The sequence below is a fragment of the Impatiens glandulifera genome, chromosome 4 (genome assembly GCF_907164915.1).
Source record: "Impatiens glandulifera chromosome 4, dImpGla2.1, whole genome shotgun sequence".
Classification (NCBI taxonomy): domain Eukaryota; kingdom Viridiplantae; phylum Streptophyta; class Magnoliopsida; order Ericales; family Balsaminaceae; genus Impatiens; species Impatiens glandulifera.
This window is the reverse complement of record NC_061865.1, coordinates 57,363,088-57,434,493: the sequence shown is the minus strand read 5'-3', so window position 1 is coordinate 57,434,493 and position 71,406 is coordinate 57,363,088. Positions and strand designations below refer to the sequence as shown.

General features: G+C 32.9%; 8 protein-coding genes and 1 long non-coding RNA gene across 9 annotated transcripts; 5 read left to right on the top strand and 4 right to left on the bottom strand.

Moving 5' to 3' along the window:
* Positions 1-18,967: 18,967 nt before the first annotated feature.
* Positions 18,968-23,088, bottom strand: LOC124933534 (transcription factor bHLH30-like). The gene is made up of 2 exons (XM_047473949.1): positions 22,242-23,088; positions 18,968-19,710 (listed from the first exon to the last, which is right to left on the bottom strand). Exons 1-2 carry the CDS (start codon positions 22,848-22,850, stop codon positions 19,276-19,278), a joined length of 1,044 nt encoding a protein of 347 aa, XP_047329905.1. The 5' UTR covers positions 22,851-23,088; the 3' UTR covers positions 18,968-19,275.
* A 5,813-nt stretch (positions 23,089-28,901) lies between these two features.
* On the bottom strand, positions 28,902-34,029 carry LOC124933533 (protein decapping 5). The gene is made up of 8 exons (XM_047473948.1): positions 33,742-34,029; positions 32,900-33,000; positions 31,665-31,739; positions 30,604-31,557; positions 30,265-30,330; positions 29,575-29,754; positions 29,379-29,489; positions 28,902-29,311 (listed from the first exon to the last, which is right to left on the bottom strand). Exons 1-8 carry the CDS (start codon positions 33,884-33,886, stop codon positions 29,078-29,080), a joined length of 1,866 nt encoding a protein of 621 aa, XP_047329904.1. The 5' UTR covers positions 33,887-34,029; the 3' UTR covers positions 28,902-29,077.
* Positions 34,030-44,991: 10,962 nt separating this feature from the next.
* On the top strand, positions 44,992-45,431 carry LOC124934377. Its single transcript, XR_007099065.1, has 2 exons — positions 44,992-45,196; positions 45,265-45,431. It is a non-coding gene; the product is annotated as an uncharacterized LOC124934377 (long non-coding RNA).
* Positions 45,432-45,457: 26 nt separating this feature from the next.
* LOC124934376 (probable isoprenylcysteine alpha-carbonyl methylesterase ICMEL1) lies at positions 45,458-47,879 on the bottom strand. The gene is made up of 11 exons (XM_047474900.1): positions 47,818-47,879; positions 47,113-47,189; positions 46,961-47,030; positions 46,801-46,881; positions 46,655-46,729; positions 46,458-46,559; positions 46,243-46,386; positions 46,097-46,162; positions 45,885-46,028; positions 45,722-45,812; positions 45,458-45,622 (listed from the first exon to the last, which is right to left on the bottom strand). The coding sequence occupies exons 1-11, from the start codon at positions 47,862-47,864 to the stop codon at positions 45,461-45,463; spliced, it is 1,059 nt and encodes a 352-aa protein (XP_047330856.1). The 5' UTR covers positions 47,865-47,879; the 3' UTR covers positions 45,458-45,460.
* Positions 47,880-48,261: 382 nt separating this feature from the next.
* On the bottom strand, positions 48,262-52,000 carry LOC124936001 (putative pentatricopeptide repeat-containing protein At1g13630). The gene is made up of 4 exons (XM_047476452.1): positions 51,461-52,000; positions 49,130-51,368; positions 48,921-49,058; positions 48,262-48,584 (listed from the first exon to the last, which is right to left on the bottom strand). Exons 1-2 carry the CDS (start codon positions 51,918-51,920, stop codon positions 49,315-49,317), a joined length of 2,514 nt encoding a protein of 837 aa, XP_047332408.1. The 5' UTR covers positions 51,921-52,000; the 3' UTR covers positions 48,262-48,584; positions 48,921-49,058; positions 49,130-49,314.
* Positions 52,001-52,442: 442 nt separating this feature from the next.
* On the top strand, positions 52,443-53,899 carry LOC124935828 (UDP-glucose 6-dehydrogenase 3-like). The gene has a single exon (XM_047476261.1). The coding sequence runs from the start codon at positions 52,454-52,456 to the stop codon at positions 53,897-53,899; it is 1,446 nt and encodes a 481-aa protein (XP_047332217.1). The 5' UTR covers positions 52,443-52,453.
* Positions 53,900-58,396: 4,497 nt separating this feature from the next.
* LOC124936562 (probable protein S-acyltransferase 22) lies at positions 58,397-61,314 on the top strand. Its single transcript, XM_047477070.1, has 9 exons — positions 58,397-58,706; positions 58,778-58,891; positions 58,975-59,283; positions 59,371-59,439; positions 59,530-59,601; positions 59,679-59,807; positions 59,892-59,972; positions 60,046-60,231; positions 60,308-61,314. The coding sequence occupies exons 1-9, from the start codon at positions 58,665-58,667 to the stop codon at positions 61,046-61,048; spliced, it is 1,743 nt and encodes a 580-aa protein (XP_047333026.1). The 5' UTR covers positions 58,397-58,664; the 3' UTR covers positions 61,049-61,314.
* Positions 61,315-62,715: 1,401 nt separating this feature from the next.
* LOC124936748 (ARF guanine-nucleotide exchange factor GNOM) lies at positions 62,716-67,935 on the top strand. The gene is made up of 2 exons (XM_047477268.1): positions 62,716-63,485; positions 64,204-67,935. Exons 1-2 carry the CDS (start codon positions 62,733-62,735, stop codon positions 67,729-67,731), a joined length of 4,281 nt encoding a protein of 1,426 aa, XP_047333224.1. The 5' UTR covers positions 62,716-62,732; the 3' UTR covers positions 67,732-67,935.
* A 2,478-nt stretch (positions 67,936-70,413) lies between these two features.
* LOC124936794 (zinc-finger homeodomain protein 9-like) lies at positions 70,414-71,197 on the top strand. Its single transcript, XM_047477322.1, has one exon. The coding sequence runs from the start codon at positions 70,478-70,480 to the stop codon at positions 71,156-71,158; it is 681 nt and encodes a 226-aa protein (XP_047333278.1). The 5' UTR covers positions 70,414-70,477; the 3' UTR covers positions 71,159-71,197.
* The last annotated feature ends 209 nt before the right edge of the window (positions 71,198-71,406 follow it).

Genomic DNA, 71,406 nt, shown 5'->3' with positions numbered 1-71,406 from the left:
TTCCATATTAAAGACTCAATGCATTATTACCATTTTGGCCAAGCTTTTTGTTTTCCACGAGGGGTTTCTTTTTTATTTTTCTAATAAAAATTTACTAGTTGAAATTTCAAAATAAATATTAATTATGTAAGTGAAATTAATTAGAAATTTCAAACTTAGCCTCCTTAATATATAAGTGAAAGTTGAATATAAAAACTTGAAAAAATAGAAAATGAGCTTATTAAATGTTTTAATATTGAGTAGAAGAAAACACATTACTTTTAGTAATTAATTAAAATTATGTGTTCATATTTTTAACACTAATATATATATATATATATAAAATAATTCATTAATAATATTGTCAATCAAATAAATTAAAATTAATGTGTGTAAAAATCGAATATGTTGTTTTATCAAATTGAACCTCATATAATTCAAAATGATAGTATTTTGAAGGATCTGCACGGTCGTTTGAGATTGTTGAAGGTTACATGATTTCTTTTTAACCAAATTGTTAAAAAATAATATGAATATAACCCCGTCTTGTACCTACAACAAATAGAGCGGATCTATTTTAGCCCAACAAAAAAAAATATTTTATTTTTACAATAAAAATATGAAATTATCTTCTAATTTATTAAAATATTTTAATATAATTTAGTGTTTGTTTATTGAATTATTAAAAAAATAATAAAATTTATTTTCATTCACTACTTTTATAATTATTTTTTAATCGCACCTCAATTTTGATTTTTTAACTTTTGTAATACATCAATCAATATTACTAAAATAATACTTTTTTTTTGAAAAAGAAATCGAGTACATGAGACACGTGTCTTGCAAGGGTAATTAGACCGGGCGGCTAGATGATGGCTTTATGGTAGTTGTTTGGCGGTTGGACCAAAACAAGGGAAGAAATATGACAGTAGTAAACAGGAAGCAATTGGCTGCGAAAAAGCTAAACAAAAAATAACCCTAACCCTAGCTATTGATCATGTGTTTATAACTAGTTAAAAAAATGATAAAAGTTGAGAAGAAAGAAAAAATATTTTTATTTTTATTTTTATTAATCAGCCACATCATCTCCTCCATCAATCATTTTTTCTATTATATATGATATTAAAAAATATCAAACCATTGATCCATACTTGCATTGCCAAACACTAACAACTTCTGTATTTATAACTAGCAACTTCTGTATTTATATCTAGGAAGGTCATTTCGTTCATTTTTTGGGTCCTAAGCGATCTAAGATTTGGGGCCTAAATTTGAAAGAAAGATTTGAGAGCCGATTAGAAAATAATATAAAACTTAACTTTCTTTTTATAGTACTGCATAAATTTTTTTTGGGCCTTCTTAATTTTGGGGTCCTGGGCGGTAACCCATCTTGCCCACCCTAATAGTCGGTCCTGTTTACATCCACCCATGATCATATTATGCATATGTTTTATATTTCAAGATATGCATGTTTTTTTTTTAGCTTATAAAGATCATGATCCAAAAACATTTGTATTCTACTTTCTTTTTGTAAGTAATTAAACATGACTTGTGAAGACTGTAAGTATATATAATGATGGACTAAACTCATAAAATTATTAAAATAACAAGTCATGACATTAGTTTTATTTTATTTTATAAAATGACAAGCAATCTATGTAATTTCTTAGCGCTTATTTTATCATTGCTAAAAGATTAAGAATCAAAATCAATTAATCACTCATAATCTACTAATATACTAACTAGTGTTTGATATGCGGATGTATAAATTATATAACTTTGTAGTGTTTGGTTGAGAACAAAAAATATGTATAAATTATATAGATTTTATTATTTTGTGTTTGGTTGATGGTATAAGAGGTAAAAAAAAAACTATTTTATCCTTATATTTATATAAATTATTATTTTAATATTTATCTCATATGTAATTTGTATTATTAATATATTAAAATCAATAAAAAATCTAATTATTATATAAATATATTTTAAAAATAAAAAATCCTATTATATTATATTAATTACATTATTTTATATATAATTCCTATCATTTAACCTATATAATTATATAAATAAAACTTATTTATATATTAATTAAATTTTATGTATTATTATAAATTTTTGTATATTAAAACAATATTAATTATTTATATAAAATAAAATATTAATAATAATAATTTTAATAAAATCATATTTTAAATTAGAATTATATGATTATAAATTAGTTTCTGAAATAAATTATATATATAAGTGGTAGTAATTAATAATAATATTATTAATTATAAATATAGTTAATTAATAATGAAATACAGTTTTATTTTATAAATTAATTTTATATATGACTACTATTTTTTTATTTAACCTTATTAGTTTTTTAAAATAATTATTATATTTAATTATTTATAAAAATATCACAATAAAATTTTTATACATAAAATGCTATAATGCTTTTTAAAATAATGTTTTATAAATTAATGTTTTTTAATTAACATATATATATATATATATAAATTAAAAAATTTAAATAAAAATAAGTAATTAAATTATTATTATTATTTAAATTAAATAATTAAACACACTTAAATATAAATAAATATTTAGTTATAATTTATTATTATTATTATTATTATTATTATTATATTTTAAGATATACCAAAAAATTAAAATTTTAATAAAATTAAAGATTAAAAATGAAATATTAAATTTTATAAAAGTTATGGAGTCTAGGTATAAATTATACCAAAAGATATTGTAGATCTACCAAACAACATTTATAATTTAATATATATATATACTTTATTTACAGTGTTGTACTATGTACTAAATATAGTCTAAAGGTTTCAACATTAAATGTTATTTTACTTTGTAACATTTCATTTACTATTTTTTTTTTGCATAAATATTAGTCCAATAAATGGGGAAATTTGATCAAATAACCTAAAAGATGAGGTTATTTGATCTGATGGTAAAGTGATAATTTTATTGCGCTCGTGGTGATTTTATTTTTTTTGGACGATTTTGCCCTTGTCGCGAAACGCTAAGTCACTTAGCGTTTCGCGAAGTGACGACATGTGAAATGTCCAAATTGCCCTTACTATTTAATATAACCTGGTGTACTTTTTTTTCATTATTTTTTCTCCTTCTCTCTCTTCCCGCTCTTCTCCTCCTTCTCTCTAAACTCCGGCGGCGGCGGCGATCTCGTCGGAGAAGTTCGTTCGAAATCCACTATGAGCTCGACGACGTGCACGAGCACTGTTCCAATAGGTACGTCTATTTGAAGCATGTTTTATTGATGTTCGTTTTCTGAGATTGATTAGGGTTTACTTCCCGTTTCGCTAAGTGCCTTACGATTCGCGAAGGACTTCTCGTTTCGCTAAGTGCCTTACGATTCGCGAAGGCCTTCCCGTTTCGCTAAGTTCATAGCGATTCGCGAAGGCCTTCCCGTTTCGCTAAGTCTTAATTATCCGTCTCTTAATCAAATCATGTTTTTATATTGCAGCTGAAGTTTTCGTTTTCTATAATGGAGAGTGGAAACTTGATGCTGATGGAATACTGTTTTTTGATGCATCTTCAATCAAAACATTTGATCTACCCCAAAATACTCGTTATGCTGAGACATGTTATCCTCCCGGTGATGAAGAAAATTGGGATGTTCCCGAACATATCAAGCAACGTTCGTGTCTTAAACCAAATGTGAAGGTTAAGAAAGGCAGACCACAAACAAAGCGTAGGTCATCCCAGGGTGAGGTCCGTAAGATCCCGAGACGATGCAGCTCATGTGGTGGGCTTGGACATAATAGGGCAACATGCAAAGCAGTTATGCCTGCACCATCTACTGCACGAGCTTCATCATCTAAGCAGCATGACTCATCATCTAAGCAGCATGACTCATCATCTCAACAATATGAACCTTTAGCTTGATAGATACTATGTTGTAATATATGTTGTTAATTGAACTATGGTACTGGTATGTTGTTAATTCAGGTTTAATGTGTTAATTCAGGTTTAATGTTTAACCTTGCTCTTCTCAACTTCGACATCCTTCTTAGAATCCTTAACCTGCAAAATATGTACTGGTTAGATCAGATATGTACTTGGCGAAGTAAAATGTAAAGTGCAAAATTCAATATCTCCATACCTCAGTAGTCTTTTCCTCTTCAACCTTCACAGCCTTCTTAGAATCCTTCTTCTTACTCTTCTTCTTCTTTATATTATCCTCCATATCATCTAATCTGGTTAATAATATGGACATCCTTTTGTTGGATTTTTCTAACAACTGTGTGGACATATTAAAAACCATCTTCTTGAACGACTCAACGTGAGTTTGTTGAGTTTCTTGGATTGTGATTTTTAGCTCTTTGATGAGCTCTGTTTTCATCTTTTTCATCTCCTCTTTCAACTCTATTTTCAGCTCCTCCTTCATCTCATTAAAATCACATCCAACAGTAGGTGTTGGAGCCCGAGGAGAAGGTGTGTCAGCCCGAGGAGAAGGTGTGTCAGCCTGAGGACTTGAGGTCGCGGATGGGGGAGTAAGAATGCGGGCCGGAATCGATTCATAAGCAAGCTTCTTCTTCAAGTTGGCTGCTTCTTTAAGAGTAGCATCAGCCTTTCTCTTCCTCGTGGCAGGTTTGGGGGGAATCGGAGTAACTTCTTCATCTTCACTTTCATCATCTTCATCAAAATCATCTTTTATTACCTTCCCATCAGTAAATCCCTCAAAAAAATCATCAGCTGTCTCGTCGATTTGCTCAAATACATCACCACTGTATAACCTCTTCTCCATGGAGGACTCTTCCATCTCAGTCACATCCGTGGTCTCTAGGGCAGTCTTTACCTCCATCGATGTGTTTTTCCTGTTGGAATGATAGAGTAACAACCTTGGGCGTAGAGGGTCATAAATCTGATTCCTTCTGGCGAATTTAGGGATAAAGCTTTCGATGACCTCATACGTCCACACTTGAAGTGCCAATGCGAACCCATAGATGTTATATGCAAAAGGAGCATAAGGTTGTTCAGCCTTCTCCTTCTTGTCAAAAAATGAGGTACAGAGATGTTTCATGTTCTTGTTTAAACCCTTGAGGGTGGCTCTAAAGGTGACCTTACCCTATGGATATTTGAGGAAAGTGTCCTTGTCTTCCACCATGTTGAGTATTTTTGGAAATATAACTCTTTTTGGGTCAAATGTGAATAGGTACTGGCAAATCAGTACTACCAGCCCCATCTTGAATGCATCTTCCTTGTCTTTGCATTTGAAAAAAGCCTTCTCGAAGTCGCACATTTTCACACTCATGCTCCCTTTAAAGTATTTAACCGAGAGAGGTGGACAACAGCGCAATTTTTCTTGGTCCAACTCAGGATAAACGCCGAAACATAGGCCGGTAACTAACGCATACTCCTTCATACCAAATACAAGCTTTTGCCCATTCACCATGAAAGTTATCTCCTTGGAGTTTGAGCTTAACCTCCTCATCAACATTTGATGTACAATACTTCCTGAGAACTGCAAGAGGGGGGCTGTGAATAATGATCTGAACTGGGTATTGTACACACTCTCCAGAAGATCCATTTCCTCGAACTTATTCACAATCTTCTTCAGGGTGAGGGCACTTTTCCACGAAATCCGACCGGGAAACTCAGTAACAGTTGTTTCTGCCATCTACAAAAGGAAACAACATCATCAAAAATGTTAGAACAAACACATACAAACGTAAGAACTTAGCGAATCGGGAGGAACCTATCGAATCGCTAAGTGCCTCCCGATTCGCTAAGTACTTCGCGAATCGGGAGGCACTTAGCGAATCGCTAGGCACTTAGCGAATCGGGAGGCAGATAGCGAATCGAGAGGTACCGAGCGAAACCGTTAACTGAACATAAGACAACATTACCGAATCGGAAACAATACGAAACTAATCAGAAACAAACAATAAACTTAACATGCAAAAACCCTAAACAAAAAATCTGAAACAAACACTTAAACTTAACATGCAAAGACCAAAATCCATAAGCAAAAAACCAGAAAATGATCGACCACAACTAGGTATTTAGCGAATCGCTAGGTCCTTACCGAATCGGAAGGTACTTACCGAATCGGAAGGTACCTCGCGAAACCCTGATGAAACCCTAATGGCAACAAAAATATACTGAACAGAAACCCTACTGGCAAAAAAATATATACTGAACATTAACAACATTACACTAACATGCAAAAACCACCAATGAACAAAAAAGCAGAAAATGATAATGAACTAACCTTAATGACGAACGAGAAGAAAGCAGAAATGATCGGGCTTGACAAGATTCAGTGAAGAGAAAATGGGTTAGAGAGAGAGAGTCGGGCGGTTGAAATGAAATGTTCTGAATTTTTTGAATATATAAGGTCTAGCGCGTGTGAGTACGCGCGTCTCTTCAACTTCCGTAGCGAGTCGGGAGGCACTTAGCGAATCGGGAGGCACTTAGCGAATCGGGAGGCACTTAGCGAAACGGGAGGCACTTAGCGAATCGGGAGGGACTTAGCGAATCGGGAGGGACTTAGCGAATCGGGAGGGACTTAGCGAATCGGGAGGGACTTAGCGAATCGGGAGGGACTTAGCGAATCGAGAGGTCAACGAGCTCCAGCTAAGAGAAGATGGTTTGAATACGTTTTCGCTACTATATTTTAACAACGAAATCGAATTCAAACCATTCTCCTAGCTGGAGCTCGTAGTACTTAGCGAATCGTCAAGTACAAATTTTTTTATTGGTTTCATAGGTAATCTATCTCGTTTGACAAGGTATCAACAACAAAGTCATGGTTTTGAAAAGAAAATGTGTTAGCAAAACAAACCCTATAATTTTACATGGAAACATTTAGATTCTTCAGAAAAAATCTTTGAAGAAGCGATCGTTGAACTCCAGATAAGAGAAAATTGTTTGAAATTTATTTCTTTAGCTTAACGACTAACGAAATCAAAGTCAGCCAATCTTTGCTTATCTGGAGGTCAATGATAGATTCTTCAAAGGCATTTTCTGAAGAATCTAAATGTTTCCAATGTAAAATTAGAAAGTTTGTTTTGTTAACACATGTTCTCTTCATAACCATGAAGTGATGTAAATACCTTGTCAAATGAAGTTCATGATTAACTATAAATAACAAAAAATCTTGATACTTAGCGAATCGCGAGGTATACTTTGCGAAACGGTAAGTCCGTAGCGAAACGGAAAGTCCGTAGCGAAACGGTAAGTCCGTAGCGAAACGGTAAGCAGATCTGAAACGGAAACACATACGCTCTTATCAGACAGATTTTCTGCAAATATGAACAGATAACAAATAATAACCTAACGAAATGCTCAATGAACCAATATGAACCATATAAGAAATAAGAATCAACCAAAACGGAGAAAATGATGGACATAAAGGAAATATGAAAAAGTTTTTGAAATGAAGAAAATGTAAACAAGAACATAACTGTTAGAATGAAGATCTACCTCGACGCCGTTCAAATAGTTAGAATCGGAGAACTCACATAAACCCTAGTATAAGAAACCTGCATGCAAAATAGATCTAGGGTTAGAAATCGGCAATAGATAAACATAAATGAATTAGTTAGGTTAGAAGAGCTCTGATCGGGTTTGATTTGTATGGATATTGGAGGAAACGGAGATGTCGTCGCCGCCGGCCGCCGTCGTCGGCCACCGTGAGTGAAGGAGAGTATTGGAGGAAGAGAGAGAAAAAAATTTAGTGAAATGAAATTATTTGGGTATTTATACAAACCTCTAATCCACTTCGCGAAACGCTAAGTGACTTAGCGTTTCGCGACAAGGGCAAAATCGTATAAAAAAAATTAGAACACCACGAGCGCAAAAAAAATTATAAAATTCCACCAGGTCAAATAAACACGTTTGCAAGGTCATCTCGTCAAATTTCCCCAATAAATGTTAATCATCAAAATAATAACAATTAGCTCTCTCTTATTCTCATATCACAACTTCTTAACTATTTTATTTTATAGTTATGCTATCTTCATTTAATTATTGTAACTAGAGATTAGTGTTTCGTCTAGAACATTATTTAAAATTGATGTTGTTGTTTAATTGATTAGAGATTTGTTGAAAAGTTTATGAAGATTGATACGTTAGATTTCTATTTTGTTAAAAGGATGATGCCATTTTAGATCACATATTTTGCTATTGTTGATTTTCTTCCCAGCAATTGTATAGATATGATGATATAAGAATTTTCAAGAAAATGATAAAAAATTAAAGAATAAATCACCTGAATAATTAAAGGCCAAACTTCTCTTCAAATGTTTGTTAGGATTATTAATCGATCTACGAGATTTGGATGGAGCGAATGATAGAGTTTTCAAGAAAATTTCTTAAAATGAACAAAAGTTTGAAAAAATGTGAAGCAAAACTGATTAATGAGTATCACCAAAAGTTAAAGAGATATTCCTACAAAATTACATAATTGACTGTTTGTTCTCCATAGTCCATATCATGATTTCCTTATTAGTTCTTTGGCATGACTAAATCGATATCCAAGATACTCTATAATAAGCTCCAAATATATACCACATAAGAAATGATGTGTAGTTGACAATCACAAATATCATCTATATATATAATGGTGCTTAATTTTTAAAGTGTCCGGATTGCCGGGTCGAGAGCTGTGATTAATTTGGATATATATGTGAGAGTAAATGGATACTTTGGTCGGATTGTAGGTTGACCCACCCATAAACTTAAAACGGTTAAAAATAAAATTAAAAATGATATAGATATGGTCGAACTTGCAACCTAACAAAACAAGTAAAACTCTTTAATCAACTAGGCTAATAACACTTTATATTTTAAATTCAACACCAAATTTGATGAACGCGGAACATTTTAACAATATAAGTTCAACTTTTTAACTAACTAATATATATATATATATATATATATATATATATATATATATATATATATATATATATATATATATAATGATGTTTAATTTTTAAAGTGTCCGGATTGCCGGGTCGAGAGTTGTGGTTAATTTGGATATATATGTGAGAGTAATTGATACTTGAGTCGGATTGTGGGTTGACTCACCCATAAACTTAAAACGGTTAAAAATAAAATTTAAAATGCTATAATATTTTTATCGCAATATTTTTATACGATTTTTTATATTATTATTCGTGCAAATGCACGGGATAAATGCTAGTTGATATAATTTATCTAATTATTTTCAATTCTAATCATCATTTCTCTTGAATGGACATTTTCTTAAAATATAATAGAAAATAGTTTGATGGTATAGTTACCCACCCATGTCACTCATTTTCCATTTTCCATAGACAATTTTTATACCAAAATATAAGAAATCATCATGTTTTAAGAATATATAGAAGCTTATTAACAACATGAATGATCATGTGAAGAAATATGGGAGATGGCACATAAACTTGTTATAGTGATGTTTCCTAAACATGTCTGTGGAATTCCATTTCCATTATAAGTTTTGCATGCGTTTTAGGGTATAAAGAAATGAAGTATTTGTGTTCTCTCCCAGGCCACACTTGTCATAATTATGTGTTCTATCCACTCCATTTCTCTCCTCAATTGTTTTCATCATTCTAAACGCAAATCATCAATTTCAGATAGGAGATAAGTAGTGAACATATGACATCCCAAACTAAATTACCTATATCTCAACCAGTAGTATGACAATTAAAAAGAAGACAAGTCACATGGAACTTATATAATGGTTTGTCTTGCCCCAGGTCCTCGGTCTCTTTCACGACCTCTTTGATTGTTGCGGTTATAATGAGGAGCTCCAATGAACTGAAGGAAGAAAACATTCTTTATCAGCATCAAATAAGTATATTCCTAATTCTTCCACATGTGCTCGGTTGAGATCAATAAATACGAAAAAATTATCTCCTGCATGGTACCATGCTCAAACCACAGAAGAAAAAAACAGTTGAAAAAGAAGTGACTCTTCAAAAGTTGAAATGCAACTATAGAAAAAACATTAAGCAACACTACATTGTCATTGTCTGTACCGGAACAAATACAACCCACTCCCTATTGAATGAATGCATGGTTAATTTTTACCAAAGAAGATACCTTTGAGCCTGCAGGTGAAGGCTGTTCAGGTAATGGCAATATTGAAGTTTGAGATTCCGCTGAAATTAGAACAGGTTGTTCAATTGATGATGAAGAAACTTGAACTACCTCCACATCTTTGTCAGCTGTTTGTACAAACTGAGCTGAAGAGACTGCAACAGGCCCAAATAGCAACTGGCCAGGTGTTATAAGAGAAGGTGTTTCTATCTGACTTGAGGAGATCAACTGGTTTCTTTGTTGGAGTTTTTGTTAGTTGTTAAGGCAATAATAATGGAGAAATCTAGACCTGATATGGTGAGTCTGAATGGTACATACTATAGAAAATGAAAACTAATAATTAGTGATTTATTTGTTTCAGATGATTTGAATGAATCAATTGAAAATGAGGGTGTTAAACCTGAGAGTACAAAAGAAGCTGGTTGGAAAAAGACAAATAGAAAAGCGTGTAGCTTTATTCGTTTATGAGTTGGTGTAAATGTTGCGCACCATGTTGAGAACGAGACTACGATGTATGGTGTGTGGAGCAAACTTGAAGCTCTCTACACTGGGAGGTCAGCAGGGAATAAAGCAGCACTGGTACGAAGGCTAGTGAGTCTGAAGTATATTGATAACAAATCAATTGCTGAGTACTTGAATGAATTTCAAAATATTTTGAATCAGCTGAGTAGTATGAAGATAAATTTTGATGATGAGGTGCAATCACTTTTAGTCTTTGGATCTTTGTCTACAAGTTGGGAGACTTATTATTACTTTCAACAACTCAACACCAAATGGTAAAGTCAACATAGCATTTGTCACAAGTTCCTTACTTTACGAGGAGAATCGAAAGGGGGATAAACCATCTAAGTCTGATATGTTGGTGACTGATAGAGGAAGATCAAAGGATAATAGAAGTGGTTCGAGTAGGGGCAAGTCTAGAGCTCCAAAGAAGGATGATGCTTGTCATTACTGTGAAAAAATGGGTCATTGGGAAAACGAGTGCCTTATTCCATATTAGTCCACATAAAGGTTATTTCCAGTCCTATAAAACTGGTGATTATGGTGAGATTCACATGGGTAATAGTGGTGTGTCCAAGATAGTTGGTCTTGGTGATTTAGAATCGAGACAAACATGAGTTTTTTCCTAACATTGAGAGATGTAAGACATGTTCCTAATTTGAGAATGAATTTGATTTCAGCAGATAAGCTCGATGATGGAGGCTACCATAATATTTTCAGTGGTGGAGCATGGAAGCTAAGCAATGGTTCACTGGTTGTTGCACGAGGTAAGAAATGATGTTCCTTATAGAAGACAAATTTGAAAATTGTTTATGATGCAACAAATTCTGTCGTGATGGAGTCATCCTCTGTGTTGTGGCACAAGAGACTATGTCACATAAGTGAAAAGGACTGAATGTTTTGATTAAGAGAAATGAGTTGTTGAATTCAAGGATGCTCATCTTAAAAATTGTGAGCATTGTTTGAAGGGTAAGTAGAACAGAGTTTCCTTCAGTAAGTTGAAATTGGAACTGAAAAAGAATGTCCTTGAACTGATCCATACAGATGTTTGTGGTCATATGAAGATTAAATACATAAGTGGTGCTTCCTATTTTATAACCTTCATAGACGATGCATCTAGAAGGTTTGAGCCTATGCTATAAAGTCCAAGGAAGAGGTTGCAGCAAGGTTTGAGATTTTTCACAAGCTAGTTGAAAGAGAGACATGAAGAAAACTGATGAGGGTGCGGTCAAATAATGGGGGAGAGTACATAGGCTCATTTGATGATTATTGTAAAGAGTAGTGTATTCGACATGAACATACTATGTCCAAGACTCCACAACAAAATGGAGTGACAGAGAGAATGAACAGAACAATGTTAGAACGGATGAGGAGTATGCTCTCTCATGCCAAGTTGGCTAAGCATTTCTGGGCTGAAGTCATGAGCACTACAATGTATGTTATCAACCGTTCTCCCTCCAATCTATTGAATAATAAGTGTGCAGAAAGCGTTTGGTCAAGTAAATATGTTAATTATGACTATTTACGTTTTTTTGGTTGCAGAGTTTTTGTGAATGTTTCAAAAGATGAAAGGTCTAAGCTAGATGCAAAAACCAGACAATGCATATTTTTAGGTTATGGTGATGAAAAGTGGGGATACAGGTATTATGACCTAGTTGACAAGAAGGTTTTGAGAAGTTGAGATGTGGTATTCCTTGAAGATTAAACTATTAAGAATTTTGAAGATGGTGAAAAGCTTGATGCATACTTACATGATCTTTCTGGTTTTGAGTTGTCTCATGATGTTGAGGAGACAATGCCACATGTAGCTTCAGACTCAGATAGTGATGTTCCTCAGGATCAAGCTGTAGGCCATAGAAATGATACAGAAACTGATTTTGGTGATAATATTGAGGCTGATTTTAAAGTTCAACAAGAAGATGAAAATCAACAAAATTTACAAACAGAGATACTTAGGAGGTCTACTAGGGAGAAAATATCAAGTTTTAAGTACTCTGCTACAGAGTATGTCCTTCTAACTAATTGTGGGAGGCTGTATGCTATAAGGAGGCTCTTGAAGATGCTCATAAGGAAGAATGACTAGCTTCCATGGATGAAGAGATGAAATCATTACTAAAAAATGGCACATATGAACTAATTAAAAGACCAAAGAACATAAAAGTATTGCAAAATAAATGGGTGTACAAAATCAAGCAAGAATGTGATGATAGCAAGCCAAGATACAAGGCTAGGCTGGTTGTCAAAGGTTTTGGTTAGAGGCATGGAATCAATTATGATTAGATTTTCTCACCGATAGTGAAGATGACTTTCATCCAGGTGGTGTTAGGTCTAGTTGTTTGTATGGATTTTGAGGTTGAACAACTTGATGTCAAAACTACATTTCTCCATGGTGATTTGGATGAAGATGTTATATGGAGCAACCTGAAGGTTACAATAAGAAATATGAGGAAAGCAAGGTGTGAAAACTTGTCAAAAGTCTATATGTTTTGAAGAAACACCAAGGCAGTGGTATCTTAAGTTTGAGTCGTTCATGACCATCTATGGGTGTTGAGAAAAGAACTAATCTAAAAACACGATAAAAGAAGATATAGAGATAAAATGGTAAGAATAATAAAGAATACAAGATATAACGAGGTTTGACCAACAATGCCTACATCCTCGGGGAGTCGTCCATTCTATTCATATTCTATAGAATAATGGTCCAAGTAACCCTAGATTACAATGTCTCTATTTATAGGAGTACATCAAAAGCCAAAAGACTAAAATACTATTTATAAGCCCAATAAAGGCTTAAAGCCCAATTACAATATATAAACTCTAATAAAATATGAGCCCAAAACCCAACAATTTCCACCTTGGGCGAATGCTGCGCTTATTGAGATGTGATGAATAAATTACAAATCTCCACCTTGACGAATTTCACGTCCCTTAGGAAATACACGAGCCGTGCCCATCAATCTCCACCTTGACAAAAGTCAAGCCATCAAGAAATAAGTGTGTTCAACACTTCAATCTTCACATTTGCTCGAGCATGAAATAACTTTTCTTACCTCCATTTTCACTCAAAAGACCTTATAAGAATAACAATCTCCACCATCACGTATATCACACCATCAAAAAGTTATGAGTCACACATCAATCTTCACTACTCGAGCCATTCACGAGATACATCATTATACCTCCACTCCGCTCAAAAGCCCTTAGAAGATAAAATCATAGAGTTTATAATACCAAATAAATTTAGTTAACCACATTATTTCAACGACGAGAGATAATTAACAACTCTTCCCAATATTTGTTCATACCCATTGACATATGCGAAAACTAGAATTAACAATTCTTTGTTATGTCAAAATAATCTTTACTTTTGTTTTCCACAAACCGAGTGTTATTTTTCAAGTCTAACAATCGACTGAAACCAAAATACCGATTAGACCCAAGACAAACTTTCATCGTCTACTTTTTCAAATTCAGATATCTATAAAAAAACTGAGAACACCCAAAACGAACTTCCATCGTCTACTTCCTCAAAATAAAATATCGATTGAAAGCGAGAAGACCCAAAACGAACATTTATTGTCTACTTTATAACAAATAAATTATGTTATCACGACATATCTTTTCTCAAGCTCAAGATATGACAAAGTATTTGTCACCCATCTTGCCTTGAACGTTACATATTCAACCAACTTGAACCTCATACTTCTCCTTGACCAAATTAGCTTGCAATCTTCTAGTTTCTTGAATCCAAAAATGTATAGCAATCCAAGAATATTATTTCAAGATTCACTATCTCTCTTCAATTGTCTTTACCAATTTTTTAAATAATAATATATAGTTTCTCCAAAAGAAATTGAGAATATCCTTCCATTATAATTGATCGAACCTCTCATCTAGCCCCTTTTTCATGACTTGGAATCCCATTCAAGGTTTTAATCATCTCATCAATAAGATAAAAATCAATCATCTCATTATTTAAACTATGATCCACAATATATAGACAATTCAGATAGAACAAAAGAAGTAACAAAATCATCACCTTCGAATTAACCGAGTCTCCCATCTAGCCCCTTTTTCATGACTAGAAATCCAACTCAAGGTTTTTATTTATCTTCTCGCATTAGAAAATAATACAATGATTTCTTCCTAGTTCGTTTGAGAGTTGCTCTCAAAATGTCTTCACCTCAACTTATAAGTGTCTTTCATTAATCTTCCTCTCCCTGGTCTTTCATTCATATTGTATGTTAAATGTCAATCCTTAATCACCCACCAACTCAATGAAATCTTGCAATTTGGCATGAAGGATTGCCTTATCAATATGTCGACAATGTTGTCATCGGTAAACACCATTTTGATAACAACTTCCCATACTCGATCATATTTTTGTCAAGTGTAAAGCACATAATCTGACCATTGTCTTCATCTTGATTAGCTCTTCCAATAAGATAAGGTCATAACAAAAAAGATACAAACTTTTTATCACAAACAAGTCAAATAAAACTAAAATTAGGCAGACACTTGTCCCAGAAAAACAAACTTTGAGACGTCCAAACCTTGATCCGACCGTTAAAAATGTAGAGGAATGAGTTACCAACCCTCTTGACAAAATCTCAGTGCAATCGGACTTCGTTTGAATCTTCGATCGTTAGTTTGATGAACCCTACGTGGGTGTAGGCGAAAATCTGCTACTAGATTTTCTCTATACCTCTCTTTTAATTTTGACTTCTTCAATAACCGTTTTCCAAAGAAAAATCTCTCCAAACTTATTTCAACCGAGAATTTCTTCAAGTCAAAGCCCTCGATATAGTGAAATAATGTCACTCATGTATGCCAAGACAACAATCGTTTATAATAAAACCTCCAACTAATTTTCAACAAGCATGAAGATATATCGTTTGTTCTCCACATTCTTTTAGCCAAATCCTACATAGAAAAAAATCTAACAAACAATTTATATGATTAATAGTGCACCTTCAACTCATACCTTAGAAATTATCATTCTTAGTAGAACCCTTGAGGCATCAACACCCACTTGACAACTTCGCACCAGCTAACACTTACTGAGATTGTCAATCAAAATGTACTCACAAGGTTTGATGCAAATCTATAAATTTGGCCCTTATACACATATCAAAACCACACTCTTGCAAACAAACATTAAAGTCACCCGCTTTAATAAAAAAACCATTTATATGTTGCATCAAATGTCTTCCACAATCTGCAACATCAAATAAGTACTTCACATTCTTTTTCAACTCCAATTTTCAATCTCCATATTGACAAATATCAAATCTCTTAGAAGATAAATAACAAATCTCCATATTTGAGAAATTCAAGTCAAACAAGCCTCAATATAAATCCAAGATCAAAGCATACAAAACTTTAATAATTTGATTAAAATCAAACAAGGTCTTACTTGTTAAAATTGGAATCAAATAGTTCTTAAACCTATTTTATAAAAACAAACGAGACTTAAATAAAAAGTCTTAGTTGTTGACCGCTTCAAAGATTCTTGGCTCCTCTCTATATATTATATTATATCATAATATAATATCTATTTATATGGAATATATATAGAGATATATATGAAGATATTTTTGTCCCAAATTAAAATAAGTTAAAAGAATATACCTCATCTTCTTCATTCTGGTGTCGCTGCCTACACGACGACTTTTCGTCACCTGCACCCATTGGCGCCTTCAAGAAGAACAAAAGACCCATTGGTGCCTTAATCGAGAAGAACAAAAGACCCATTATCTTCTTCTCTCTTCTTCTCAAGACATCGTCACCAAAAACTAAGAAATATTTTAACGACCGTTGACATCTCCTTAGCAATTAAAGATTTCGACTCAAATCTTCACAACGGCTAATTCTTTTGCAACCAACGTTGTTTTCTCAAACAACCAACAATCTTAAACAAAAGCACAAATATCCAACAACTTCTTCAATGGCAGTTAGGGTTTATATCATATCTTCACAAATAGATTAGGATAAATATTCTCAAAATATGTTTTGATGCCACTTGTTGAGAAAAGATTTAATTTAAACACACGATAAAAGAAGATATAGAGGTAAAGTGATAAAGAATAATAAAGAACATAAGATATAATGAGGTTTGTCCAACAATGTCTACATCCTCGGGGAGTCGTCCATTCTATTCATATTCCATGGAATAATGGTCTAAGTAACCCTAAGTTACTATGTCTTTATTTATAGGAGTACATCAAAAGTGAAAAGACTAAAATACTACTCCTAAGCCCAATAAAGGCTTACAACCCAATTACAATATATAAACTCTAATAAAATATGAGCCCCAAACCCAACAATAAGTACTTGAAGACGTCTACAGATCAATGTGTCTTTGTGCAAAAGTTTGCTTCTAATGATTTTATTATACTTCTCTTATATGTTGATGACATGTTAATTGTAAAGAGAGACAAGCTCAAGATTTCCAAGTTGAAAAAAGATTTGGCTAAGTCTTTTGAGATGAAAGACTTGGGTCAAGTAAGACAAATTCTTATAGTGCAGGTCATTCGTGATCGGGTGAAGAAAATGTTATCGCTGTCTCAAGAGAGATATATTGAGAAGATTCTAAAACGATTTTGTATGCACAATGCAAAGTCAGTTGCTGTCCATTGGTTACACACTTGAAAATAAACAAGACAATGTCTCCTAAGGATGAAGATGAGTGACAAGAAATATGTAGTGTTCTATATGCTTCAGCAATAAGTAGTCTGATATATGCAATGGTCTGTACAAAACCGGATATAGCCCATGCGGTTGGAGTAGTTAGTCGTTTTCTTTCAAATCCCGGTAAGACACACTGGGAAGCGGTTAAGTGGCTAATGAGATATTTTCGAAGGACTTTTAAATACAATTTGTGTTATGGTACTGGAAAGCCACATGTTGAAGGGTTTTCTGATTCAAATATGAGTGGTGATATTGACACAATGAGATCAACTTCATGATATTTGTTTACCTTTGGAGGAGAAGCTGTATCATGGTAGTCTCATCTACAGAAATGTGTTACTTTGTCTACTATAGAAGTTGAATATATTGTCATTACTAAATGTTGTAAATTAATGAGATGGATGAAATAATTATTTAAAAAAATAGGCATTGCACAAGACAGATTTGTGGTGTTTAGTGACTCACAAAATGCTATACATGTGAGCAAAAATCCAAGTTTCCATTCACGTTCAAAACACATTCACAAAGTGCATACAGATTAGAATGGGTCAAATATGATGACAAAGGGATTGTCAAGAAACAAGCATTAGATATGTTGTGCCAAAGCCGAAATGATTCTGGCAGGAGCGTCGCGATCTCCCATGACTTAGAAGGGGGAGAATTGTTGAGGTGTTCCTTGTCATTGCGGTCGGGTTTTAAATTCCAGGTAAACGAGTTAGAGTATAAATACAATTTTTAGTATTTTTCTCATAACACAGTAATGATGAGAGAGAATGAACAGATCTAGAGTTTTTTAGTTTCATTATTGTTCTTTGGCTGATCTATAGAGAAAGATTAAGAGAGCTTTTGATTGTGGAATAAAATCTTTCATTTGAGAGCAGGGCATTTAATTTTTACTATTAACATTTCTGTGATTTAGTAAAACTTATCATGCCCGTGGACTTAGGTCGATTTTGACCGAATCACGTATATTTTGTTGTCATTTATTTTGTGTTATTTCAGTTTTTGGTAATTTGTTATTCATCATAGACGGTTTGAAAACTGATCTGTTACAAGTTTGATTTCTAAAAAATCTGTAGTTTTACTGTTGCAAAACACAACACATTTGTGGTAACCCATTGAAAGGAGGAGGACCATAATACCCTTGCCAATACATTGGCATTGCTAATCCGTTACCACTTGCATTTGGAGGAGGGGGTGAAGGCTGCACTATGGGGGAGGCTTTAACTTGTAAGTCTTGTAAAATGAAAATGAAAATGAAGATGCTTCTTGAAAGAAAAAAAAAAAGGTAATGCAAAGATCATAAAACGACAACAAAAGCATCTATAGATACCATCTTTCCAATATTTGAATACACAAAAGAATCTAACTAATGAGGAATGGTGAACCCCAAATCTTAGCTACCAAAGTCATATAGTAGAGCATTTTGGGCAGACTAAAAATGGGGGAAAATAGTAAATATAGTCTTCACTCTTCAATTGCATAACTAATTAAAACAAATTTCAAATAGTGTTATAACTAAGTGATTTGATTATATAATATCCTTATCCTCTTACCTTATTATAGACTATACCAAGAAAGGTACCACATAAATTTGATATTTTTATCCAAGTTATAAGTTGAATCAAATTAAAATGATAAATGTTGATATATAGGGAAGGACAGTTGGCATTGATTACAAATGATGCAAGCCTGACGAATCAAACCATAATAATAAAACCAAACATCCATTAATATTGCAACCACATACCATAATTATAATAAACTGTCTCAATCCTGATATGATATCATCATCACCAGAATTTTCCAAACAAAGAAATAAAAACAAAAAAAACGACAACCCTCGTTTCCTATCTTAGGTTCCAATCTTAGGTTTCTCTCCCCACGAAAAAGATCCTTCCCCTCTTCTCTCTCTCAATCTCTATCTCTTTCTCTTTCTCTCCCCAAGAAATATGGAACAATTACCCAAGTACAAAACAACTTAACCAAAATAAAAACAAAACAAAAATATTATTATGATCATGGCATATTCACATGACTAGTGGTCCTTTGCCTCTTTATTGTCCCAGATGAAGACTCATCATTATTTCCTCCTTTCTCCATTACACCCTTGAGTGCTTCCTCGACTGAATTTAATGTATATTCAGCCTCATCTTCTTCTCCCGTGATAAACAAGATATTTCTTACTCGACCTCCTAGGGTTGTGATCTCGGCTTTTAGGGTTTTTAATTTAAGTGATTTTAGGGTTTTGATTAGGTCAGGTAAAAGATCTGCCCTATCTTCACAACATAATGAAGCTTTTATTACTAATTTTCCATCTTCATCTGATGCATCCATCATGCTTAGTTCGTCGGTTTCTGATGGGATTGTGTTGTTTTCGGCGATTACTGATGTTTGGCGTTTCAACTCCTTCACGTGTTGGATTACTTCTGCTAGTAATGATGCTTTATCTGTCTAACAAAATTATTCAACAAATGTTTAATGTTTATTTAGATCATGTTGAATTGTTTAAGACATTGAGATAAGAACATTATAAACCATAAAGATCTTCTATCAACACAAAGAACCCTAGGAGATGTATAAATAACTTAAAAGGGTGAAAGTCACAAATTGTTCAAACTAATTTATTGATTGAACTTTTTTTAAAACTTATAAGCTACAATGTTCTTAATTTCAACTTGTAGAAATTAATATTTAAGAAGTTACAACTAGTAGTAATAAACAAAAGGATTTGAATGTCACAATATTCTGTTATAAAAAGTAGATTTATATAGATGAAAACATAAAAAAAGAAAAAGAAAAAAAGAGAGCTACTACTATTTGAGAACATTTGAATAACACCCTCTTCTAATAAAATAAAAACATATTATATAATATCTAATTACAAATACAATAAAATCAAGTATTAATCAAAATGTTACTATGATAATGTTGTAAGAAAATAAATAAATAAATAACAAGAGCTAGCTACTACTAAAGTGTCTTAATATTTATATATAATAAGCCATGTATATTATAAAATTATTCTGTTTTATTATATTCTTTACAATATTTTGAGAATTTATACAAATAACTATTTCAAGTATATTCTAAGATGAGTACTCAAGAATTATTTTTTAAATACTAAAATCCTAAAACATTTACTATTCTTTCTCAAACTTTTGTAATGAAATAAAAATTTGGAAACTTTCTTCAATACACTAATAGAATAACAAATTATTCCAACCTAAAACTTCCTACAAAAATGTAAGTCATTAAAACTTCAAATAACCTACTTTTAATTGAACAAAATATCTTTTAATCAAAGAACAATTTGGGAAATCGAAACTTAATAATAAAGGTGGAAAAATGGAGCTAAATTAAATTAGGGGCGGGTATATATACATAAAAAGAAGAGATTTAATGTAAAATGAAAAGAAATAGAGAGAGTTCGAAAAGGTAGGTTTATAATGATGATAATTCGGGGCGGGTGGGTGGAAATAGAAAATGGGTTTTAGGGTTAAAATAACATGGACTGACAACAATGCTTGTTTGTCTGCCTAAACCCATCTTTCCTTTTATAAACGAATATCTGTATTCATGTAAGAAGAACTGATCATGAGTTTGACTGATCATAAGCCTTTAAGAATCTTCCATTAGAGACCTTTTCATGAACTGCTCCTATGGTTTGGTTTCTCTTTATCTTATCAACTTACCGCATTTAACGCTTCATTCTACTTAAAACATCTTCTTCTTTTTTCATTCATAACTTTACATTTTCCAACATAGAATCAACCCTAGACATTCTAGTACCTATATTTGACCGAGTAAGTTAACTAATTAGGATTACTTGTTTCATTTAGATTCTAATATATATAGTCAAAAATAAATAAGCATAACTAGATTTAGCATGTATTATTAGTTGACAAGTTTAATTTTCAATTGGTAATTTATTTGAGGTTATGCTTTTTATGCAATAGGAGTTAGAAAGTAGTATACATAAACAGCTTTTGGTTTAGTGACATTAAGTGTATCAAAATTAGACATTTAAACTAAGTTAGATACAAAACTAACTAAGCTAGTTTGAGTGACAAAAATAGTTCTTAAGAGACCAATATAAATGATTAGAGTAGTTTTTAACATTAAAAAGATAAAAAAAATTTATAGATTATGTACAAGATAAGATAGTTGAGAAGGAGAGATATATAGGTTTCTAATTATAATTTTTCATCAAAAGTCAATTGAGATGAAATTACCTACTTAAAATGGTAAATTAGTTTATGCTTGATTTGAACAAGTCCAAAATTGATCATGCACATTATCCTATATATCATGTGGATCAAAAGATTTTTTGAAAAGTAATTTGGATAGAGTAAAACAAAGTTTTTAGACCAAGAAAAATGTTATGTGAATTCTTTGTTTATTGTAATAATTCTTTACAAATTAATGAAATTATTTATTCTTTAAATAAAAATATTATTTTGTTACTATTTTAACCTATTAATGTAATTTAAATGTGAAGTCTTGTATAAGAAATCAAAGAGATAAAAAATCATCACTAAAAAACTTGTGCTACTTCACAAATTAAAAACAAAATGTTAAAACCTACTTGTCTATTCATCCCTTATATTATGCCTTTTTCATGGAATAACTAACTAATTAATGGGTCACATTCAATTTTTTTATGTCTTTTCAGTTTCACATGGTGTATTAGGTAGAGTCAATATAGTTAATCATATGTTATCAACTTTCATATTAATTTGTAACAAGTTAAAAACCTCAAAAAAGTAAGGATCTAGAAGAAGTGAGTGATTAATGAAAAGTAGTAATTAAAAAAAAAAAAAAAGGTTAAAAGACATTGAGTGATCAAAAGAGTGGCACTAAGGATAGTGGCAATATGTACCTTTCGCACCAATTCCCTTGATCATTGATATCATTGAATGCATTAAATTTACTTATTCAAAAATCAAACTTCCACCATTAATATTTTTTTTTAAAAAACTTACTTTGGTTGTGCTTGGAAGCAAGCTTCGGAGCTTTGCAAGATGATTATTGATTCTCTCTCGTCGCCGTCTCTCAGCCTCACTATGACTCTTTGAAGCCGCCAAAGCCTTAGCATCCATTATCTCTTGAGCTGTCATCTTCATACCTAGTTCGGCTCCGAGCCCAAATGGACCCGACCCGTTAGGGCGGCCTAGAGATTCGGATATGAACCGGAGATGGTGATCCGATATTGGAGGGGTAGTGTTAGTATTAGTAGTATCATATGATGCAAAGTGAAGGGAGGAGGAGGAGGAGGAAGGGCGGGTTGAAAGCCGGTTTATGAAATGACCTCCATAAGGGTATTGAGGTGGGAAGAGAACCGGGTTTTGTGGGAAGTTGTGAAGTGGGTGAACCGGAGGGAGAGACCATGGTAGTATTTGTGAGGAAGATGAAGGGGCGGTTTGAATTTGGTGATGTTGATGATGTTGTTGTTGATGATGCTGATGATGATGTTCTATTTCCATGTATTGTTCTTGTTGTAGTTGTTGTAGTTGTTGTGCTTGTAAGGTGTCGTTTTGAAGAAGTATTAGTTGTTGTTGTTCTTGATCTTCTTCTTCTTTGTCACCCATCATGATCTCTTTAGGGTTTTGATTCCTTTTGTATGCAAAGATCTATTTGTTTCCTTTATATATAAAGAGAGGGATTGGGATTTGATGGTGGATATTGAAATAGGGTTTGAAAGGATGGAAGTGAAAAAGAAGAATCTTAACTTTCTTTGAATTTTTTGTTGAGAATAGAGAAGACAATATTTCTCTCTCTACCTGAGTTGGTATGGTTGCTTGAGGGGTGGTGGTGATGGTCTTTTATCCTTTGAATTTACTTCAACTAAAAAGCATTCATCCATTCGGTTTCCTTTTATCCTATACATATCTTTTTAAATAATTATAATACTATTGCTTTTATTTATTTACATTGGAAATGGTGCGATAAAATAATCTATATAGTAAGCTTTGTAAAAATGTAGATTAATGATATAATTATCAAAATTAACATAAATATAATTGAATACAACGAACAAAAAAAACTTTTATTTACAATTTTATTGATGCCTCTGCTCAGTTTTCGAGTACGATAACTCATAATTCTTCACAAATATTAAAATAAAAAACCTCGCTATAACAATATATGATCTTAATCATCAACTAAAAAATTTTTGTGTTAAGTGTCTCATTTTTTTTAAATGTAAACATTTTTCTTGTGTTATTAAAAATATTTGGATATTAGAGGGGGAGATAAATCACTTCACCACAAAATTATTATTTAGTTCCATTCTTCATCTTTTTTTTAAATATGAAGATTTGACATATTTTTGTCTTAAATTTCTTTTTGATTAATAGAAGTTGTTTTATGTTATAACTAATACATAGTTCTACGAACTTATCTTTTGGAAATCTATTGGATAATGCTTAAAAATAATGTGTAATGTCCTAATCTGTCACAACAAGTGGAGATAATTAACTAGATCCCCACATTGGATAAACCACTAGTTGAAATGGGCAATGTAGAATAAGGTGAACTAATTTAATTTTATAAAAAAATGGTTATTAATTAAATACAACCTAGCTTGAAATTATAACTATTAGTGAGTTAGATGTGATCAATATATTTACCTTGAACTTTCAATATTATCAAGATCCAATTTTTCACCAAATTTTTTGAAACAAAAACTTGTTTAAGACTAAGAATTAATGTCGATAAATATGAATCATTGTTTAGTATTGTAGGATTGAATAATCAAGAGGAGTTGACTTCCATTTTAGGGTTTAAAATTGGAACCTTTCAAAAAGAATATTTAGGCTTGTCTCTTGAGTACATAAATAAAGTAATATGTGTTTTGATTTTGATTGAATGAATTATGGGTGTATATATATGTATGCTCATTTGTTTTTATTTGAGATCATAGGATATTGAAATTATTGTCTTTTGTTGTGACTCGAGAATTGAAAGATTTGTTTCGAAGGTACGTTTATAAAATACTAATTTTAGTATTAGTACTCAATAGTTCATTGCACAAATTTAATATTTAACATCATATAACTTTTTTATATTCGGTGACGAGTCTTCGTGATTATTTGACAAATAAAAAATTATAAATTTTTAAATGAAAATTCATAATTTAGTGATAAGGCGTAAAATGTTATGTAACCCTCTAATCATTAAAAAAAAAATATACATTTTACAAAATATATAAAAGTAAAATGATAAAAAAAAAAAAAAAAAACATTTGAAAAAAGTTTATTTCTTTCTAAAGGAAGGTTATCTTTTTAAATAGTTTTTTTACCTCTAATTTTAATCCATTGAAAAAGTAAGTTGCATTACAAAATAGGTCGAACTTAATTATTTTTTATTCATTTTTTTAATGTATATATCTTAGTAGCTTATTTTAACGGAAGAAAACGAAAAATATTTACATTATTAAGTTGTTAAATCTCGTTAGAAATGATTTTATGTTTTGTAAAATAATTATATAAATAAATAATAGTAATTAAATTAATAAAAATATTTTAAATAACAAGAATATTATCTAAGAGATAAATGTCATAAATTTGATTTTATACTGTAATGTAAATTACAGTGACTCGCAATCGTAACTTCGTGCTAGTTTCCCAAATTAAACATAAAAATAAATTAAACTAGTTAATAATGACAACAAATTAAAACAATATGGTTCAATTTGTCATAAAAACCCTAACAATACCTTTATTTTATTGTAAATTATTACCAAAACTCAAATAAGTAATAAATAAATAAATTGTACAACTAAGCTAATTAATTAATTTATAATAAAATAAAAATAAAAAAATAAAACTAGAAATGGGTTATAATATTGAGGTGGGTCCTCTAGATTAGGCATGTTCACGCCATGAACCCTTTTGGGTTCCCCAGCACCAAAATAATCATTTTGTCTTGGAACACACTCCATCTCATGTTGTTCATTCATTCATTTATAAAAAATAAAAAAATAAAATAAAAAAACTTCATCTCTATCTATATATCTCTCATGAATTTTCTTCTTTCCTCGAATTCAGTTGCAAGTGTTGATGAGAGCCTACTGGTCCTTTCCATATTAAAGGCTCAATCCATTATTACCATTTCGGCCAAGCTTTTTTGTTTTCCACGAGGGGTTTCTTTTCAAATAAAAATTTACTAGTTCAAATCTCAAAAAATATTAATTATGTAAGAAGAATTAATTAGAACTTTCAAACTTTTCCTCTTTAATATATTAGTGAGAGTTCAATATAATAACTTTGAAAAAATAGAAAATGAGCTAATGAAATGTTTAATATTGAGTAAAAGAAAAACCCTAATTGTTAATGATATTTTTTTTTAATTAACTAAAATTTGTGCTCCTATTTATAACACTAATATATATATTTATTTATTTTAAAAATACTCCATAAATGATATTATAAAATTGATAGTCATTATTTAAGAAAATCAATCAAATAAATTAAAAATTAATGTGTGTAAATATCGAATATGTTGTCTTCTCAGATCAAACCACGCATAATTTAAAATGATAGTATTGTGAAAGATCTGTCATGGTCGTTTCGAGATTATTGAAGGTTATGTGATTTCTCTTTAACCAAATTATCCACTAAAAAATAATATGAATATAATATGTCTTATACCGACAAACAGAGACAGATCTATGTCAACCCATCCCGAAAAAATAATTTTTTTTTAACGGTAAAAATGTGATATTACCCTTTATTTTCTTAAAAAAATTCAATATAATTAACTGTTTGTTTATTTAATTATTAAAAAAATAGTAAAACTTATCTTTATTCAATTGTCTTATAAAAAAAAATAAAAACTTCATATATTTTTTTCAAACACACCTTAATTATGGATCCGTTATTTTTTAAATTTTTTTTTTCAATACATCAATCAATATTAATAAGATAATACTTTTAATTTGACATTATTAATGTTTGAAAAAGAAATTGAGTACATGAGACACGTGTCATGCAAGGGTAATTAGACCGGGCGGCTAGATGATGGCTTTATGGTAGTTGTTTGGCGGTTGGGCCGAAACAAGAGAAGAAATATGACAGTAGAAAACGGGAAGCAATTGGCTGCAAAAAAGCTAAACAAAAATGATCAATTAAACCCTAACCCTAGTTATTGATCATTGCCTTTCTGCATGTTTCTTCTTTAATGGGATGACTCTCTCTATATATTATATATAATATTATTTTTTTAACTATTATTATATTATCAAACCATTGATCCATACCATGCATGCATTGTCAAACACCGACAACTTCTGTATTTAGATCCACCCATGATCATATTATGCATATGTTTTATATTTCAGGATATGCATGCTTGTTTTTTAGCTTATAAAGATCATGATCCAAGAACATTTGCATTCTACTTTCTTTCTTTTTGTAAGTGAACGTGACTTGTGAAGACTGTAAGTATAATGATGGACTAAACCCATAAAATTATTTTAAAAAATAAGTCATGACATTAGTTTTTAGATTTATGTTGTGTTTCTCATTAAAAACTCTTAAGTATTGACTTTTAGTTTCTTTATAACATTTTGTTTACTATTTCCTTTATATAAATATAAAAAAAAATTGGTCAAAAGACGGTTAAGAACATACATCGGATGGATACTTAAATATTTAACCAGATGCACTCGAACTCGAACTCAGAACCTCTCTCAAAGAGGCTAAGGTTATTCACCTCTTATTGTCGTTAAGCTAGAAGAGAAGATTCATGTAAGGATTAATCATCAAACAAAAACAATGTAACTCTTAAAGATTAGCTATTTTATTTTCTAGATATACCGTCTTCATTTAATTATTTTAACTATAGAATAGTGTTTCACCTAGTACATCATTTAAAATTGATGTTAAATTGATTAGAGATTTGTTGAAATGTTTATGAAGATTGATATTGTTAGATTTCTATTTTGTAAAAAGGATATGCAAGTTTAAATTACATATTTTGCTATTGTTAATTTTCTTAACAGCAATTGTATTAGTATAGATGTGATGATATAAGAATTTTTGAGAAAATGACAAAAAATTAAAGAATAGATCACCTGAATAATTAAAGGCAAAACTTCTTTTTAAACTTATACAAATGTTTGTTCGGATTATTAATCTATGAGATTTGGACGGAGTGGAACGATAGAGTTTTTAAGAAGATTTCTAAAAATGAACACGGAGCAGAATAATAGAGTTTTCAAGAAGATTTTTAAAAATAAACAAAAAGTTTGAATAGATGTGAAGAAAAACGGATTGAGTATCACCAAAAATTGACGAGATATTTCTACAAAATTACATCATTGACTGTTTGTTCTCCATATCACGATTTCCTTATCTAGAATGACCGAATCGACGTCCAAGATAGATCTATAATAAGCTCTAAACATATATAACATAAGAACAATCGAGCATGATGTGTGTAGTTGATCACAATCACAAAGATCATTGTTAACAAAGGAGATATTTTCATCAATAATTGTGATCCAATTTCTCTAATTATTTTCAATTCTAATCATCATTTCTCTTCAATGAGCATTTTCTTAAAAATGTAATAGAAAACAGTTTGATGGTATAGTTACCCACCCATGTCACTCATTTTCCATTTTCCATAGACATGTTTTATACCAAAGTATAAGAAATCATCATGTTTTAAGAATATATAGGGGCTTATTAACAACATGAAATGATCATGTGAAGAAATATGGGAAATGGCACATAAACTTGTTATAGTGATGTTTCCTAAACATGTCTGTGGAATTCCATTTCCATTATAAGTTTTGCATGCCTTTTAGGGTATAAAGAAATGAAGTATTTATGTTAAAAGGGCTATGATAGTAGTAAACCTCCAAACAAAGCAACCCTAAAAAGCCATATGTCTTGTGAAAGTGTATGATGATATCAATCCCACGCTATCATGACGTTTCCGTATTCCCTCCCCACACTTGTCATAATTATATGTTCTCTCCACTCCACTCCTCTCCTCTCCTCTCTTCAACTTTCTATGTATATGTATATATTAACCTAACCTAATGATTTTTCAAGTTTAATACCAAAAAAAAAAGTGGACTCAGTTTAATCTTTTTAATACATTAACTAATAATGTAATGATGGATTCCATGCCATAGACTTGGGTCACCTGGGATAGGATCTTGGAGATATAGGTTGTCAACCGAATGATCATCGATCTAATTATGTAATGATGATTCCATGCGAGAGACTAGGATCTTGGAGATATAGGTTGTCAACCGAATGATCATCATCGATCTAATTATGTAATGATGATTACACGCGAGAGACTTGTGTCACCCGGAGATAGGATCTTAGAGATATAGGTTGTAAACCGAATGATCATCGATCTAATTATGTAACAATGACTCCACGCGAGAGAATAGGATCTTGGAGATATAGGTTGTCAACTAAATGATCATCATCGATCTACTTGTGTCACCCGGGGGTAGGATCTTGGAGAACTAAGTTGTCAACCAATATCAACTTTTAAGAAGTTAAAGCTCCAAATTGTCTTGTGACTATATATATGGTCGATGGAAATGGTACAACAATTGGAAATAACTATAGCAAATGAATGAACATAACACAATTTTGAGTTTCCAATCCACAAGCTTAAACTAAAAACATCAATTATGAGTACATAAAAATACAAGTCAGGTCAGAGAAACCAATTAAAAGGATGAAAAATATGTCTACAAAAGAAAACAACAGAATAAAATCCTAAAACCATTACAAGCTCTAGTTTCTTTATTTTATTTCTGACCAAATCAAACTCACAAAACATTCACTTATTCACCATGGTGAGGCATGCCCCTACCTCGGCCACCCCTGCCAGTGTAGCCTCCGCCACCCATGCCAGTGTAGCCGCCGCCACCACCACCGCCGCCGCCACCATAACCTCCACCACCACCATAACCTCCCCCCCTTCCATGATAACCGCCTCGAAATCGACCACCACCACCACCACGGTTATAACCACGGCCACCATGCCCACCCCGATGTCGTGATAATTCCCCAAATGTCTAAATATAAAAAGTAAATAAAAATAAGTGAAGCATTATATATATTTTAATAACGGAATGAACCTACCTCAGTATCGAGCTTCATTTGCTCGGAGAATCTTGGTCTTCCGACATTTGACTGACGATCAAATGCATTGCAAGAAAGGGAATCAAAGAAGTCATCCTTGTTGTAGACAGGCTAAAAGAGAGATCAAAGGGAAAAAAATGCATGTGTTATGTTAGAAAAGTATTTATATACAAATTATTCATCAGAAAATTCTCACTTTGGTTTCAAGTTTCTTGAGTGCAGCAGAATCTTGTTCATCTTCATAGTCATCCTCATGATTATCTCCTTCATTATTGTGCTTCCCAAGATGACCCCATACTTCATCTTTGTTGAATTTCTCATTCATTGCCATAAAATCAAAATCCTCAGTGAACTTTGCAACAGGACGTGATGAACTCTGCAAACCAAAAACCCATCATTAGGTTGTTTTGTTATACATATTTGCTATTCGGATAAATTATGTTTATCAAATCACAATGATCATCTTGATCATTATCCAAAAATTAATCTGATCTACAAAAATCAAAATACCAAACAAAACAAAAATTACACTGTAATTTGGATCATGACCTACATAATTTGCATGTCAAATGAATCAATAAAAAGCACTATAATCTGGATGAACATCCAGAAAAAAGATTATACAAAAAAAATACAAACTACTTTAAATTTTATCTTTGACGACTTTTCAGGATCGTGATTGTGACAAAATACAAGTTTCAAAATAGGCTCATTGTTTTCATCATTCTAAACGCAAAGCATCTTCAATTTCAGATAGGAGATAAGTAGTGAACATTATCTTGCCAGGCTGATATCCCAGACTAAATTACCTTATATCTCAACCAGTAGTATGAAAGTTAAAAAAAAAAGACAAGACTCATGGAACTTATATAATGGTTTGTCTTACCCCAGGTCCTCTGCCTCTTTCACGACCCCTTTGATTGTTGCGGTTATAATGAGGAGCTCCAATGAACTGAAGGAAGAAGACATTCTTTATCAGCAGTATATTCCAAACTCTTCCACATGTGCTCGGTTGAGATCAATAAATACGAAAAAATTATCTTCTGCATGGTACCATGCTCAAACCACAGAAGAACAAAACAGTTGAAAAAGAAGTGACTCTTCAAAAGTTGAAATGCAACTATAGAAAAAACATTAAGCAGCACTAGATTGTCACTGTCTGTACCAGAACAAATACAACCCACTCCCTATTGAATGAATGGTTAATTTTTACCAAAGAAGATACCTTTGGGCCTGCAGGTGAAGGCTGTTCAGGTAATGGCAATATTGGAGGTTGAGATTCTGCTGAAACTAGAGCAGGTTGTTCAGTTGATGATGATGATGATGAAACTTGAACTACCTCCACATCTTTGTCAGCTGTTTGTACAGACTGAGCTGAAGAGACTGCAACAGGCCCAGACTGTAGCAACTGGCCAGGTGTTATAAGAGAAGGTGTTTCTAGCTGACTTGAGCTACCCGTTCCAATAGAGGATATAGATTGAGAAATAGACTGATAGGGCAACACTGAACTAGAAGTTGCTATGGGCTTACTAGAAATTGGCGGTAAAATGCCATTTGATTCCTGAATCGATGTTGTCAATGGGGGAACAACAGGCAGATTCACACCTAGGGTTACTGGCGGACTAACAGTCTTATTTGGGATAGAACTGGGGAATGTTTCTGGAGATAAAGTAACAGAGGGAACTTGAGGTAAAGCTGATGGCAAAGCTGAAGGTGGTAGAGATGTAGATGCCAAATTAAAGGAGCCAGTAATGGGAGGCACAAGGGATGGAGGGTATTCTAGGGAATTTGGAGCAGTTAGATTAGAAGCTCCAGCTGGTAAGGAGGGATTAAAACTAGGATACTGCAATGGCTGCTGCATCAAAGGAGGCATTGACAACCCCTGTGGTGGACGAAGCAAAGGTTGTTGGTGCATATGTGGTAACCCATTGGGAGGAGGAGGACCATAATACCCTTGCCAATACATTGGCATTGCTAATCCGTTACCACTTGCATTTGGAGGAGGGGGTGAAGGCCCCCATGATCCTAGGTTTCCACCAGGTTGATACAAAGGCAAGCCACTCTGAAAATTTGACCCTGGATGTGGTAATTGTGAAGTATGAGGATTAAGGTCAGCCAAAGATCCAGCATCAGTGGATGGCAAGCTTGAAGTTATAGGTGCAGGCCGAGGATAATGTGACTGCATCACCAAAAATCAAATAAATGATAAGGTTTAGGGCTTGCATTAATTTGATTTACATTTCAATATCAAAGTAATGGAACACTTGCAATCTTCCTTCCATTTACCTGAATAATTGCTGGGTCATTGTTTATGGGTGGTGGGGCAGGCTGCACTGTGGGGGAGGCTTTAACTTGTAAGTCCTGTAAAATGAAAATAAAGATGCTTCTTGAAAAAAAATACAGGTAATGCAAAGATCACAAAACGACAACAAAAGCATCTATAGATACCATCTTTCCAATATTTGAATACAAAAAACACAAAAGAATCTAACTAATGAGGAATGGTAAAGCCCCAAATCTTAGGTACCAAAGTCATATAGTAGAGCATTTTGGGCAGACTAAAAATGGGGGAAAATAGTAAATATAGCTTTCACTCCAGTTGCCCAGTACATTATTCGAGATAAATAATACATACCCAAAGATGATATTCATCAATGATCTTTAAGAAACTCCTATGCAAGCCAACAACTTTAATGTAGTTGAAGGAATATAAGTAATAGAGAAATGCAAAATCATTTGATAAACAAAATACACTGGAGATGTATACAAATCTTAAAGAAGGAATATGAATGATTATTTAACACTATAAAAAGAAATCTAAGAGAAAGAATATGCATCAATATTGAATGTGTTGAAATTAAAAGTCGCACATCCTTCTATTTTTCCAAGAGAAATTCAAGCTAAAAACAGTGAGCTGATTGGCACTACCATTTTGTTTCTTAGGGTATCACTCCTGAGTTTGTCACCATCATTGTGTTTCTTAGGTTTTATTCATCACATAGACACTAATCCTTCAGTCTCCAAATGATACATACCTCTATCCTAACATATCTTATTTAACATAAAAAAGCTTAAGGGTTTCACCCTTGAGTTTAGAAGGAAAGGGTATTGGTTATAAGGGTACCAACTTAATATCTCCTTTAGGGCGTAATGGGTCACTTATCATGTCCCAAATAGGAAATCCAAAGAGCTTTTCCTTATAAATTTATAAGAGAGGCGTGTTAGCTATAAGATAACTACTTAGGACTTTTTGGGATGGAATGTGGTGACCTAGTTGTACCGAAATCTGTATGGCTGACACTGACATCACACATAACAATAACAATGGGGCCCAGGACATGATAATATACATTTTTTGAGAATTGAGGTAGAACTAACATGACACCCCACAACCATGGCGGACATGGTAATATACATACTGTAACAAAAGGAAATGCAAAAGTAAAAACACACAAAAATGAAACAGTTTCAACTTGAAAGCCGGAAACTTTCAAGTAAAGATAAATGTTTCATAACAATACCTTTATATCACTTCCACGAAACAATATGTAATCGTATACTTTGTCACTAGAAGGAACTTGAGGACCATCCTTCTTCCGGCCTTCAGTCCCAAATGATCTTACTGCCATAGTTTAAGTAGACATCACAATTATATCTCTCATCAGATAAAATAAATGACAGTTATCATATGAGACAAGCACGTGATACTTATAATACAATCTGATACCTAGACTGACATATTGGTAAATATACTATTGATCAAGCAAAAATATGTTAAAATACTACAACCAGACATCTTATACACTATCTCTATCAAAATTTCAAAACAAGTTCAATGTGGATGCAGTATGGACTCATAACCAGTTCAATTCTGCTCCAGTTTACATTACTTTTCAAATAAATGATAATGTAAGAAGCCATCAGTTTTGTATACAGAAAATTCAAACTCTTAGTAAGGAAACACTTTCTAGACCAGTCACATAAGAAATTTATAAAAAAAAATCCTCAAAAGTCGGTGAATCAGACTTTGTTCATAAGAATAACAAACTGGCTAATGACTAATGAAGAAACCTTCAAGAACAGTAAAGCTAAACAATGAACAGAAGAAAATAAACAAGTTCAACTAAGCTGAGCCTTAATCTAAAACAATGTATAACAGGTGCTCAAAAGCTGATACCCAACAACCCAGACTGCATACAAATTGTACAGAACAACCGGTGCAACAAATATCCCATCTATTTAAATCTACATTCAACAAACGCCTAGAGGAATAACTAAAATTGAAACAAAACAACTAGAAAGCCTTTTGCAGAAGCCAGGGTATAAAACCGAACAAATTATATAACAAGATAATAAACGTTACCATTTCTGAGCCCTATACTTGATTCGTCAGTGTTGATATTGTACAAAACACCTTCGTATCTCATTTCGCTCTTCGAGGTCAAGCTAATCAAGCTGCCGATATACGAATCGGCCGATGAACTAGATCTAGAACCTTCCACCGCCATGTTTGCAACGGCGAAGGAATACAGACAGAAAGGCGTACGTCCTCTACCTTTTCTCTTGTAGAGAGAGAGAGAGGATGCGTTTCTTCTTCAAATCTTCGATGGAAAAGTGATGTTAGGGTTTCACCTCCGAATGACAATTGCAGTTATATCGATCTTGTTCTAAAATGAACTTTTTATTTGTATTTTGTTTTTTTCAAAAGGGATGAATGTTCAAATTGAGCCTAAACTATAATAAGATATTCAAAAATTTACATAAAGTTAAAATCATTTCATTAAAATCTCAAAAGTTGGTGGGTCAAGAATCCAAATTAGACAAACTCTAGTTATGATTAAAGATGACAATGAAACGACCATAAAATCCTGATTAGTATTAATCAAACATACAAATAGAGATTACAAACAAAATTTTAAACTCTATCAAATATAACTATCCCAATTAGGATTTTTATTTTCATACCAATATGTTACATATCAATAGATTATCTTCTTTTTTTTCTTTTCCTTTGTCCTTCCTCTTCCACTCCTTATAATGAAAAATCCAAAGTTACACTAATATTGGCCCAAATTGAAAATTGATTTAGATAAAATAATATTATATTTTAGATATATATACATTAATAATTTAATAACATTTATTCGTTCAAAATCAGTTATACTTCCGTTGATATGACTTTTATGACTTAAAAAAAAAGGTCATTTTATAATGTGAAATTGAGTTCAAATTATAGTTTATAGAATTTGGTTGATTTAGCCTTGGATGCTAGGCGTGTTATTTATTCACTATTTGTTTACTTGTGTAGTCATATAGTCTTTTTAAGACTTTTTTATATTATTTTAAATGGTTGAATGATAGAGATTCTTATAAAAGACTAATTGAGATTTTAAATTATATAATTTAGAGCTTTTATTGTTAAAATTATATAAAAATAAATTTTTATTTAATAATTTCAAACGTCATTAACTTATTATTTACATTATATCTATAAATAAAAAAATAAAAGATCAATATTACTAATTTAGCCGTCGAATTTTGCCTATCAAATTTCAACGAATCAGTAGTCAAAAATTTTAATTTGTTGAAATTTGTTAACTAAATTAGTGACATTAATTTCTTATTTATTTATTTATAAATGTCACGTAGATAATTAGTTAGCAGTATTGGAAATCAATACAACAAAATCTCAATTTGTCTAAATTGTAAGGTTGTAATACTAACATTCAACATTTGATTTGTTATTTCTGCTTTTGCCACTTTATCTTCCTCGAAATCCAAAAATATATTTTCCTATAAAAGAGTCATTGTGACTAATTGCTACAATCCCATGATTAATCGAACAATTGGCATATAATCGCACCCAGCAATGTTCAATTGACAGTTAGAGTTGGATATCTAAATGTTTGAATTTCTATTTTGTAAACCTAATTTTGTGAATTTGGTTTAAAACCAATCTTCCCCCTCAAACTTGAGCAGTTGTAACTGAATTCTTTAGTGAGTTCGGTCGATATATAAGTCGAACTCACTCACCAGCTGAGGGTATGAATGATTTTATGAAAGTTTGACTTATCTCTCAACTATATGTTTGATATTCTTTCTTCGTGAAACTCTTGGACTATTAGGCGCTAACAATATTCTCTTTTCATCTCATGTTGTTTCTTCTTCTCGAAACCCTTGAATTCTTATTTTCCTATTTTTTTCGTTGCACCCTGAAGCAACAAAATCCTTATTTATTCGTTGGAATTAGAAACCCTTAATCATATTTACAAATTCAACTCGTAACATTCAGGTATCATAACCACACGGTTATGTAATGATAGAAACCCAACAACAAATTGGGATGGATGCCCTTAACTCTCAATTGATGGACCCAAAAGACAATTTCCCTACAAATATCAGTACAACAAAACAGGCAGAATTGAATAACAATATGGAGCGAAAATTCAATGTAATGGAAGACAGATTGAGAATCATAGAAGGCTGGTCTCTTATTGTCCAAGAACCCCGCCCTAAGACATTTGATGATGTTGCTCATCAAAGTCTTCCCTGCGATAAACTCTTACTTCAGCACCAATAGTATGTTCCTTCAACCCGACTCACCAAAGTCGATATCCCTTGGTTGAGTGGACAAAACTACTGATGTAACTAAAACTAACATTGCCCATCCACTTTATTGGTGATGTCAGAATGTGGTATGGATCATACCTTTAGAAATGAAACCACAAAGAATTAGTCATGATGTGGGACGTGTTCAAGAGGGGCCTCTTGTTGTAGTTTGGTCCTTCTATATATGGCACCTCATGAGGCATTGATGCACTTGAAATATGTCAGTTCAGTTTAAAAATATAATCTCCAATACATGACAATTTCTCAAAACTTGTATACTATGCATAGGGGAATATGTTATAGACGACTAACTATTCGAATTGAGGGAGGAAATTGCAAATGTAATTAGGTTTGGGTTTCCCGGGTCCTTAAATGAGGTCATGTCGATGGTTGAGGTCCAAGAGACGACATACAAGTCCATGTTAAGTAGCGAACACTTGTAAAGCGTTGAACCACTGTTGTTGCCCAAGTCAGTCAATGTTAAACCGACATGGTCAAACACCAACCGGACCACCTATCTCAAGGTAATCCCTTCTATGAGTCTTCTTCCAACGCAAACCATGGTCACGTGAAACAATTAGATCTGATTGTAATGGATGAAAAGAGGAGGAAAGACATCTGTTACACCTGCGATGAGAAATGGGAACATGACCACATGTGTAAATCAAAATTATTAATGGACTCGACTAATGAGCAAGAAGGCTTACTAGATTTCCAAGAAGCCATTCAGATCCAGTTCTTAATAATTCTCCTCCAAGGAAGCCCAGTGCAGTGAAAGAGCTTGTCATTTCTTTGCATATTTTGACCAATTCTAAAATTTTTAGACATTCTAGATCTTGGCAAGATCGAAAACTTGTCGGCGATGATCCTAATTGATACAGAAAACACCCATAACTTTATAAACATTAGGATTATGAAGAATATAAGTCATGATACCCTGCCCACTCATGTGTTGTTAATACGAGTGGTAGACGACTCTAACATATTTTGCTCTAATATTTTCCAAGATCTAAAATGGTCAATGGAGGGTAAGGATTACCAAAAAGATATGAAAGTTCTTATCATGATAGGGTACGGTATTGGGGTACGGTATTATGATGTGCATTGAGTGACTGGTTATTTTAGACCCTTCATCCTCGTATTTTGAAAAAGTTGATCATCTCTTTTGAAAAGAAGGGATAACCATTATTTTACAAGGTATACATACCTCATACACAAATCAACCTAATACGAGGCAACCAACTAGAGAAACTATTAAATAAAAGAAGTGTTGTTGTCATGGTTCAAATAAAGAGTGAGCATTAAGGTTAATTTTTGTTAATTACCACAATGGAACCATAAGATGTTCTTAAAAATCTACAGCGGCTGCTCGAAAACTTCAACACTCTGTTTCAGCAACCCAAAGACCTACCACTAGCTAGAGAACATGATCATTGAATCTCACTAAAGAAAAATACAAAAGTTGTGTGTCTACGCTCATACTAATACCTTGCCCCTATAAAAGACAGAAATTGAGTAGTTAGTCAATGATATGATGGACATGTGAGTCATTAGAAAGAGCCACAACTCTTTTGTTGCCCATGTGGTGCTAGTCCGAAAGAAGGATTTGTCTTGTAGGTTGTGCGTCAATTACAAGTGGATAAACTCAGTAGCATCAATTATATGTTTCATATCTCCATCATCGAGGAGTTAATGGAAGAGTTGCACGAGTCTTGGGTCTCCTCTAAGTTGAATTTACGGTCTGGGTTCCATCAAATAAGGATGCATCCAAGTGACTGTCACAAGACAACATTCCGAACTCATTAGGGCCTCTACGAATTTATGGTGATGCCCTCGAGCTTAACCAACGCTCAATCCTCTTTCCAAAGTTAATGAATGTGACCCTGAAGCCATTCTTAAGGAGGTTCGTGCTAGTAATCTTCGATGACATTCTGGTGTATAGTCCGAACTGGAATGAACACCTATTCCAATTACACCAAATCCTGCTAACATTGTAACAACACATGTTATATCTCAACAAGAGAAAATGTAGTTTTGACTGCAGACAATTTTCCTACCTATACCATATATTGGATGAAAGTGGAGTGACTATTGACCAGGAAAAGTTGGAGGCAATGAATACATGGCCGGTTCCGCAATTAGTAAAATAATTGAAAGGGCTTTTGGGATTGACTAGATACAATCGAAGGTTTATCAAATAATAGTTTCATAGCCCGACCATTTACTGCCATACTGAAAAAAGCCCTGAACCATGAAGTAGTTGGAGGACAGAAAGAGAAAATAGTTCACTTTAAAGGTGAGAGATTGGACATCGGTGAAGTTATAGTCATATAAGCAGCTCTCGGTCCAAAAGTTATTCCACAAACTCTCCCCCAAGTATTTAGGCTCTTTCAAGTGCTGAAGAGGATTGGGGAAGTAACCTACATGTGGGAACTCAAAGTCAATGTCAATATACACCAATGAAAGACATTGAAGAACTTCCAAGGGATCCCTATTGTCATTGTGGAAATTCCTCAACTTTGCACGAACTAACAAGAAAGGTAACATTGCGGGTGAAGGAGATTTTGTGACATGTGGGAAGATGAAAAGACCTATATTAATTAGTTGGAGGGGTAAAAATAAAAGACCAGACTTGGGAAAATGCTTAAACAATAAGTATTTAATACTAGAGACAATACCTAGAGACAGACTAGGCCAAGATCTCTTCTTGGAGGAAGACGAAAAATTGAAAGGGGGAGATAATGCTATAATCCTAAGATTGATGGAACGACTGGGATAAAATCGTGACCAACAAGATTCAATTGACATTTATAGTTGAATATTTGAATGTTTAAATTTCTGTTTTGTTAACCTCATTTTGTGAATCTAGTTCTTTAACCAATCGTCCCTCTCAAACTTGAGCATTTGTAACCGAATTCTCTAGTGGGTTCGGTCGATATATAAGTCGAACTCACTCCCCAATTAAGGGTATGTATAATTTTGTGAAATTTTGTCTTATTTCTCAACTATATTTCTGATATTCCTTCTTCGTCTCGAAACTCTTGAACTGTTAGGCGCTAATATTATTCTTTTCTCGACCCTTATTGTTTCTTTTTCTCGAAACCCTTAAAATTCTTGTATTCCTATTTTTTCGTTGCATCATGAAATAATACAATTCTTCTTGGTCCTCTTAATTAGAGTTATCTTTATTTAGGAACTTTCCTTTCTTTCTCTCTACATCAGTAAACCTCACTTCATTGCTTGTTGGAACTCCTTTTTCAATTATCCAAACTCTTTCGATCGCAGAAAATTCTCCATGAGCATACTCTAGTGATTACTCTAGTGATTGTAGTGCTCAGTGAGTTTCTTGAATGAAATTGCTCTTCTCGATCGCTTTAGATCATTCTCCTTTTCTCGGTAGCTCTGATACCAAATGTGAGATAAAGTTTTAGTAAATTATAAATTATAAAATAGTCATACCTTATTAAAAGAAAATGAAGAACTTTATATAACTAATCATGTAACAACGAGAAATAACTTACTAAAACAGAAAAACTTATCTTATAACTCAGTAATCACATAACCACTTATGACCTGGTCACACATTCATCTCTTAGCAAAACATTCTACAACTACAACGACTAATCATACGACTAATCATAATGTACTATTTTTTCATATATTTATCATCTGTCAAATCTCTCTATGTAGAACACTCCATCTAAAAAACGATATTTTTAAAAAGAATTTAGAATCCCAAAATTTTTTCTATAGGAATTCACATTTACTTTATTTTTATTAAATTAAAATTTTAAATATATATTTTATCTTAAATAAATCTAAAATAACCCATTAATTTTATCAATAAATACAAAATTCATACAAAATCTAAATACAATATCAAACAAATTCTAAGTAAAAAATAGAGTATGTATTCAAGTAAAAAGAAGGTACATGGAAAATTGAAGGAAAAAACTGGCCGGCGGCCATTCAAAACAAATCCTTGAATGACTTCTTCTTCTTCTCTAGTACCGTTGACTTCAATCAAGACGTGTACTTCACAAATCACACACACAGTACTCATCATCTCTCTCCTTTGCGTCCAAAGATGGTGACTTTTTCTTTGTTTCCATGCAAACCCACCATTTAAAAGGCACCATAAACACACTAATAATGGAAACCCATCTCTCTAATTCTCTCTCCATACTCCAATGGCTTCCACCAGGCGCAATTTATTTCTCTTTCTCTCTATGGTATTAATGGTACTTCTTTTTATTGGGTCTTCTTTCGCAGCTCGGCCATGCATGATGATGATGAATCCGGCGACCGGAGGAGGAGGAGGAGGAACTCATCATGATCATCTGCGGCGGCCGACCTTGCTTCTTCTCAATAAGCTTTCTAAAGGCATGTATGTTCCTCCCTCTGGTCCATCTAGAAGACACAATTGATGATTGATCGATCGATCGAGGAGGAGACCAAATTGATCCATCAGATTCATTAATATTCATTCATGATTCTCAGCTAGCAAATTATACATATATATACATAGATCTTGTGTTGTGTGCTTAATTAATTAATTACATTCTTACAATATTATCATGCTTTTGGTAATTTTCTATTTCTTGAATGTATAATGTATAAACTTACTTGTATACAAATTAATACATGATCGATTATCCCGGATTAAACCTGAATAAAAAAAAAAGTAATGGAGGAAATTGCAATTTTGTGGTGAAAACAATTAATAAAAGGATGTATAAAAGTCATCATGACAAGGCAGAGTTCTAATAAAATAAAAATCATGAAGTTCACATGATCTTCTCATTTATTGTTCTTTGATGACTCTCAAAATGACACATGTACAAAGAAAAAAAACAATAAAAAAAAATAAGAAAGGAAAAAAAAAAAAAAAAAAAAAAGAGACCACTTTTGTGTATAGGTGTCATTTTATGAGTGTATATGTAACATCAAATTAACAGGATTTTTGGGATGTGAAAGATGGTTGAATATTAATATGTTATGATTTAGGGCATTTGTAGCATAATCCTTAAAATGTGTTTTATCTCTATTATGAAGATAAATAATATAAAAGTTATAAAAAAAATGCTTTATCAAATTCCTTATCCTTATAATTTTTTAGGGACGATAAATAGTGAATCTTTATATTTAGGGATTACTGTAGCATCCCTAAATAATAAAATAATATATTTTCTCTTTCATGATTGAGGTAGTTGAGAAGTTGTTTGTTTTAATGAATATTTAAATATATATGATAAAGTGGTTGAAAAGTTGGTTGTTTTAATAAATATTTAAATGATATATAAATAAGGATAAAGAAGCTGATGTAAAATAATTTATATTTTAAAATAAAAATATTATTATTTTATATTATTTTTAAGAATAGTAGGGAAGCGGTACGTATTATGTTTGTTACATGGGCTTTAGTGGTACCCACTAACTCAAAAAGTTACTACTTTTTCTCCATATTCTCATTGGGATAGTCCATACAATAATTATATCAGTTATTCCAATCTTAGCCGAATTAATCTTATCCTGATTAAATTTCAAATAAAGTTTTTAGTTTAGATAAATTTTAAATCTTAACTCCGAACTTGAAAAGATAATAATTGGGAGGAGGGGCTGGTCAATTGGAAATGTTTTAAGGTTTAAACCTATAAGTTGTCTTTATTTAGATTCTCTAATAGTAGTGTTCTAAGCATAGTTTTGAAACTCGGTCCCGGTCATCAACTCGATGAAAGGAGGTGGAGGTTATTAGTTCAACCAATGGATCAACTGGTTTAAATAGTGGGTTCATATAATAACAAAATAATATAAAAATGACAAAAATCCAGACATAATAATCCAAATATATATATATAGTATTAACCAAAAATAGTATCAAATTATTGTTATCATTTATATAAAGTATGAACTTCAAAATAAGCCAAATTTTGACAAGAAAGTGATGACAATAACTTAAAAAAAAGTTGAAATAAAATAGACTTAACTGGATTATGTGAGGGACAAAGCTTCAAATCAAACTACAACCTTCGATTTTTGGATAACTATGATTTTATCTGGAGAATAAACTAATTTTAAGTTATTATTTACAATGTCACCTTAAATCGTTTTTTTAGTTTGGTAAAAACATAATCAGTTGGTTCAGGTATGAGATGGAACTTAAGGTGAATGAAATAGTTTGTCATTCCCGGTGTCTAGAACTAAAAATTGGTAATCTACCCAAATTGAACTAAAAATAAGTAAACCCAATAGGAACCAAAAATGGAAAGAAAGGAACTGAGAGAGTGATAAATGAGAAAAAAAATAAGTGTTTTTTTATAATAAAAAATATATGATAAACCCGCTAGGTTAAACTGGGTTGTCGGATTTCCGGTTCAGCTAACGAGTTGACCGAGTTTAATTGGGTTGATTGCATTTTTTATTTTTTTATCAACCCAGTAATCCAGTTTGACGATCGGTTCACTGGGTTTGCCGGTCGGACTGACAGACCGAACTGGGTTTCGAAACTATTGTTCTAAAAACGAGAGAAGTTGATTAGAAATATGTTGTGATCCTATACAAAATATATATTTTTAACATTGTAGTTGAAATAAGATTGAAGAGGGGAATTTGATGAAATTTAATAGAGACAGGATAGGGTAACGAAGTTGTGAACGAAAGCAAAGTCACGAATCTGACATAGTCTGACACTTGTGTAGGAGATAGAAATAAAAAAAAAAATCATACTAAAAAATAAATTTTAAAAAATGGTCATGTTTGGGACAAAAATATTTTAAATATAGTCATATTTATGAAAAAAATTTCCCAAAGATGACCATTTCTTTTAATTTATTATAATTTTTTTAGACATTTTTTTTTTCTCTCTAACACGCAACTACATCCGATTAGTGTATTTGTTATCATTATATTTTTGTTGTCTAAATCATTTTTCAGATGGCTCAAATTTTTAAGTAATGTAAAATTTTCTCTTGAGAGTAATTGGGTTAGCTGTGACTAATTAATGTTTTATGGAATTCTTACTTAAGCCATATTCGACATAAATTATTTAAATAATCATAACTCAAAAATATCATATCATTTTTCTTTAACTTTAAGTCTAAAAATATTTAAAATATTTTCTATTTTAACTAAATTTATTATTTAAAATATTAAAATAATCTTTATTTTAAATTATTTTTATTTTTATTTTTATTTTATTATTATATATCAAATATTATTTAAGTCATTACCTTTTTTAAATCATAATTAATCATTATCTTTTATATAAACCGGTTATTTGAATAATCATAATTTTATGAAGGCCTTAGTTAATTATTTGACTAACTATTTGACACGTTTGAAGAGAATAGTGATGGGTTATACTATAGTCTTTATTGACCATTATTTACAAGTGTTGTATAATGCCGTGTTGGACCCGCTAAAATTTAATAAGACCTAATTCCTAGTTTAAATACGCATCATAGAAAATAAATTAAATACTAATGGAATTTTCTGGCCATTTTATTTTTATTCAAACACGTTTGTAACCCGATTTATTTAAAGTTGACTAGCATGAGCCATGAAGTGAACATATTTTAAATTCGCAGTGTTCTTAAGGTGAATTCAATATAAAACATTAATTAGGTTTCTTAGATATGATTCTTGATTGATTAAATATTAGGTTCTTGCTACTATGGTTGTTTGTTTAAAATAAAATAGTATAAGTATGGGAGCGGAAAACTTACTGATTTTTGGTATATAAAAATATGATACCGATACCAAAATTATTAATACGATAAAATTATAAAATTTTTAAAATTTAAGTATATCGATATAAAATAATATTTATAAATTAAATATATGTATATATATATATATAATACTCATAAATAAATAAATTTTAATTTCAAAATTTAGATTCACATAATCGTCTTATTAAACTTTGTAACAAAATCAGTCTAATCAACAAGTCAAACCATCTTACTAAATTTATTTTTTTTTAGAACAAATTTAATGTTCTAATTCTAAAAGTATTTAATTTTTTTCTATAACTTTAATAAATTTATTTTTTCTAAAAAAAAAAATTGATATTAATTTAATTATAAAAATATAATTTTTTAAAATCAAAATATTATTAAATTTTTATATTATTTGATATGAACGATTTAATACTATTACCGTACCAAAATCACGGTACACAGTTAATATTCGATATTGAACTTGTATCGTACTGAGATTTCGGTATATCAAAATAACGGTACGGCAACAATATGATTTTTCTTATACCAAATTTTTTAGTTTGATATAGATAAAAAAATTTATGATATACAGTAGTTACTCACCTCTTCAAACATACATTTTTAACGTTATCAAAATAGAAGGGTTGTTTTTAAGTGTTAATAGGTTGTAAGTAAGATTTTTCTTGAGAATCTTTTTCAATCCATAGAAGTACACCTTCACCTTGAACTCAAGGAAGGAAATTGATGCTTTTGTATAACTGATTCTATGAATTATTGCACAAGTTGAAGGGTGGGTTCCTCTCAAAAGGCACTATATTATAAATCAGAGGATCATCATTATACCTTTTTATATCCTTAGAAACCATTAAAGTAGTTAATAAGTAAAGAAAAAAGAATGGTATCAATCAAGACATCAAATAATTAACAACCTTTAACTCTGATAAAATTCATAAGTAAAAACAATTTAATTATTCCCAAAATTTTATATATGCCTAACTTATGAAAATTAGATTTGGTCACATACAACAAATTCAAAAAATAAGTGTTTCCAAATGGGACAGAATGAGTATTTCAGAACTTTCTAGATTATGCTCATTCACATAGCATCCAATTCCAATGTTTTACCACTTGATGGTAGAATCAAACTGTTGTACTTTGAAGATCAGATCATATAATAACAGGAACTAATTAAACTCATCTAGAATAGAATCATCCATAGCATCTGATCCTAACCAACCTTTTATGACATATATATAAGCTATTATCATGAAGTTTATTTTAAGTATCATCATTCATCAGCTCATTTGAACATCTTCTGTTTCTTGTATAATGGCATCAATGAAGGCTGAAAAACCCGCAGGCAGTCAGCTGTATGGACACGCCGAAAAGGTAGCTGTCAAAACCAGTGACGGTCCTTCGAAAGGACCATCTTCTAAAGGCTCGTCAAAGAAGACGGTTGCACCAAAGGCTACTCAGGAAACTAAGAAGAAGGTAAATCACATATAAGACTCTTTTTTATGTTTATGTTCATAGAATTGAGTTAATTTTCTCTTTTTCAGGGAAAAGGTGGGAAATCAGGAGCAAAACATTGATGGAATTAAAACATAATCATGTTATAATAAGCTATCATGATATGATTGAATGAAGTGTTATCCATGTTCAATGATTTTCTTCAATTTCTGTATGTTTGTAACTTGTTATCCTATTAAATAAACTAATTGATGTATTTATGCTACAATTATATATAAAAAATGGTTAGAATGGGCTGACAATATGAGCTAACTTCAACAAGAACTCGGGTACAAGACGTTTCCTAGGCCGAGCCAATGAATCTCTTCTTAAAGCCTCTTCATCACCCGCATGGATATTCTTAACAACATCGTGGAAAAGTTCATCTTCTCCACCCCTCATTGGATCCTATAATCATGGAACTAATGTTAAAAAACAAAAAAACAGAGTGGGGAATATGGTGATGGTTGTCATTAATAAAAAAAATTAATAATTGAATTTGTTTACTTGAAGAAAAACATCGGTATGGGATTTTCCATCGTACATAATTGCTTCGGCTTTCACTCCAACTCTTTCAAGAGTGTTCGCGAAAGACAAACTACCAAAAAAAAGTTGTATTACTATAGAAATGTGCAAAAACAGGATGACTTATAGGTTGTATATAAATTACCTTGCTTCCGAAGGAATTGAATAATCTCCGGTACCATGAAAAAGTACAAACCGAGGGAGTCGCGAAACTGCAACTGTAATTGCTGGATTTTGAACGACAATTTCAGGAGAGAATTTCTGTAACGATTCTTCGCCCTCCATAATTCTGATAAAACCATTCTAATGTTTAAAAAACAGTTATAATTTGTAATAAAAATGTCTTTAGTAACGCACTTGAAAAACAATGATCGAAATAGGCCTCGACTATGAAAGTGGTCCACAAGGTTAAACATATTGTACCTGTCAATACAAACAAATACAATACAAATTAATTAAAACTCAATTAAACTCGTGAAAATGTCAAATTTTTCATAAATTACCCGCCCGATAAACCAAAATAAGCCTTAATTTGTGACAAACTCCAAGAAGTAGAATTATCGCCTTCTCCGGTTTCTTTCATTGCCTGCTCAATGAGAGTACATGCAGCAATATGAGCACCAGCTGATTGTCCCATTAAGTAAATCCTACCAAAAATCAAAAAAACACCAAATAAAAATCGAATTTTCGCAAACATTTTATTTCCTGCCCGGCTAACCTGTTTGGATCACCTCCATATTCACCGATATGATTACACACGAATGCAATACCCCGAGACGAATCATCAACCATGTCACTAATGGTTCCTTGAGGATAATTTCTACATATACATAAAACAAAACAAAAGATTATATCATAGTATATATAGAACAAAAATGAACCAAGCAACCTTAAAAAAAGGAAAGAAGTTGTCACCTGTAATCTATACATGCAACTATAATGCCTCTTTCTGCTAACTGTTGCCCTAAAAGAGAACCCCATGCTTTGTATCTGCATCAAACATTCAAACCCGAAAGTCACAATCCATAATTTTTGTATAAATTTCATGCATTTTTACCCACCCAATAATCCAGGCTCCCCCGGTTACAAATGCAACAACTGGCTTTGGGCTTTCGCAGTTTACAGGCAAAAACAGATCAAGTCTGCACGATGATCGCGGTTGAGAAGAAGATAAAAACAATTCAAACAAGGTTATAACCAATTAACCATGTATATATATACTTATTCCTTGGTTGATCACCATAAACAATGTCTCTTCGGACTTGCCTTGAGAAGTAATAATGGTATCCAACTGTATAAGTTATAAGAATTCACATGAAAATTAATAATTCAATCAAGAAATGAATCAATGTTATAGAACAAACACTACAAACCTTGTATAAAACCGGGTAAAAGAAAGATCGCGTAACAGCATAGTGCCAGAAACCTCATGATTAATCTGTAACATAACCTGAAAATGATCGAGAAATGTGAATTAGTTTACAAAACAAGATGTTTTTAGTGGGAATCGAATATACCCAATACCCAATACAACGTAGGAGATGGAATATGAGTCTGGTCAACAGAAACATGTCGGATGAAGGATGGCTTGTGCCATCATGAAATGATTGTGATCCAATTTCATCTGATCTGCTGGTGGAATTATAACTTGAAGTTCTTGTGATCAAGATAGGCCTTTCAATTTCACTCATTTGTGGAGTTATGAGAAGACGAGTGACCTCTGTATCCTCTGAATTACCTGATGGATATAATGAAGATAAGGAAGAGGGTTGTGGTGGTCTAGTTAAGGATGGATCACGAATGGGAAGAATTGGATCCTCCATTAAAGGGAAGATTGGCGGGAATTGGGATTAACAGTAAAAGTTCAATCTTTTTTCTTTTTTGAGTGGCAGATTGCTGATCAGATATGAAATCGTCGTTTTGTGCTGATGTGGGGAAATGGGTTTTTTCTGAGGATGAAAAACGGCTAAGGGAAGAAAGAAGAACTTGAAATTTGGAAGAGTTTTCGAGTCAGCGAAGACAGGAAAGGAATGAACAAAAACAGGGGAACGGGAAGAAGAACCAGAATGAAAGAGAACCTCTGACAGTTGTCCACGTCTCGAAATTGGATCCGACAAAGCTTCATTTGTGTTTGGAATTTGTCAAATCATATATGGCTGACGCCATGTCATGTTTTTTTCGATCCATTATAATACACTCTGCAATCATAATAATAATAATATTAATCTAACAAGAAGAAGCTTTAGGATGAATCTTTAAAGATTCTTCACTAAACCATTCAGGTTCTTGGTTTGATTAGTTTTCTTTATTTTAAATTCTCCAAGATCTTGATAAGATTATTTAAATAATTTCAAATCTTTTATTTATATATATATATATATATATATATATATATTTATAAATAGAAGGTATTTTAGTTGATAGATGATTAATGAGAGGATTCTTGAAAATGGTCAATATATTTAAATATTATTAAAATAACTCAAATCCAAAAAAAGCTTTATGAATTTGAATATATTTGCTAACAATAAAATTGACCACTATTTATAAATGAGCTCAAACACAAGTTAAAAACTACAGATTTAATTTATTTCAATCAATCCAAGTTGGTACAAGAACTTTTGGGGAATGGATTGATGACAAATGCCCTAAGTGTCAAAAAGTATACATATATATTATGATGAAGTTTTAGGGTGTTAGCTAGTATTAAAAGGTATTGGCTTTGGCTATGTAATTGCTCTTCCAGGCTCAATGCCTGATTGGGATCCTTGACCTATAGTGAAAGGAGCCGATATCTACCAGGTCCATGAACCGATAAAATTCCCATCACTTACATTCCTTTTACCTGCAACAAACCGACAAATGCATGTAAGAAGTTTAGCTTTTACTGAAACATTGATAGGAAATGAAACTTTCAATGCTAATTGGAGCAGATGATTTTATCAGACAGTTACCGATAATTTACAGGCAACAATATCATAATAACTAACCAGCTCCAACATTTTTGGAATGGGAGTTATCATGGATAGGATCTACAATTTCTTATTCATTAAAGACTTAAATCATAGAAGCATATTGGAATTGCATAATAATTGTAACCCTTTTCACTCCACATGGGAAAAGTACCACAATTTAAAGAACCCTAGTATATGAAATGGGAAATGAGGTAGAGCATCTTTACCTGGTAATATTAAACAAGAATGTGTAGATTTTCAGTGTGGATTTCCAGATTGTCATTTATCTGGACGAACCCACCAATCTTATATTGAAAAGCTTGGTAATTGAAATGCATCGGGCATATCCAAGAGGGATTTGTCATCTGCAAATAATGAAAAGAATTAGAATGCACTTCAAATGGATAAAGATATTCATAAAATTTGAGAAACTTACACAATCAATTTTGCGGACAAAAATACAGAACGCGACAGAAGTCTTCTGAACTGCAACACATCTAAGTCACAGTTTGTTGGTTTCAGTTGGAAGAGATAAAATTAGACATAGGATATCAATGTTTTCTGCTAATTCTATCCAACCAACTGTTCAAGAAACATTCTTCTCTGTGGGTAGGGAGAATTTCAAGTGGCTTTAGTTTTGTATATAACAAGGCCACATTTGATTATTCCAGCTAACATTTCATATTCCGATTTATGATCACCAACAGCACGAAATGCAGGAAGCATCACCTCAAAAATCTGAAAGTCCATCGGGATTCCATCAAACAACATCCTACGAAGAAAAACTTTAGCTTTCGTCACATAAAGTCTTTTACACAGTCTATTAATCACACAACTGTAATCACTAATCAATGTTTGAAACCCATCTCCAATCATCTGGTTGAAATAGAACTCCGCTTTATCCACATCACCCTTTATACAATGCGCTTTTATTAGCGATAAATAAGACACCTTCGACATTCTAACACCTTCATCACAAAGTAAGAAGAATAAAGCATCGGCTGTTTCCAATTTACCATAAACACAAAGCCCATTGATGAGGGTATTATAGGTAACTGTACAAGGCTGAACGTTTCGTACTATCATATCTTTGTGCAGATCGAAAGCCTTCTTGAATTCTCCAGCTTTGAGAAAAGAGTGGATGAGAATGTTGTAAGCTGTTTGATCGGGCAAAACGTTTTTACAATACATGTCCTCTAAAACCCTAAGAGCATCTTGAAGTCTGTTTTGCCTGCAAAGTCCTTTTATAACGACAGTGAAGGTCACATTCGTCATTTCCACAGATTTCTCCTCCATTTCCTGAACCATCTCGAGTAATTCGTTTACATTACCCTCTGACGAAAATGCATCCATAACTGTCGTGTAAGTAACACTGTTTGGCAATAAACCGTGATTCCTGATATTATCGAACCATTTCTTAGCCTCGCCGAGATTTTGATTCTTACAAAACCCGTAAATAAGGGAATTGAAAGTGACAATAGTAGGTCTTATTCCCTTTCGAACCAATTGTTGGTATAACTGCAAACACTCTTCTAAATTTCCAATCTTTGCATAATTGTGAATCATTATGTTATACAAAACCACATCTTTCATCAGTTCGCTTCCTGCAAATGTGTCGAAATACTTACGCGCCTCCGATATCTTGCATTTCTTTGATAGCCCAAATAAGATAGCGCTGTGTGCAAACGAATTCGGAAAGTTTCTATTCTCGCACATGTTCTCACATAGATCAACCGCTTTCAATAACTCTCCCTCCTTACACAAACTATGAATGAGGATGGAATAAGCTATTACATCTGGTTTTAACCCACTAGTTTCCATTTCATAAAGCAAACTCAATCCTTCAGTAGCCCGACCCGATTTACACAGAAACCCTAGCAAGACAGTATAAGAGATGGCTTTATGTTGAGGCCCGATAGAACGGATGTCTTCAACATGTCCTGCCTTACAATGCCCTGAAATGAGAGTTGAATATGTGATAACGTTTGGATTCAATCCTTTCGAGAGCATTCTACAAACGATCATCCATGCCCCACTCATCAAACCGATCAGACGAAACCCTTTCATAAGGATGTTGTAGGTTACAACATCCGGCTCTATGCCATTTCTCTCCATATCCTCTAAGAATTCTAACGATTCTTCCATGGAGCCAGCTGAGCATAATGAATCAATCAGAATGTTATAGCTATAAGTATCGGGTAATAGTCCATACTTGAACATCATACAGAACAAGGACTTAACAAGATCAAGATAACCTAATTCAGACAATCTCCCCATTAGTGTATTAAAAGAAGTCACACAAGTTAATGATTCATCTTTCGCTTTAGGCTTGAGAAGATAGTCAATTGCCTCTTGTAGCAATGATTGTCTGCATAAACCATCCAATATAATGGAATTCGTGTACTCACTCTCCCGAGTACCACTTGTTTTGATTTCATTATATACATTCCGAAACAAAACAGTGTTCTTGAAGTTATTATGCAGCAAATTGTTGTAAGTTTTAATGGAAGGACAAATTTTCAAATCCTTCATTTTGGCAAGAATGAAGAGTGAATCATGGACCATGTTCGATTTTGAGTATGTAAAGGCCAGAAGATCCCATACCAAACCATTTGAATCCCAATCAATGAATCTATCCACCAGCAGCTCGCAAAGTGAAGGTGCCGAATCAGGTCCTAAGCAAAATCATCACAATAATGAAAAGACATAAGCTATCAATTGTGAACATCCATCAATAAGATATGGGGGGGGCTAATAGTTTGTTTACCTTCTTCTTGCAGCATTTGGTTTAACACAGAACACGACTCTTTAAGGTTTCTTTTGGCAGCCAAAACATGGGCAATAACCAAATGAGAAACATTGGAAGGCCGAAACCCATTAGAATTCCTCACCGAATAAAAAAACTCGATTGCAGAATCTGGGTAAGTGGCCGCAAAATCATAAAGAATTTGATCAACCTGACGAGGACTTAATGTCGAAGCAATGCTGCGAAGACGATTTCTGACTGCGGCGTCTGTGTTTCTGAATCCAGATATGACTTCCTCAACTGGTGAATCGATTTCGGCTAAGGGAGAAATTGAATCGGAACCCGATATGTCGGAATCAGTAACATCAATATCCACTACGGAGATTGAAGATTTCGTGAAGATTAGTGAACTGTCAACGGCGAAGAACAAAGGCTTTGCTCGTACCCGTAAGAATCTCCAATGATGGAGAGAATGGAGCATGGGATTTCTGCGGATTCTTGTAAAAATCTGTAATTTCTGCGTATTCCTAACTCCCGGTTCATTCCTGGCCAGTAGTTGGAGACTTGAGAAAAGGGTTTTAGGGTTTTAGAAGCAAGAACAAGTTCGTATATTTCGACAGTAAGGAAAAAGGTCGAAATTTAGGTATGTAATTAAGTAAGATGTTCAAATAGGATATCAAACTTAACTATGTACGATAAAACCGTTTAAGGTAAAATGGTCGGTAATGCATTATTATCGCCAAAGATTGGAATTTTAGCGCCATCTCTCCCCTGTTTCTTCCTTACATATCGATAATCTCCGTATTCTTCGATACTAAGATAATTTTTTCAGGTAATCTTCTTCTTCTTCACTTGTTGCTTTCTGGGTTCATTCTTAATCCGTTCAAACATGATTTAAGATTGATCTATGGTCTTTTAAGATCAAAACAGAGTCTTGATTTAGGGTATAATTGAATCTAGATCTAGTATCTGATTTTACAGTTTCTGTTCTCAGGTTTCTGATAACCATTGAAAATGGTTAAAATATGTTGTATCGGAGCTGGCTACGTTGGCGGTCCAACCATGGCCGTCATTGCTTTCAAATGTCCATCAATTGAAGTAGTTGTCGTTGATATAACCGCTTCTAGGATCAATGCCTGGAACAGCGACCAGCTTCCAATTTACGAGCCTGGCCTCGACGATGTCGTGAAACAATGCAGAGGAAAGAACCTATTTTTCAGCACCGACGTGGAAAAACACGTTAAAGAAGCCGACATTGTCTTTGTTTCGGTTAATACTCCGACGAAAACTCAAGGTCTCGGAGCTGGCAAAGCAGCCGATCTAACCTATTGGGAAAGCGCAGCTAGAATGATAGCTGATGTGTCGAAATCCGACAAGATCGTGGTCGAGAAATCAACTGTCCCTGTCAAAACAGCGGAAGCGATCGAACGAATCCTAACCCATAACAACAAGGGCATCAATTTTCAAATATTGTCGAACCCGGAATTCCTAGCCGAAGGAACCGCCATCTCCGATCTCTTTAACCCCGATCGAGTCCTAATTGGAGGTCGCGAAACCCCCGAAGGAGCGATCGCGGTTAAAACCTTAAAAGACGTGTATTCTCATTGGGTTCCCGAGGAACGAATCCTCTGCACGAACCTTTGGTCAGCCGAGCTGTCGAAGCTAGCCGCCAACGCGTTCCTCGCGCAGAGGATCTCGTCGGTAAACGCCATGTCAGCACTCTGCGAGGCGACAGGCGCTGACGTGACACAAGTATCGTATGCAATCGGGAAGGACACGAGAATCGGTCCCAAGTTCCTAAACACGAGTGTCGGGTTCGGAGGGTCTTGTTTTCAAAAGGATATCCTTAATCTAGTTTACATATGTGAATGTAACGGTCTCCCGGAAGTTGCAAATTATTGGAAACAAGTTATTAAGATAAATGACTACCAAAAGAGTCGGTTTGTGAATAGAATTGTTTCGTCGATGTTTAACACGGTTTCAGGAAAAAAGATTGCGGTTTTTGGATTTGCATTTAAAAAAGATACGGGTGATACAAGGGAAACGCCGGCTATCGATATTTGTAAAGGGTTGTTAGGAGATAAAGCCGAGTTGAGCATATACGATCCTCAAGTAACCGAAGACCAGATTCAAAGGGATTTGACTTTGAAGAAATTCGATTGGGACCATCCGGCTCATCTACAACCGCAGATGAGCCCAACTGCAATGAAGTCGGTTAATGTGGTTTGGGATGCTTATGATGCGACCAAGGATGCTCATGCGGTTTGTGTCTTGACGGAGTGGGACGAGTATAAGAAACTCGATTATCAACAAATTTTTGAAAACATGCAAAAACCGGCATTTATATTCGATGGACGCAATATTATGGATGTAGAAAAGCTAAGGAGCATCGGTTTTATTGTTTACTCGATTGGAAAGCCATTAGATTCATGGCTCAAAGACATGCCCGCTTGCGCATAATTTATTGAATTACAATTCCGAACAAAGAACAATAGCCAAAACTTTTAGAGAATAATAAACCAGGATTGTATGTTAGCTCATTTGTCTATTTTGAGGCTTGGGCAATGACAAGAAGTTATTTTCATGGGTCTTATGTTATTCCTCATAGGTAATTGGAAATTATATGATTAAGGTTACTGTTTTTTATTTATTTTAAAAGTTATAAGACTCAATTTTTATTAAATGTTACATATTTGTTGTGAAGTTAGTTTTCAATGAATCAATTAAAAGGCCTCTTTATTTCCTTTTCAAATGATTTGATGGAATGGATCATGCCAAATGATACAAATAATAGATAATGGGTCAAATTCATCTCAATTATGCTTACCATATATATACATATTTCATTTTCTTGGACACATTCATTAATTATCACCTAACATAATCTACCCATTTAAGGATGGAATAATGTCATATGCATAGAGAACATTCTAAATTTACCTATAAACTTGACCAATAATGTTCAATTATTTATTTAATAAATGAAAAATATAATAAAAAAAAAATTAACTTTGATATGTGCGTTTGTCATGTAAACTTATTTTTTATAGGTCTGGTTTGGAAGTAGGTTATTTAAAAACTAAGAAAAAAAAATAATGGGAAATGATTTTGAGTAAATAATAATTTTATTTTATTTTGATAAAAAAAACTTAAAGAATATTAATATATATAAATAAAATATAATAATTTAAAATATATGATATTTTAGTATTTTGATTAATAAATAAGTGATGATATTAATAAGAAGTGGTGAAATGAGATTAGGGTTATTTTAATAACTAGAATCGATTGAGGCTTAATTTTTATTCTCATTTCATTTCCTCGTTAAGAAAAATAAAGAAACTACTTAAAAACTTGACAATGTAAGATTTGTAGCCTAAAATGTCGACATTGCAATATTACATGACAAAAGTTAACTCTATTATTAATTTTTTCGTTTATTTAATAAATTCGACACATTTTGTCATGTTTATATACATAAACATAATAAACATAATGTTTTTCGTACATAAGTATATTTGACACATTGAACCAAATTCATAAATAAATTTGATATTCTTTCCATTTAAAAATATTTTATTATTATTATTTATTTATTTATTATTATTTGAAACATATGCTGCAAATTAAAAATATATTATCCATATAAAATATTTAAAAAAATATATTTAAAAAATGAATAATATGTGATTTCTCTCATTAATGTTAATGCTTAAATTGAATCCATGCATATAATCATATCAAGTTACTATAAGGATTCATGCTTATTTAAATTTATTAATTCATGAATAATGCATGAAGGTTGAAATGACATCCAAATATTGAATTAGGAATCTCATACACACTAATGTTAACGTTTTAAAAAATTATGATTTTTAATTAATTTTATTTTTTAAAAGACTTGAATTAATAAGACTAAATACTCAAACTTAATTGCCATTTTATTATCATGATATTTGAATCTATTATTGAACTATATCAGCATTTAAATGATATTTAATTTGATTTCAAACAACCTTTTATTAATCAACTATTTTTCTTCTTGTTTAAATAAAGTTTAAAGAATTGATTGATCTAAATTGGGCATCGTACATAAATGTTCGTATTCGACTCGGGCAAGTCGTGTTAGACTCTTAATCGTGTCGTGTTGTGTCGTGTCTAAATCTTATGTGTGTCGTATCATGTCTTCACCCACTCAAAACATTATGATTCACGGACTCTTTCGTGTCGTGTTTTTCGTGTCCACGAGTTTATTCGTGTTTAAATTCGTGTTTCGTGTTATTCCGACTAGATTTTGTTATTGTGTCAATACAATCGTGTCTTGACACTCATGTTAATTATTTATTTATTTATATATATATATATATTAAATTATATTATTAGTAAAACTTATACAATATTATTATATTATCATATATTTTGTTTGAGTGTTTTAATAATAATTAAAATTTTAAAATAATTTAAAATTTTAAAAATAATATTTAAATTAATAAAAGTAATATGTGAAATAATTATTATGGAACTCAAATTTTTATTCATATTATTTAATATTTATATTTTACTTTAATATTTTAGTATATTTAATTTTAATTATATATATTACATTTATAAAATTAAATAATTTATAAATTTAATGAAAATGTAAATATATTTAGAGAGACGTGGCCATTTAATAATGTTAATGTAAAAGTGGGTAGTTTGAGAAAAAATTAAGAGAAAGGGGGAAAGTTGGGTAAAATTTATAAATATATATTATTATATTATTAAAATTAAAATTAAAATTATTATCATATATTTATTACTTAATGTGTTAATAATAATTGAAATTATAAATAATAAAAAAATTAATAAGTAATTAATAAAATAATATCGAATAAAATTATTAATAGACTCACATTTTTATTCATATAATTTATTTTTTATTTATATTTTATTTTAATTTATATTATTTAAGTTAATATTTTATTTTAATATTAGATTTTAGTGTGTTTAATTTTAATTATAAATATTATATTTATGAAATTAAATAATTTATTAATTGAATAAAAATGTAATAAGTTTAGAGAATGTTAATGTAAGTAGCTTAGGTCATTTGACTAATTGTGTTTATGTGTCGTGTCTATACTTGTGCTGTATCTATATCCGTGTCTTGTCCGTGTCGACTTGTAACCGTGTTTCGATTATATAAACTCGTAATTGTGTCATGACAATGTCGTCTCGTGCTTGTATCCTGTCAACCCAAGACCCGAGTGAGATAATATCGTATCGTGTCGTTCCGTACAAATATCGTGTTGGATTATGTCGATTCGTATTTAGCTAACTCATTGTCCAGCTCTAGATCTAACTCACAAGTCACAATACTATATATAAAAATAATTAACAATTAATGGTGTGTAACAAAAGTACCAAATTAATAACTCTCAATGAAGACAAGATGTAATGTGGAGAATGTAATTGACATGGAGAAAAAAGACAATTAATTAGTCACGGGTGAGTTATTGTTACTTGTTCGAAAATGAGAAGCTTTAATTTCATACATATGTTGTTTTATTTGTTTGGAGCTAGTTTGATATTGGGTTATTTGAAAAAAATATGTAATATGAATTCAAATTTTTATTTCATATTTTAAAATTCAAATATAATAAAATAAGAACTAATAATATAATTGTTAGATAATCAATTAAGCTATTTCCTTATTTTAATTAATTTAAAATAATCTCTAGCATCTCATATATCTTACTATAAAATTTATCAATTGAAATATTTAAAATTTTCTTTTTTAATATAAAATACATTTTTATAATTTAATTTAAATAATTTATTCTTCTATCAAATAAATTTGCAATTACTCTTTTTATTATTTTAAAATAATTTAATATCAAATGAGTTTTTATAACTTTTTTTTATTATTTTTTAACTATTCAATGACTCAATTTATTAGTTAAATTACTAAAATACTCTAAATTTAAACTTTAAACGTAAAAAAATAATAAAAATTCAAATATCTTGTTCAACAATAATTTAAAAAATGTTTCTTTTATCTCAATTATTTTTTTTACTACTTTTTACTATAAATTCTATATCATATCACAATTATTCTAACAATCAAATCATTTATTTCATTAATTAAAATATTTTATTTTTATTAAATTTTAAATATAAATAAATACTTTAATAGCTAAGCCAATTAAAAACCCAATATTTTTTTATTTTTTTTATCAAATAAATTTGTTTAAACAAAATCTAAAAATATTCTAAAAAAAAAACAGCTATTAAGGGAATTAATGCATCCTAGTTCTAGATTTAGATTTATACACAACAAAGTAACATAAACAACCCAAAGTAGGTTAAATTGCAAAACAACCTTAATAAAATCTTAATTTATTTATTAGGGTTGTCAAAAGTAAGTTAAACATAAATAAAAAATAAAAAAAATGATGAAAGTGGGAAAAATCCGGGAAGGTAAATCCAGAAAGACTGCATCTTTATGTCTGTCAGGGGAAGCTTTTGATACAAACCCTAATCAGAAAGAAAAAGTCTTCTCCTTCTCCATAATCCAAACATTACACAAGCTTCCAAAATCTCTATTTATTCTATATATTCTCTCTTTAATTCAAAACAAAATAATGAATATATTATTATTGGGGAACAAATTGTAGCCACATGCCTCATCTTCTATCTATTGACCCCACTGTTCTTTGTTTTCTTTGGTAATTTCATTCCAACTAGCCATGATGGCTACTTATGCTTAAAGGAAGAAATCAATTGCGCCAAACCCCAACAACTAGCTGTTTGCAGTAAAACCCAACACTTTGATTCGTTCATAGGCTAAAAAGGCACACTAAATTTACAGTCTTGACTCGAAAAGAACACCCAAAATCAACTTCTTTCTTAAGTCTCCATCCATCTCTAACCCCACCGTCTGTATTAGTAGTAGTAGTCCCCCCAACCCAACCCCCCTTTTCTCTTTTATCATCGTCGCCGTTCAAGTTCTTCTCTTTCTCCTTCCGTATATCTAAGGTAAAAGCCCTTTTCAAGAAGAAGAATCCCAGACATTGCTTCGCCAATGACAGAACTTGCTGAAATTGGCTCAACCGACTTCATTTGTTTCACTTGCGGATGCAACTTAGAGACAGAGATCTGACCCTTTTTTCCAGTAAATACATCGAAGCAAGGAAAGATATAATCAACCCAGAAGAAGGGGTTTCAACATTTCACGGGAGAAATGAGAAAACATGGATGGCAGCTTCCTTATCATCCTCTCCAGGTTTATCTATCATCTTCTTCTTATATATGTTTTGACCCACATTTTGATTTTTCTTTCCGATTCTTCTACAGATTGTTGCAGTTTCTGTATTTACTGCATTGGGTTTTGCTTTCTACGTATTCTTTGCCCCTTTTGTCGGCAGAAAACTCTTCCAATATATCGCAATAGGGCTCTATACACCTCTGGTATGATAGTTTCCCAATTTCTCAACTGGGTCTGGATTTGAAACTTGACTGTCTTCAATCTTCATATCTGCATCTCTTTGCAGATTCTTTCTGTCTTCAGCTTATATATATGGTGTGCAGCATCTGATCCCGCTGACTCTGGAGTTTTCAAGTCCAAAAAGTACATAAACACCCATGACAGCAAAAAACCAAATGACGAATCTTCAAAGGAGGATATTCGCTCAGCCAGGAGAGCAACTGAATTACCTCGACACCCATCCTGGGCATTTGGTCTTTTAGCTCTTATTCCATGCGCCTCCCTCTGCAACAAATGCTCGAACCCACATGAAGAATCAACTGAGCAACAGCTTAGTGAAGATGGCATGTTCTATTGTAGTTTATGTGAAGTAGAGGTGAGAAATCATTCACATCAACTGTAATTCAAACTGATAGAGAATATATGGAGTAAAGTTATGAACACGAAATTGCATTGATTTCAGGTTTTCAGGTACAGCAAGCATTGTAGAGTTTGTGATAAATGTGTGGACCGGTTTGATCATCATTGCAGGGTACTTACTGTTAGATTGTTCTTCGAATTTCGTCTAGCTAAGTAACACGACGTGTCTAATACATTTTATCGTGTTTTTTTGTCGATGTAGTGGATTAATAACTGTATAGGCAAGAGGAACTATAAGATGTTCTTCACACTAATGGTTTTCGCTCTTCTCTTGGTATGTTGTTTCGTTCTTGGTTGGTTTGTTGGTTAGTTGGTTTTGAGTAATTGTTTGATTGAAATTGTTTGGTGCAGCTTATACTTCAATGGTCAACCGGGATTCTTGTGTTAATCTGTTGTTTTATTGACAACAAGAGATTCTCAGTCGATATTACCTCGAAGCTAGGGAGTAGTTTCTCTGTAGTCCCTTTCGTGATTGTCGTGGTTAGTTAATGATAATAATCTTGTGTTTTTGTAGCTTGTTAACCTCGATTTCTACAAATTACGCCGGTTCTCTTGTTTTGACAGGTAATTTGCACCTTGTTGGCTATGGTTGCGACGCTGCCATTGGTTCAGTTGTTCTTCTTCCATATTCTCCTAATGAAGAAGGTAAACATTTTTTAACAAATTTAATTTCAATAAGATTAAGATTAAGATGAGCATATTCTCTTTGATTTTATAGGGGATTAGCACGTATGATTACATCATAGCTCTACGGGAGCAAGAACAAGGAACCGTTGGAGGAGGTCAACAAAGTCCTCAGATGTCAACCGCCAGCTCGATGACCGGGTTAAGTAGCGTGAGCTCTATGAACACATTCCATCGAGCCGCATGGTGTACACCCCCACGTCTCTTCGTCGAAGATCAGGTTCGTTTTCTCGCGAAATCAACCAATCCGACAACATCCCGTTTCATTTTTAATCAGTTATGCTCTTTGTTTTCAGTTTGATGTGGTCCCACCCGACACAGGATCGGTTAGTTCATTCGGAAAGAAAACATTAATGGACGAACCGATGAAGAAAAAAACTGCAGCTCCGGTTAAGATCAGTCCATGGACTCTAGCCCGGTTAAATGCCGAAGATGTTTCAAAAGCAGCTGCTGAAGCGAGAAAGAAATCGAAAATCTTGCAGCCTGTGGTCAGACGAGAGGAAGCTAAACGAGACAATGGCAGTAGAAGACGAGCCAGCAAACGAGTTCGTTTAACCTCGGACCGACCCTTCGAACCCGACACAACTAAATCCTCGGATGGCAGTGTTTACAATCTTATTCGCGAAACCTCGACGAGTTTCGCTCCTCTACGGATAGAACCACGAGGTGCATTCCTGTCAAACCTAGCCGCTGTTTCGAGTTCGACAGTTGTCGTCGGTTCCTCGCCCGAAAGCAGTTTGGATTCCCCTGATTTACATCCCTTTCCAATTTCTAATTCGGGTATTGAGGATGCTCGGAGAATGACTTGTTTATCGGCTGCGAGCGCTGCTGCTTTGAAGGGAATCCCGTTATCGGGATCAGCCAGCGACGGCTATGAAGCATCGGGTGGAGAAGATAGTGATCGAGTTCCGTATAAATTTGAACCGAGGTCAATGAACTACAATAGTGTGTTTGTTCCTGACCAGCAGCAGCAGGAGCGAATGGTGAGACTGAAGGGATCAACTTCTTCTAGCCTAACTAACATCAGAAGCATTTGAAAATATTGTTCTTTTGTTTGTTTTGTTGTCGGGTTTCGACGACGATGATGATGCCCATTTGATGACATTAGACTCGACCGAGATGGAAAGAAATGCGACTGTTCCTCGTGTGCGGTTGAGTCTAGATGGTCTGCTTGTATTATTAAAACTTGTTCCAAACCATGACACCATTTGTCTTGTGACTAATTTTTCTTTGTGCAAATGTAATTTCAACCATTAGGCTTGTTTTGACATGTTTTCATTATTCTAATGCAAATGAAATTATTCATAAACTTAATATATTGTTTTAAAAGAAAAGTCTATGCATTTAGACAATTTATATTACTTGTGTTAATTCAATCATGAGCAAATGAGCAAATATTGGAGACTAAATATGTTTTTTTTTCTTTGTCAAAATTTAGATTAAAAGTAAATTTTTTATTTAATCATTCAAATTATAGTTTCTTTTCCTGAATTGTCAGATCGGGTTCAACTCAAACTCAACCCGATTTTAATTAATATCACATATTTTTATTTCATATTAAAATAACATTAACACAAAATAAAAATAAGTTAAATCAAACATTTATTTATAGGAAACTAAAAATAAAACAAAATAAAATTAGTGAGTGAATAGGAAATAACAAACAATTTTTTTTTAAAAATATATATTAACGGATTGACAAGTCTACTTCGAGTCATTTAAGGTCGACTCAATTTTGACCTGTTCATTAATCATCTTAAACCGGTTAACCTAATTTTGACCCGAACAAAAAAAATACATAATCCTAACATGATTTTTTCGTGTTCGTTCGGGTCGTGTTTTCGTGTCGGGTCAGAAATTACTAGATGAATATTCAAATTGTCTCGATCATAACCTTATTTTTTTGTGTTGGGTACGGGTCGTGTTCGATTCGTGTCGGGTATTTTTTTTTCATTACCTTTTCTATACAAATAATTCGTTTATTTCTCAAAATTGATTGTTCCCGCGTTTTTCGCTGAGTAAACTAAATTGTTCATTTTGTGAATATTTTCATTATTTGATAAACAACATTTATGTTAATCAGTGATATCTTTAGCCAAAAAAAAAATGTAATAAACTAAAATTAAGATTTACAAAATTTCTCATTTCAAAAGTGGATTACAATAGATAAATTGAATTTAACAAGACATAAAATTGATCATTTCTAGAAAAAATGTTTGGCCCAATAATAATAATAATAATAATAATAATAATAATAATAGTATTCTATATCATTGAAATATATTTTGAATTCTTCACCCCTAATAGAAAAATGATAGATCATTGTGAATCTTCCTTCCTGATTTCGAGTCAATGGCCCCTCTTTCTTTACTGTTACTATACGTGCTTCGATTCATGAAGCCTGATTGTAAAGAGGGTATCGCACGTTTTGCTGTCTCTCCACTTTTCAAGTGAAAATTTCAACCGGTCTTTGGCGATTCCTGATCGCTTCTCCGGCTATTCAACGCCGATTCAACGCTGTTCTTTCATCTACAACTTCTTCACTACAGCCGACAACAGTCTTCTTACACTGGAAATTGTAAAGAGGTTTGATTTTTTCACGAATGTCACTCGTGGGTTGGTTAGGGTTTTACGATCTGATTCAAATTCTTCATCATAAATGTATTAATTTTGTGTAATTTCTTATCCTTCTCTCTCAGATGTGGTATAGTTAACTAAGGAATGAACAACTTTAACATGGGGCGTATGAAACTTCAATCTGGAATAAATTCCATCGAAGAAGAACCAGAGGAATATGAGGGTTCTTCATTTGGGAAAGTTACTTTGGCTTGTATGATCAATTCAGAAATTGGGGCAGTTTTGGCAGTCATGAGAAGTAATGCGAGATGGGGTGGTCGTTATACCTCAGGGGATGATCAGCTGGAGCACTCTCTGATTCAGTCTCTAAAATCATTAAGGAAACAAATTTTCTCATTGCAGCAGCATCAGTGGCATACGATCAACCCTGTTGATTATCTCCAGCCGTTTCTTGAAGTTATTCGATCGGATGAAACTGGTGCATCGATAACGAGTATTGCATTGTCATCTGTTTACAAGATTCTTACATTTGATATGCTTGATCTGACTACTGTCAATGTTGAAGATGCTATGAACTCTGTAGTTGATGCTGTGACTAGTTGTAGATTTGAGGTTAATGATCTTGCATCTGAAGAAGTTGTGCTTATGAAGATACTTCAGGTTCTTCTTGCTTGCATGAAAAGTAAAGCATCACTTGTGTTGAGTAATCAACATGTCTGTACCATAGTTAATACTTGTTACCGAGTAGTTCATCAAGCAGCGAGTAAAGGTGAATTACTACAACGAATTGCTCGCCAGACCATGCATGAACTTGTCAGGACTATATTTTCGCATCTGTCTAATGTCAAAAACACAGATCGATCATTGGTCAAAGGAGCTGGCCCAGTGAAACCAGAGGTATGACAACACATTTTTACTTCACACTCTTTGATTAAATATTATGATATGAATGATAACATCTGTTGTTCTTTTTTGTTCTATACTCATTAGTGATAAAACTTCAGTCTGCTTTGTCCTGTTATCCTTATCATTCACATATTTTGAAAATTCTTTAGATTTAAGGCAAATTTGTGTTTCCCACTGTTTGAAAACTTGTTATGTGATAACATTAGCAGATTGGGTTATCGCAAGAAAAGGCCTGTATTGATCCAAGTTTGTTTCTATAACTGTTATGTGTTACTGTGGGCTGTAGCTTGTTTGAGCTTTACTTTTGAGTCAAAACCTTTTAATTGATCAATTGATCATGGGAAAACCAAATCAATACAGGACAAGTCATGAGATCATAAAACCTAAAAAAAACTCTCATTACTCATAAAACCTAAAAAAAACTCTCATTACTCATAAAACCTCAAAGCACCCTCAATGCTCTAGATCGAGGCCCTCAAATGACATGAGGTCAATTTGAAGCTGATTTTCCTTGTCATGATCGGGCTTTGCCCCCATTCTCCTTTCATATAGTTAACACCACTCTTTGTTTGAGCTGTTGAAAACGAATTATTGAGTTTTTCATTTTCTTCAAAAGCATAAATTTTACCTTGTATTTTTTCCTTCACAAAATTGAGTCATTTATAAGTCATTAATGGTGATAACATTTTTTTTTTCTCTTTTCTTGTAGGTAGGTGCTAAACAATTGGAGAACGGTAATGGTAGGTCCGAATATGACAACCAACTATCATCTGCTGGTTTAGGCTCTGCCGTTGGTTCAATGGAGGAAAGCTTAATGCAGTCTATTAATGGGAAGGATGCCCTTCAATATGATCCACATTTGATGACTGAACCCTATGGAGTTCCTTGCATGGTGGAGATATTTCACTTCTTGTGCTCGTTATGGACTGTTGTTGATAATGGGGCTATAGGACCCAAGGCAAACAATATAGCTTTGGATGAAGATGTTCCTCTTTTTGCTCTGACCATGATTAATTCAGCAATTGAACTTGGCGGTCCCTCTATCCGTCAACATCCAAGATTGTTGAGTTTGGTACAAGATGAATTATTCCGTAACCTGATGCAGTTTGGTTTGTCAATGAGTCCACTTATTCTTTCCACCGTCTGTAGCATTGTCCTTAATCTATACAATAATTTGCGAACTGAACTAAAACTGCAATTAGAAGCTTTCTTCTCTTGTGTGATCTTGAGGTTGGCACAAAGCCGATATGAGGCTTCATACCACCAGCAGGAAGTTGCAATGGAGGTTCTTGTTGATTTCTGCCGTCAAAAGAACTTTATGGTGGAGATGTATGCTAACTTGGATTGCGACATAACTTGTGGGAATGTATTCGAAGATCTAGCCAATTTATTATCAAAGAGTGCATTTCCAGTTAACTCTCCTTTATCTTCCATGCATATACTTGCTTTGGACGGTCTGATTGCAGTTATTCAAGGAATGGCCGAGAGGATAGGCAATGGGTCTGGAACTTTAGAAGCGTTGCCTGTAAATCTCGAGGAATATGCTCCCTTTTGGATGGTGAAATGTGATGACTATAACGATCCTGAACAATGGGTTCCGTTTGTTCGGAAGAGGAAATATATCAAAAGACGGTTGATGATTGGAGCTGATCATTTTAATAGAGATCCGAAGAAAGGACTGGAGTTTCTCCAGGTTACCCATCTTTTACCCGACAAACTCGATCCCCAAAGCGTGGCTTGCTTTTTCAGGTATACTGCCGGTTTAGATAAGAATCTTGTTGGGGATTTCTTGGGAAATCACGACGAGTTTTGTATCCAAGTTCTTCATGAGTTTGCCTGGACTTTTGATTTTCAAGATATGAACTTGGATATTGCGTTACGTCTGTTTCTCGAGACTTTCAGACTTCCTGGTGAATCGCAGAAGATACAGAGAGTGCTAGAGGCTTTTTCGGAGAGATATTACGAACAGTCGCCGCTGATTTTAGCAAACAAAGATGCTGCCCTCTTGCTGTCGTACTCGTTGATAATGCTGAACACGGATCAACACAATGTTCAGGTGAAGAAGAAGATGACTGAGGAGGATTTTATTCGAAATAATCGACATATCAACGGAGGAAATGACCTTCCTAGGGAATTCTTGATCGAGCTGTACCATTCGATCTGCAGGAATGAGATTCGGACCACCCCCGAGCAAGGTATGGGTGTTGCTGAAATGAATCACAGTCGTTGGATTGATCTGATGCACAAACTGAAGAAAACTGCTCCGTTTATCGTGGCGGATTCGAAAACTTACCTGGACCGAGACATGTTTGCGATCATGTCTGGTCCGACCATCGCCGCCATCTCTGTGGTATTCGATCACGCTGAACACGAAGACGTTTATCAAACATGCATCGACGGATTCCTAGCCGTCGCCAAAATCTCTGCGTGTCATCATCTTGAAGACGTCTTGGACGATCTAGTCGTCTCTCTTTGCAAATTCACAACTCTATTAAACCCGTCTCTAGCCGAGGAGCCCGTCTTGGCATTCGGCGACGACACGAAAGCCCGAATGGCGACCGTAACCGTCTTCAACATTGCCAACAGGTACGGAGATTTCATCCGAACAGGCTGGCGGAACATACTTGACTGCATCTTGAAGCTGCACAAACTCGGTCTACTCCCCGCCCGCGTGGCGAGTGATGTGGCGGATGAGTCCGAACTCTCCCCCGATCCCGCCCATGGGAAGCCCTTCACAAGCTCGATGTCATCGGCCCACATGCCTTCTATCGGTACCCCGAGGAGATCGTCCGGGCTTATGGGTCGGTTCAGTCAACTCCTATCGCTCGATACCGAAGAACCGAGGTCCCAACCGACGGAACAGCAACTCGCTGCCCATCAGAGAACGTTGCAGACGATTCAGAAGTGTCACATCGACGGTATTTTCACCGAGAGCAAATTTCTACAAGCGGACTCGTTATTGCAGCTCGCTCGAGCGTTGATTTGGGCTGCTGGGAGACCACAGAAACGGAATAATTCACCCGAGGATGAAGACACCGCTGTATTCTGTTTGGAGTTGTTGATCGCGATTACTCTGAATAACCGCGACAGGATTGTTCTTCTCTGGCAGGGGGTTTACGAGCATATAGCGGGTATCGTTCAATCAACGGTTATGCCTTGCGCGCTAGTCGAGAAGGCAGTTTTCGGTTTGTTACGAATCTGTCAAAGGTTGTTACCTTATAAGGAGAATCTGGCCGACGAGCTTTTAAGGTCGTTACAGCTCGTTCTGAAGCTGGATGCTAGAGTGGCAGACGCGTATTGCGAGCAAATAACGCAGGAAGTTAGCCGGTTAGTGAAAGGGAACGCGAATCATATCCGATCCCAGAATGGGTGGCGGACGATTACTTCTCTGCTGTCTATAACCGCCCGCCACCCTGAAGCTTCCGAATCTGGATTCGATTCGTTACTTTTCTTAATGTCGGATGGGGCGCACCTCTCGCCAGCTAACTACGTACTGTGTTTGGATTCCGCGCGTCAGTTCGCGGAGTCTCGCGTGGGACAATCTGACCGTTCGATTCGAGCGCTGGATCTCATGGCGGGCTCGGTCGCCTGTTTGGTTCAATGGGTCACTCTCCCGCAGGAAGTAGGTGATATGTGGCTTCGGCTTGTTCAGGGGATAAGGAAGGTTTGTTTGGATCAGCGAGAGGAAGTTAGGAATCATGCACTTTTATCGTTGCAGATATGTTTAACAGGAGTGGAACGATTATCCCTTGCGAACGGACTTTGGTTGCAATGTTTCGATCAAGTTATATTCACGGTTCTAGATGATTTGCTCGAACTCGCCCAGGGGCAGTCACAGAAGGATTATAAGAACATGGAAGGGACTTTAGCGATTGCTGTGAAGATTCTAGGTCAAGTGTTTTTAAATTTGCTTGAGGAGCTTTCGCAGCTGACGACGTTCTGTAAGCTGTGGCTGGGGGTGCTTAGTCGAATGGAGAAGTATGTGAAAGTGAAGGTAAGAGGGAAGAAGAGCGATAAGCTTCAAGAGAATGTTCCCGAGCTTTTGAAGAACGTTTTGCAGGAGATGAAGACGAAAGGGGTGCTGGTTCAGAGGAGTGCTTTGGGCGGAGATAGTTTGTGGGAACTGACATGGTTACATGTGAATAACATCGATTCTTCGCTACAGTCTGAGGTATTTCAGGATGGGGAGGATAAAAGCAAGGTTGGAATTGAAACAACCGCGATTGATGATGAATGATGGTTGGAAAGTGCGGTTTTTGTTTTCCTACTGAATGAGGTTAGTCTTTCTTCTTGTCTTGTATATTAAAATTAAAATGATTTGTCTTGTAGACTATAGTAGTATCCATCCATCCTTTGTATGCTTAGCTGAAAGCAATTTGTTTGGTCATTTGACAACAATATTATGTGTTCATTCACATTCTATGTTTCTTAGTTATCATGACTTTACTTGTGAGGATCAAATAGAGACAACCAACTCAAGCAAAGTTCCCATAGTAGTAATTGCTTGATCCTTCATAATCATTTGTCACAACTTGCAATCTGTGGATTAAGATATTCTTAAACCGAGGTCAGTATTGGTAGTTAGTTTCGATTCTCACTAAAAACGTCGTCACCCCCCTCAGAAAACAACTTTAAAACTTTCATTTTCTCTTAGGTCATGTTGGTTTACCTTGAATTTGAACATTCATCATTAATATTGACTAAGGGTGTCCTAGCACACATTTTAACCCAAATATGGATCCAAATTCTATCAATTAAAACAAAACTTTAAACAAGATAGTACTAAATTAATTGGTCCATATCTCTAATTATCTTATATAAAAACTATTTAAACCTCCATCGACATCGAGGTAACAAATGTCACGTGTTCGATTTCATCTAAAAGCGTGTTAAGTTTAAGCGGAGGCCTTACCTTTGGGTATCATGTCAGTTCTTCTTTAATTTTCAAATAAAATTCTTCTTTAATTTTCAAATAAAATACTTAAAATGAGTTTTTGTAAAAGTTTGATAGATTGTTTTTTTTTACCTACTTCAACTTTTGTAACATTTGGTTTCTTACAAATTATTTTTTGTCAAATGAATTACCTTAGTGAATTAGTACGGTTTCACTTTCACCTCAATTTAAAGTGTTTTTAATGTTTCTTAATTAAAATTTTTAGTTATTCTAATGAATGAATTATGTATAAATGAGATTTGTAATATAATTAAATAGTTTATATTTGTAAAATAATAGAGATCAAGTGGTAGACTGAATATTGCGAATAAGTCAACTAATATTTAAAATAAAATTAAAAACTAAATATTCATTAAACCATCAAAATATTATTATGTTAGTTTTATAGTGACCATTATTATTAATTATAATATAAATAATTGAACATATATAAAACAATAAATAATAATTTTTTTAGGTGGGTCAAATATTCATAATGTTCCCCCAATAAACAGAATAACTCCAAAATAACCTCAAACATATTATAAATAAATAAATAAAAATCTGATTCTGATAAACTCCAGAAACACCAAAAAGCAATATGGTCGGCAATAATCCCATACTCAATCAATAAAATAAAATTTTCAAATTTAAATTATATATATTTATAATAATAATACTTTTCCATACCTGAGAAAGGAAGCAAACGGTTAAAATTAAATGTCTAATTAATTAAGCTGACTTTTGAAATATATATATCTTATTATATATATATATATTTAATTAATTGATAAGTTTTTGTTAAAAATATAATTTAACAAATCTTAAACATCTATATTAAAATATAAATATTACTGAAATTCACCATGTAATTTATTTACTAAATTGTATAATCATAAATAAAAATTAAAACTAAGTAGAAAACATTTCTTTTTAATTTAAACTATTATCTTGAAAACATGATTAGTTTATTTTAAATAAATAATAATATTTTTCTTAATGCTTATAATTCTAAAACGCGTGTCAGTCATGTTGGCAGGGTTTATAAATTATTTAATGTTCAGATCTAACTAAACTAATTAAGTCTTCTTTTCATTAATGATCTTTGAATTTCTCAGCCTCCTTTATTAATCCCCTTTCAAATCTATTTTCTTCAATTAATTAATATTTTAATTTTTTTCCTTTAAAAAATTAGGCAAATAAATTGTTTTTAAATAATAATCTTTAATGGTTATATGCTCTTTTTTCTTTCAAAATTTGTTTTTATAGTAAATTTAAAATAATATTTAATTTTTTAAGCATCATATTTTTCTTTTCAGGTTAGAGTTAATATTTAATTTTGTTTATTGTGGTATTTTATTTAACCTGGTCGAATTTTTTATTTAAAATTTTTGTGATTCGAATAATACTTTCAATCTTCAGTGGGTGGGTCGTTTCCTGTTCATATCTGACTATGTTGATTATGCATTCTCGAGTTCGTTTACGTCTCCTTTATAATAACAAATGAGACTATCTATTTTTTTATGTTTTTATTTGATTTAATATTTAATATAAAAGTTCCTCTTAATGTAATATTTGTAAACAGTATATAGATAATCACTATTTCGGATAATCAATTATAATTTGATAAAGGTTCTCTTGATACCGTTTTATGGGTTCATTCAGCTTGTTTTAATTTAACTCTTATTATAATTCAACTCTCATCGTTTAGAAATTTTAATTTTGTAAATGATCATTATAATTTAATATTTATATCGTCAATTGTTTGTATTAAATTTGTAGGCTTTATTTTATATTATATACCTTAATTTAATAAAAAATAGTTTCTTATGAAAATAATAATAATTAATATTATTAAAAGAAAATGATATTATTTAAATCTTAATTTCTTATTTAGCCACCAAACTTGAAAAATAATCTCAATCATAATCACCACATATATAGAGATTATCCCTCACCAGTCTCCATTAATGCTTTCTACTTATCTTCTTCTTCATCACCATCATCATTATCTATAGAGAGAGAAGTACTGGTTCCCTTTCCCTTTCCTATGGACCTAACCATAACTTCCGGCGCCGGCGCCGGCACCAAAACCCATGAAGACGGTGAAGTCAAAATAGCTAACTACATGAAAATACCACGTCACTTTCTACCGCCAACGCCGGCGACCCTTAAATACAGAGAATGTCTAAAAAACCACGCCGCCGGTCTCGGCGGTCACGCCGTCGACGGTTGCGGCGAGTTCTTACCGTCTCCGGCCACAACTCCCACCGACCCAAAATCCTTACAATGCGCCGTTTGCAATTGCCATAGAAATTTCCATCGCCGGGAAGACGATTCTGTTACTACCGCCGCCCAATATCTCAGTTTCCGGCGCCGACCATCTCCAATTCCCCTCCCTCCGCCGCCGCATATGTTACTCGCATATGTTAACGCAAATCAACCGGCGACGGCGACTGAATTGAAGGCGACGGAGAATTTAAACGGGAGGAAACGACACCGGACGAAATTCACGAGAGATCAAAAAGAGAAAATGTTGTGTTTTTCTGAAAGAGTTGGATGGAAGATACAAAAGTCCGATGAGATTGCGGTGGAGGAATTCTGCGACGAAATCGGCGTCGGAAAAGGTGTTCTTAAAGTATGGATGCATAATAATAAAGGAAAAGAGAAAAGTAATCTTGGCTCCGGCGAGATCACCGCCGGCGGACGGGAAAATAGTGAAATCTTATAGTTTTTACTGTAATATTTAGATTATGGTTGTACTTATCGTTAAGGGAAATAAATAGACTTTATAATTTCCTTTTTTCATTTAGTTCTTATGGAGATATTAGAATCATATTCATATACTAATAACTCTTATTCATAATTTATCTGTATTTTTGTTGATATTAGAACTTGTTTGTTTCCTCTTGGTTTTATAGTTATGATAAAAAAAGAAGAAGGGTTAATTGAGTTTTTATTGAATATAAATAAAATAAA

What these genes read in the sequence shown, in the direction of transcription:
- LOC124934376 (XM_047474900.1), bottom strand. Translation starts at nt 47,864, where the DNA reads ATGAAGCTTTGTCGGATCCAATTTCGAGACGTGGACAACTGTCAGAG. An exon ending in GACGTGGACAACTGTCAGAG is followed by an intron (nt 47,190 to 47,817) that starts GTTCTCTTTCAT and finishes GATCATTTTCAG; the next exon opens with GTTATGTTACAGATTAATCA. An exon ending in TCAATTCCTTCGGAAGCAAG is followed by an intron (nt 45,813 to 45,884) that starts GTAATTTATATA and finishes TTTTTTTGGTAG; the next exon opens with TTTGTCTTTCGCGAACACTC.
- LOC124936562 (XM_047477070.1), top strand. Translation starts at nt 58,665, where the DNA reads ATGAGAAAACATGGATGGCAGCTTCCTTATCATCCTCTCCAG. An exon ending in GTAGTTTATGTGAAGTAGAG is followed by an intron (nt 59,284 to 59,370) that starts GTGAGAAATCAT and finishes CATTGATTTCAG; the next exon opens with GTTTTCAGGTACAGCAAGCA. An exon ending in GGTTTGATCATCATTGCAGG is followed by an intron (nt 59,440 to 59,529) that starts GTACTTACTGTT and finishes TTGTCGATGTAG; the next exon opens with TGGATTAATAACTGTATAGG.
- LOC124933533 (XM_047473948.1), bottom strand. Translation starts at nt 33,886, where the DNA reads ATGGCGGTGGAAGGTTCTAGATCTAGTTCATCGGCCGATTCGTATATC. An exon ending in TTCGTGGAAGTGATATAAAG is followed by an intron (nt 31,740 to 32,899) that starts GTATTGTTATGA and finishes TTCATTTTACAG; the next exon opens with GACTTACAAGTTAAAGCCTC. An exon ending in CTTCACCTGCAGGCCCAAAG is followed by an intron (nt 30,331 to 30,603) that starts GTATCTTCTTTG and finishes TTCTTCCTTCAG; the next exon opens with TTCATTGGAGCTCCTCATTA.
- LOC124935828 (XM_047476261.1), top strand. Translation starts at nt 52,454, where the DNA reads ATGGTTAAAATATGTTGTATCGGAGCTGGCTACGTTGGCGGTCCAACC.
- LOC124936794 (XM_047477322.1), top strand. Translation starts at nt 70,478, where the DNA reads ATGGACCTAACCATAACTTCCGGCGCCGGCGCCGGCACCAAAACCCAT.
- LOC124936001 (XM_047476452.1), bottom strand. Translation starts at nt 51,920, where the DNA reads ATGCTCCATTCTCTCCATCATTGGAGATTCTTACGGGTACGAGCAAAG. An exon ending in CCAAATGCTGCAAGAAGAAG is followed by an intron (nt 51,369 to 51,460) that starts GTAAACAAACTA and finishes GATTTTGCTTAG; the next exon opens with GACCTGATTCGGCACCTTCA.
- LOC124936748 (XM_047477268.1), top strand. Translation starts at nt 62,733, where the DNA reads ATGAACAACTTTAACATGGGGCGTATGAAACTTCAATCTGGAATAAAT. An exon ending in CTGGCCCAGTGAAACCAGAG is followed by an intron (nt 63,486 to 64,203) that starts GTATGACAACAC and finishes CTTTTCTTGTAG; the next exon opens with GTAGGTGCTAAACAATTGGA.
- LOC124933534 (XM_047473949.1), bottom strand. Translation starts at nt 22,850, where the DNA reads ATGATGGGTGACAAAGAAGAAGAAGATCAAGAACAACAACAACTAATA. An exon ending in TGCTTCCAAGCACAACCAAA is followed by an intron (nt 19,711 to 22,241) that starts GTAAGTTTTTTA and finishes TAATTTTGTTAG; the next exon opens with ACAGATAAAGCATCATTACT.